General features: G+C 42.0%; 2 protein-coding genes, 1 long non-coding RNA gene and 1 pseudogene across 5 annotated transcripts; 3 read left to right on the forward strand and 1 right to left on the reverse strand.

Annotated features, from left to right (window-relative positions):
• Nucleotides 1-1,753: 1,753 nt before the first annotated feature.
• Nucleotides 1,754-11,342, forward strand: LOC310861317 (protein phosphatase 1A-like). Of its 2 annotated transcripts, none has more exons than XM_083768729.1 (6): nucleotides 1,754-1,890; nucleotides 6,589-7,563; nucleotides 8,381-8,498; nucleotides 9,696-9,798; nucleotides 10,526-10,584; nucleotides 11,153-11,342. In XM_083768729.1, exons 2-6 carry the CDS (start codon nucleotides 6,607-6,609, stop codon nucleotides 11,260-11,262), a joined length of 1,347 nt encoding a protein of 448 aa, XP_083624855.1. In that variant the 5' UTR covers nucleotides 1,754-1,890; nucleotides 6,589-6,606; the 3' UTR covers nucleotides 11,263-11,342. The 2 variants fall into 2 exon arrangements, with proteins under 2 accessions (XP_083624855.1, XP_083624854.1); XM_083768728.1 differs by having other exon boundaries at nucleotides 10,526-10,583; nucleotides 11,131-11,342.
• Nucleotides 11,343-15,183: 3,841 nt separating this feature from the next.
• On the forward strand, nucleotides 15,184-32,054 carry mterf3 (mitochondrial transcription termination factor 3). Its single transcript, XM_083770121.1, has 9 exons — nucleotides 15,184-15,195; nucleotides 17,210-17,325; nucleotides 19,260-19,569; nucleotides 19,814-20,476; nucleotides 22,423-22,612; nucleotides 27,329-27,476; nucleotides 28,409-28,480; nucleotides 29,255-29,416; nucleotides 31,426-32,054. Exons 2-9 carry the CDS (start codon nucleotides 17,224-17,226, stop codon nucleotides 31,618-31,620), a joined length of 1,842 nt encoding a protein of 613 aa, XP_083626247.1. The 5' UTR covers nucleotides 15,184-15,195; nucleotides 17,210-17,223; the 3' UTR covers nucleotides 31,621-32,054.
• Nucleotides 32,055-34,621: 2,567 nt separating this feature from the next.
• LOC310861579 lies at nucleotides 34,622-42,155 on the reverse strand. Its single transcript, XR_014569499.1, has 5 exons — nucleotides 42,119-42,155; nucleotides 41,875-42,008; nucleotides 40,550-40,602; nucleotides 40,314-40,451; nucleotides 34,622-34,694 (listed from the first exon to the last, which is right to left on the reverse strand). It is a non-coding gene; the product is annotated as an uncharacterized lncRNA (long non-coding RNA).
• A 22,942-nt stretch (nucleotides 42,156-65,097) lies between these two features.
• Nucleotides 65,098-66,191, forward strand: LOC310862150 (formyl peptide receptor 2-like; annotated as a pseudogene). The gene has a single exon. The product of its transcript is annotated as a formyl peptide receptor 2-like (transcript).
• The last annotated feature ends 5,898 nt before the right edge of the window (nucleotides 66,192-72,089 follow it).

A 72,089-nucleotide genomic window follows, 5' to 3' on the forward strand; every position in this document is an offset into this window, starting at 1 on the left:
AACTCAATACAAAGTTAAATGTTAACTGTGAGTGCATGGACGACCCAATAAAGCATTACACTTGTTTACAATAGGGTCCACCTTGTTCAATTCATCAAAAGATTTAGAGACAAATATACACTTCTATAAAGCCAAAGAGCAGAACGGGAATTCATCATAAAGGAGGTATTTTTGTCATCTGGAGTGTTTTAGTGACTAAAAATGTATTTTGGCGGGCCTTAATGCCGTCATAATGTCTGATTTTACGCTTGCTGAAAATACCCCATCTACAAGCTCACAACGCGTCCAGCGTAGATTGGGTATTTTCAGCATGCAACCAAGTGTAAAAATGACCTGTATCTTTTCTCCACTAGTCCCTTGCAAACATTTTAGTCTAGTTTTCATTTGTCGACGGAATTGTCAATATGTTTAGTCTTGCTTTTAGTCATCAATAGCTTAGTTTTAATTTAGTTTCCGTTTTCGTCAGTGGAAAAAAGTCAGTCGACGGACATTTTTTGTCATAGTATTATTCGACAAAATCAACACTGGTTTTACAGTATATGAAATATAATACATCTGTTGTCTAGTGTTATTCCTTCTATGGAGAGCTGTCAATCACCTCACTGCCATTAACCCATTCTGTCCGGGCACCCATTTTGGTGTCAGCATCATGTTATGCCTTTAGCTATTTAAAAATAGCAGATCTACAAGCTCATATCGCGCCACTACGAGCTTGTAGGTCTGCTATTTTTTGAAAAATCGAAGAACGACTGACATTTTTAGAATCTGATCTCAGGTCAGAATGGGTTCATCAGACCCAGTGTGTGTCCGGCGAAACCTCGTATGAATCTGATCTCAGGTCAGAATGGGTTAAAACTGGGAAAGCATCCGTGTCACTTTACATTTTAATCAGCCTACATTAACCATTATTTTATATACTTTGGCTGTTCAAAACTAGCATAACTACTGTACAAGCTTTGCAGATCTGCTATTTTTGAAAAATAATTGTGAAAACGTGTGCAAATCTTTGAATACATCCTTCAAATCTTTGCTTCTGGAGGTCCCTGGAACCAAACTATTTTGAGATTGTGGGCTTTCCAAATACATATGCTTGACATGTTTGACACGTTTGACAAGTTTGACAAGTTTGAGAACCACTGATATAGAAACTGATGTTTCCGAAAACAATTGGGATTCAGAAGACATTTGTAGAATCAACCTCGGGTCTTATAATGGCTTAAAACAGCACTTGGCTTTCAACACTTTTCATATCAAGGCGGTGAGCTGACCACCGGAGCTGAAATAACGTTGAGCGGTGGTGAGTCAAAACAGAGAGAAGGGCTGGAGCGGTGGCGGCGGCGGTGGTTTGCTCTTCACCGTGGCTCAGTGACGTCATGTTGTAGTTCGGTGGTCACCTCGCCACCGAAAATCCAGACTATGTATGAGCCTTAACACACTCAAGGACCACTGGTGGTCCCCGGGCCACTGGTTGAAAACCACTGGCTTAAAACAAACAGAACATGAGTGAATCAATTTGATTGAATGGTGATGTGAGAGTGGGGTGGGGGAGGGTGGGTGGAGGGGAGGGGAGGGGAGGGGAGGGGAGGGGTGATAGTACTATGTTTATAAGGAGGCCTGAGGTGGTGCAGGTATATCAGTGTGAGAGGAGAGCAGGGCTGTAAACTAAAGTACCGTAAGACTAGTTTAACTACAATTTTTAGTTTTTTAGTTTTCCTTTTATTGCTTTACTCGAGCGTTTCTAATGTTCAATACTTTTTCTTCCACTCAGACTATACAGCCAACCATCCATCTTCAACCTGCTTGATCTGGAATCAGGCTCCCAGCAGCAGCGGGAACTATAGTTCCAACAGAGAGATCCTAGACTTCCTTTCCACCACATCTCATCTACAGGTAAATATTGTACTTTTACTCCACTCCAACAGAAAATAGATCTACAAGCTCACAATGCCACTTTCACATGGAACAAGGAATGGTCGGAAGGCGCAAACGTGGTGTGTGTATTACTATTATTCCACACTGTAGTTTAACTGAGACACTATAGGCTACATTATGCAATCCTGTACCTCCACTTCCCTCAGGTGTGTGTGTGTGTGTGTGTGTGTGTGTGTGTGTGTGTGTGTGTGTGTGTGTGTGTGTGTGTGTGTGTGTGTGTGTGTGTGTGTGTGTGTGTGTGTGTGTGTGTGTGTGTGTGTGTGTGTGTGTGTGTGTGTGTGTGTGTGTGTGTGTGTGTGTCTATGCCACCATTATGAGACTAAGCCTAGTCCTGAGCACCGTGGTGTCACACGAATACTGGACAACTCGCCCCGGTGCTTGCCCGTTTTTCCTCCCGGAATTTTCCCCAGTGAGGGGGATAACTTTGTAATATGCTATTGGCTGTTTGTGTTCTTTTTGGAAAAATATAAAAATATACTCCTGTGGAAAGGCTATATTATTTGACTTATATTGAACCTATAAACAATTTAGTATTATTTAGTATATGTAAGGTTTTGCCCCCTCAAATGGTACCTCGTCAGATAATCCCCACATATCCTACAACAACTTCTGTGAACAGACTTCACTGTAGTAGCTTTTCATAAATTATATTTGTACTTAGGCTGTCTGCTGTCATGAAAGTTTATAGTTAGAGAAATTCAAAGTCCAGCCGTCTGCTGTCCAGCCTCTCCCACCCCTCACTGGGGAAAATTCTGGGAGGAAAACAGAAACGGGGCGAGTAGTCTTGTTACCGTGTCACACGACTCGTGTGAACGAATATGGCTATCAGAGACGCTGCTGAGTGACATTCTTGCATGCTGTATCGTGATTCCAAACACGTGTCATAGGCTTGTGATTGTAACATAACTGCACCCATACTGTTTGTGTCCTTTTAAAGTGTGGACCAAATAAAATAATTCAAGTGTGTGTGTGTGTGTGTGTGTGTGTGTGTGTGTGTGTGTGTGTGTGTGTGTGTGTGTGTGTGTGTGTGTTGGAGGGAGGGGTAGTTTCACCTTGCGGGTGGGACACCATACCGTCTGACAGCATAGAGAGGTGTAGTAGTGGTCGAGAGTGCATATAGTTTCCGTCTGGTATCAGAGTAAAGCTACTTAAAGGTCTGGTATCTTTTCTGCACGTGTGAGGTGCAAGCGAACGCTGTCGTGTGTGTGTGCGTACGACATGTGTACAACATGTATGCGTGTCTCTCCTTTACGGGGCCTGGTTGCCGCTGTGCTGTTCTTCGAGGGATGATGCGTTAAAGGTGTGGAATTTTGGACAAAGATGCCTGACTGTACATTGTGCTGTTTGCATTTATGTTGCCTAATACAATATTCAATCAATCAATCAAAAAACAAAAAAAAAGGCTACTCCTCAAATGTGCAAATGTTGGCTACATCCCGCATCCTTAAAAAGTCTTAAAAAAACCGTCTTGAATTTAATTTCTGAAATTGAAGGCCTAAACTGTCTGGAATTGTAGGAGTTGGGACATTACATTTGGTCTAGAGTGCTTTGCTTTAGTTGTTTATTTCCTTCTCCCATCCGTAGCTGTTATTTTCCACATTAATGGTATTATCTTTTTTTTCTTTTTGTTTAACTTTTAGAGGTATTAAAAAAATCACACTTGTGTGAAGTGAGGGGCATCTTTTTTTTGCTTTTGTATACGTCACAGAGGAGGCTGCAGCTCCTTTCTTTCCTCTATGGATTATCCGGTGCCGTTTCAGTTAGAGCTGGGACTCGATTAAAAAAATTAATCTAATTAATCAGAGGCTTTGCGATTAATTAATCTAGATTAATCGCATTTTAATCGCATATCATTATTTGACCCGAGAACAGTGAGAAAGCAATTTTTTCAAATGGATTTTGGTATACTAGTGAATCAATGAATAGTGAATACATAAGTTTAAGCAATAAAACATTGTTTTTGTAGTAATAGGCGTAATAATTATTTATTGAATAATTGCACACAACTGTGCTGTAATCCATCGGATACTTGGTGCGCAGGTCCGTCTGAAAACTGTCCAGTGACAACGTTCCGCGGTGAAAAACATAGTGCGATTAAAATGCGTAAATATTTTTAATGCATTAATTTTTCTGTAGTTAATTAATCGTAATTAATCGCAATTAGTCCCGGCCCTAGTTTCAATTGACTGTTTCTTGTGAAGCTTTTTCCTCTTGTGTCTTAAAAATTCATCTTGTTGTGACTCATTTTTGTTTCTTTATATGAAACAAAATTAGTTACAACAAGATGCATTTTTATTGTCCTCATGACGTCTTACGTTGCCATTCACTGACATTAACCCATTCTGACCGGGCACCCATTTTGGTGTCGGCATCATGTCATGCTTTAGCTGTTGAAAAATAGCAGATCTACAAGCTCATAGCGCGCCACCGAGTGGCGCGCTACGAGCTTGTAGGTCTGCTATTTTTGAAAAATCGAAGAACGACTGACATTTCTTAGAATCTGATCTCAGGTCAGAATGGGTCAATCAGACCAATGTGTGTCCAGTGGAAACCTCGTATGAATCTGATCTCAGGTCAGAAGGGCTTAAGTTGACTGTGTAAAAAGTGCAGAAACCCTGGCTGGCTGGCTTGTGTTTTAGAGCTTGATCAGAGGGTATGCTATTGATCAGAGAGTATGCTATTGATCAGAGGGTATGCTATTGATCAGAGGGTATTCATTCTGTGTGGACGTTCCTGTTGAGGACATCATTCTCAACATGACGATGGGCTGGGCTTTAGAGCCATGTGTGGACATTCCTATTGAGGACACCATTCTGTGTGGACGTTCCTGTTGAGGACATCATTCTGTGTGGACGTTCCTGTTGAGGACATCATTCTGTGTGGACGTTCCTGTTGAGGACATCATTCTCAACATGACGATGGGCTGGGCTTTAGAGCCATGTGTGGACATTCCTGTTGAGGACATCATTCTGTGTGGACATTCCTGTTGAGGACATCATTCTGTGTGGACATTCCTGTTGAGGACATCATTCTGTGTGGACGTTCCTATTGAGAACATCGTTCTCAGCATGACGATAGGCTGGGCTTTCCAAGTGGAGTTGTTGGCTCACACAAGCATTGTCAAGGACATTTGAGAAGTAAACATTTAATATCGCTTATTATGGAAGTATATTTTAGGTATGTTTAGTAATTCTTCTCCATGAACTGTGTGTGTTCTGCCTATAATATAGGACGTAACCTAGGACTTTGAAACTGCATGTCTAGTGAGAACTCACATGATTGTTTACCTCCTTTTGTTTGTTTGCTCAGCTGTGACTGTTTCTTCAGCACATTATCTGACCTAATCAATTAAAGGACCACTTCACCACTTTTCAACCTATCTTCATATAATAGGTCCTCACTAATGATCATGATAAAATGGCGCCTCGGTCTGTGTCTCATAGGAGGGCTGTGGGCAGTTCAGAAACCGTCTTCCAGTGACATCATCAATAATAATAATAATAATAATAATAATAAACTGTATTTGTATAGCACCTTTCATACATAAATGCAGCTCAAGGTGCTTCACAGGGCAGGACACAAAAATAGAATACAATAAAACACAAGTAGTTAAAATGATACAACAATGGCAAAGAACAAAATAGAATATAATAACATAAAACAAATAAAAACACCATGCACATGCAGCAAATCAGTCAGGACAGGGTAGGAACGTGCATATTAAAACTCAACTAAAAGCAAGAGTGAAGAGGTGAGTCTTGAGTTGAGATTTAAAAATGTCTACAGAGGGTGCGTGTCTGAGCTCGTATGGTAGTTTATTCCAGGCTGTTGGGCCGTAGAAGCAAAAAGCTGCCTCACCATATTATCTTTTTTTGTGCACATTCTTTTAGGCACTTCAAGTAGGCCAGCATTGGAGGACCTGAGGGGGCGGTTGGGGACATATCTAGGTAGGCAGTCACGGAGGTACGGAGGTGCAAGGCCATTTATGGATTTATAAACAAGTAAAATCATTTTAAAATCAATTCTAAAAACCACTGGGAGCCAATGCAGTGATGATAGAACTGGGGTGATGTGTTCTCTCATTTTAGGTCTAGTTAACACTCTAGCAGCCGCATTTTGAACAAGTGCGGCTTGTTCAAAATGGGGAATACAAGCTAATAAAAACTGCAGGCTTTCTAGTCCTGAAAAGTGGCAATGTGACAATGGAAGCCATCGTTCTCACGATAATGAAAATCTAAACATTTTTGTAAAAAAAATCTTGTTTAAAAAATAATCTGCCTAATGATGATGTCACTGGAAGACTGTTTCTAAACTGCCCACAGCCCTCCTATGAGACACGGACTGAGTAGAAAGAAATACCATTTTATCATGATTATTAGTGAGGACCTATTATATATGAAGATAGGTTGAAAAGTGGTGAAGTGGACCCTCATGGTACATGTCTGTTTCCTAGTAGTAGCTGTGGGCAGGTATAAAAACTGTTCAATGAGCCAGACTGGGTTTCCATTACACATTGACAGGTCATGTACGTCTTTGGCTCCTTACTCGAGTAAAATCACTCGTACGTTTGTCTGAATTCTTGTCTTGCCTAATCGCCTCATTTGCCCTCTCTCTCTCTCTCTCTCTCTCTTCCCCCCCCCCCCCCCCCCCCTGCAGCTGTAGACGGTCTAAACTATGGGTCAGTTCCTACCCAAGCCGCTGCAGGAGAAGGAGAGCGCCCACGGCGAGGGCAACGGGCTGCGCTACGGCCTCAGCTCCATGCAGGGCTGGCGGGTGCAGATGGAGGACGCCCACACGGCGGCGGTGGGACTCCCCGGGGGGCGCGCCGACTGGTCCTTCTTCGCCGTGTACGACGGCCACGCCGGCGCCCAGGTGGCCAAGTACTGCGCCGCCAACATGCTGGAGCACATCCTGTCCCCCGAGGAGGGCAGCGGCGGCCACGGCGGCTCCGTGGAGGACGTGAAGGACGACATCCGCTCGGGCTTCCTGAAGATCGACGCGCGCATCCGCAGCCTCCCGGAGATGAGGCAGAGGCTGGACCCGCTGCAGGGCCCCTTCCTGCTGCAGGGCCCCGAGGCGCCGCCGGGCCCCGAGCCGGAGGAGGAGGAGTGCGGCATCGACCCCGAGATCCTGGCCAAGTACCCCCAGATGGGCCCCCAGCCGGACCGCAGCGGCTGCACGGCCGTGGGCCTGCTCCTGGGCCCCGACCACCTCTACTTCATCAACTGCGGCGACTCGCGGGCGCTGCTGTGCCGCGACGGAGCCGTGGCCTTCGCCACCACCGACCACAAGCCCGTGGACGCGGGGGAGATGGCGCGCATCAAGAAGGCCGGCGGCCACATCCGCGAGGGGCGGGTCAACGGCGGCCTGGCCGTGTCCCGGGCCCTGGGCGACTACGAGTACAAGGCCGTGGAGGGCAAGGGCCCCACGGAGCAGCCGGTGAGCCCCGAGCCCGAGGTGTGCGACTGGAGGCGCGCGGCCAAGGGCGACGAGTTCGTGGTGCTGGCGTGCGACGGCGTCTGGGACGTGATGTCCAACGAGGAGCTGGTGGAGTTCGTGCGCTCGAGGCTGCTGCTGTGGAGCGACCTGGAGAAGGTCTGCAACGTCCTGTTGGACACGTGCCTGCACAAGGTATAGGGAGTATACAATACACATATTGTTTTAACCCATTCTGACCTGAGATCAGATTCTAAAAATGTCTTTTTTACATCCTGACAGTTTTCTGAAAAAGCTATGTTTCTATGTGTCAGTTCGATTTAAAAAAATATAGCAGACCTACAAGCTCGTAGCTCGCCACCAAGTGGCGCGCTATGAGCTTGTAGATCTGCTATTTTTCAATAGCTAAAGCATGACATAATGCTAACACCAAAAGGGGTTCCCCCCAGAATGGGTTAAGAATATATATAGGCCCAGGCCGTAGCGTAACGGTCTGGGCACCGGACTGGTAATCCAGTCGCAGTGTGCCGCGGGTTCGACTCCCGGACCCGACACGGCCTTTACTGCATGTCATCCCCCCATCTCTCTCCCGTTTCCTGTCAGCCTACTGTCTGTCCCTTCAAAAAAATCAATAAAAGGCGTAAGCCGCAAAAAAAAAAAAAAAAAAAAAAAAAAAGAATATATATATATATATTGGTTGGCTTCTGGATTTCAATATTGTGATATGAGACTATATCCCAGACTATATTAAATTGCTTATTTAGCAATGTTTCGCAAGCGAGTTGCAGCCGGAGAGAGGCAGCATTAGTGCCTCTCCTGGTCGAATGTCGAGTGAACCGAAGTCAGTTGGAAAATCTAATTGCGACATCCGACCAGGGGAGGCTCTAATGCTGCCAAAGCTTGCCATGTAAGCGATTCAAACGCTCGCTTCAACCCGTAAAAGTCAATTCACAATTTCACCATGAATGAAAGATGATGCATATTATGTTTCTCTCCGGGTCTGGTCCTCCAGGGCAGCAAGGACAACATAAGCGTGGTGCTGGTGTGTTTCCCCGGAGCTCCTAAGGTCTCCGAGGAGGCCGTGAAGAAAGAGAAGGAGCTGGATAAGCACATACGGAACCGGGTTAAAGGTAAGGCCGGCCAACAGGATACATCCGTCTAGAATCAGGGATGTCAAACTCAAATACACGGTGGGCCAAAATAAAGAGAATTGGTAGAAGTCACAGGGCCGGACTGTGTTTCAACACACGGGCACCGCGGTCAGGAGGACGTCCCAGGAAAAATAGCAAAAAAGTAAATGCATTTTTTAAACTGAAAATTCATTATTATTAAGCTCAGTTTCACTGTTCTATGATCCTCACAAAGCAGGACTTTAGTAGTATTATGGTGGTCCGTGCAATTATACCAGAGGGCCAGTTCTAATACTAATTAAATATCATCCAAAGATAATTCATTCACGGGCCTGATTTGGCCCCCGGGCCTTGAGTTTGACATGTATGGTCTAGATACTGCCTAAAATACTGGTATATATCGCTATCGGCGAGTATGCCACTCTATGCCGATCCGATGCCACGTAATTGCACGTAATCTTTCTGATGATGATATCATTGATATGTAATTTGCAGTAAATCAGTTATTTTGTAGTAGTTGCTGTTGCACTACTGTTTTATACTCTTCCTGTGCACAATTAGTAAAATGTTGTTATTTTTATTTTATAAGCACCCCATAACTCTGAAAGTACAAACACGGGTTCATTTGGTTCCATGTTGTGTACGCCCTCAGAATTAGGCTACAGAACTGTAAGAATAAGGAACCCTGAGGGTCACTGGTCCCCACTTTAGAGAAGCACTGTGCTACATTTGTTTAACCCATTCTGACCTGAGATCAGATTCTAAAAATGTCTTCTACATCCTGACAGTTTTCTGAAAAAGCTGTGTTTCTATGTCATATCTACACGCTCATAACCACTGACATAGAAACATAGCTTTTTCAGAAAACTGTCGGGATGTAGAAGACATTTTTAGAATCTGATCTCAGGTCAAAATGAGTACTGGTGTCAGATCTGTATCAAACGATACACAAGTTATGGGACTTCGGAATCGGTATCGAGAATTGAAAGAACAATTACCTGAACCTGACTTTGTTGATCTCCAATAGACTTTAACGTGTGTTGGTGTGTGTGTGTGTGTGTGTGTGTGTGTGTGTGTGTGTGTGTGTGGGGGTGTGTGTGTGTGTGTGTGTGTGTGTGTGTGTGTGTGTGTGTGTGTGTGTGTGTGTGTGTGTGTGTGTGTGTGTGTGCGTGTGTGTGTGCGTGTGTGCGCGCACAGAGCTGCTCAGTGTGGATGACCCCCCTGACCTGCATAATGTCTCGATCGCCCTCTTCAAAGACAACCTCCCCAACCTGCCGCCAGGGGGCGGTATTGACAGCAAGTGAGTAATGCAGCGTTGGAAAACCCACTAAACCCACTAAACACAATACAGCACATACACAATATGAGACACACAGAAACAAACATTGATCTACCAATCCCAGCGTCTGATATATACAGTACTGATATACTGGAGAGTAAAAAAACCTCATTTTCATTTTATGCATTTTTAAAACAATCAAACAAACACAGTCATGTAAGAAATTCACACCCGTGTGAACTGAGTGGTGCAACTCCCCCCTCCTCTTCTCTCTCTCTCTCTCTCTCTCTCTCTCTCTCTCTCTCTCTCTCTCTCATTAGCAGGCAACAGTGCAGCACTAATACTATCTCTCTGTTTCTGGCACAACAGCGCCCCTACTGGTGGTCAGTCATACTGGTGCTCATGAACACATACATAGGTGAACACGGACATTGCTGTTCCTTGAAGTGGTTGCACCAGCACCACTCAAAAATAGCTGATCTAGAAGCGCACAGCGCAGCGCAGCGCACAGCGCAGCGCACAGCACAGCGCACAGCACAGCGCAGCGCACAGCACAGCGCACAGCGCAGCGCAAGCTTGTGTTTTCACTAGTTTAGGCAAACCGTCTAATCTCTCTTTTGGGAATCGTAAAAATCCTAAAAGATTCCAACCTTTATGTGCATACATACAGATATACATGTTGTATATGTCCTCCAAGAAGTGACTAAGTGTGTGTGTGTGTGTGTGTGTGTGGTCGGTGTGTTCACAGATACAGCGTGATCGAGGCCGCGTACAACAAGCTGATACCACCCAAAGAAGAGGAAGCGGTGAGTTCTTGACTCTTCTCTCTCAACGTGTGTGTGTGTGTGTGTGTGTGTGTGCGTGTGCGTGTGCGTGTGTGTGTGCGTGTGCGTGTGTGTGTGTGTGTGTGTGTGTGTGTGCAAAGGATAGAACGCTCATCAACACAATGGACAGCAGTTTGTTGAGGAATTCCACATTGCTGACATATTTGGTTTGATGACTTCAAAGGCCTCTCTTGCGTCATCATCAGTTATGCAATAGCAGTTCTAGCAGTCGGTATATATCATAACCTGCTGGCTGTCATCTGTATTAGAATAATATCTGAGAACTAGAACTGCAAATATATCTTTAACTCTTTTGTATTCTGTTAACCAATTAGTTGTGTTTGGTTAAAGGAACACTTCACCCATTTTGGGCGGGAGCCCCTTTTGGTGTTAGCATCATGAAAAATAGCAGATCTACAAGCTCATAGCGCGCCACCGGGTGCAGAAGACATTTATAGAATCTGATCTCAGGTCAGAATGGGATAATCGGTGGCTTTACATTCTGTCTACTTTGCTCTGTGTCTCCTAGGCAACGGAACCTCCAAAGGAATCAAAGGAACCTCCAAAGGAATCAAAGGAACCGCCAAAGGAATCAAAGGAACCTCCTCGGGAAAACGGAAAGCCTGGCGATCCCAATCCGGTTGAGAAGCCCACGCTTTAATGATAATCGATTGCTGATGCATCTCGATTTCAGTACATGATTTCTTTTCCCCCTCACTGTTAAGAGGGCGCTCTGTTTTTCCTTTGTTTTTGGCCAATGGGTTCCCAGATTGCTGTGTGACTAATAAACAAACTGCTTTATAATTATCCATTATTTGAAAATAAAAACAAACAAACAAAGAGATATTTCTCCCTGTCATTTTTGACATTTTGTGATCGATTCATAATCGTCCATGTCCGCATTATAGAGGATGACGTTTTATCGGGATTCCATGCACGGGTCCCGTGGGATTCCCGCAAAATGGGATTTAAAATGTGTATTAATCCCGGGAATTGGGACGGGAATGAAAAGTGCATGGGAGCGGGGCTGGAGCGGGAATGACATCGACTAGCCTCATTATATTACATCAGATGAACTGTTCCTGGTGCCGGAAAGCTTTTCCGGGAATCTGGCCGGCGTGGCGTTCTGCCGTGTGGGCGGAGCTTCATTTCCATCCGCCAGCGGTCTAAAAACCCGGAAGAGACGCCCACAACGAGCACGCATGGAATCCCAAGTGTGCTTACACCCATATAACCACAAGCTGCATGAACATGTGGTGGAGAAATTACTCACGTTTTAACCCATTCTGACCTGAGATCAGATTCATACGAAGGTTTCCGCCGGACACACACTGGTCTGATGAACCCATTCTGACCTGAGATCAGATTCTAGAAATGTCAGTCGTTCTTCGATTTTTCAAAAAATAGCAGACCTACAAGCTCGTATCGCGCCACTCGGTGGCGCGATATGAGCTTGTAGATCTGCTATTTTTAAATGGCTAAAGCATAACATGATGCTGACACCAAAATGGGTTCAGAATGGGTTAAAGTAAAAGTGAAAAGTAAATGGCCGGAATTAAAACCATTTACTTGAGCAAAAGTATTGGAATGAAAATTTGCTTAACCCATTTTGGGCTGGGACCCCTTTTGGTGTTAGCATTGTGTAATGCTTTTAGCTATTGAAAAATAGCAGACGCTTGTAGGTCTGCTATTTTTGAAAGATCGAAGAACGACTGACATAGAAACATAGCTTTTTCAGAAAACTGTCAGGATTTAGAAGACATTTTTAGAATCTGATCTCAGGTCAAAATGGGTTAAAGTACCAAAAGTAGAAAGTAAACCATTATGCAGAATGTTCCATTTCACAAGTTTTCAAATGTATATAAAATCAATGTTAAAGATATTTTAAAACGGCAAATAAGCTCACAAGGTGTCGCACAGACTTGCACTGTGGTGCATTGTGAGCTTGTAGATCGGCTATTTTCAAATGGCTGAAGTGGGTACGTTTTGTAATAATCATACAAATCTACAAAAGTAACTGACGTTTTCAAATAGATGTAGTGGAGGAAAATACAATATTTGGACCGGAGATGTAGTGGAGTAGAAGTAAAAGCATTTGAAATGGAATTACAGTAAAGTAGAAATACCTCAGAAGTGTACTAGTACAGTACTTAAGTAAATGCACTTAATCACTTTCCACTTTCCAAGGAACAATACAGTTGTGTACTCTAATAATAAATAATAATAATAATACAACTTTATTTGTATAGCACCTTTCATGACATGAAATGCAGCTCAAAGTGCTTTACAGAGCAATGGAGAAAAAAAAGAAAAGAAAAGCAAGGCATAAACACCAAAAAACAAGAGCAGTAATGCAATACAGTGAGGACATGAATAACACATAATACAAGATCAATTAAAAGCAAGGGTGTAGAAGCTGAGCTTTAAAAATGTGTACTCTAGGTCTAGTACAGTGGTTTTCATATCAAGGTTCATACAGTGTACTCTAGGTCTAGGACTGTTTTCTTTTTTTTATATATATATTTTTTTATCCCACGATTTTGTAACCCATTTTTCACCCCTGTGTCAATCATCTAATGTGATCCTGGGCTCTACACACCCTCCACCAACCTAGTCCCCATATATGGGGGACAAGGGGAGACCAACCTAGTCCCCATATATGGGGGACAAGGGGAGAGCAACGGACTTGAACTCATGCTTCCTTCATGCCTGAGTGTCCAAGTTGCTCCTTTACACCTGACAGGGGGGGGAGTTTCCCTGGTTGGACGTAGCGCGTGGAAGGAACACGTTATTCCAACCAGTTCGACAGTGGTTTTCATATCAAGGTTCATACAGTGTACTCTAGGTCTAGGACAGTGGTTTTCATATCAAGGTTCATTCTTTGCCATTTGAGCCACCGACCACCATTTGATGACATAATAGCCTCTCAGAACCAAAACAAAAGAATATCTTTCTATCTTTCTTAAACTCCTTGGATAAGATGTGGCCACAGTTCCACGCTCTATTGATGTTGGTATACCATAGGAGAGATAACAGGCAAATAATAATAATCTTGTACATTTCTCTAATTGTGTACACTTCTTGTAAATTAAGCAATGCAGATGTTTGCCTATATAATAATTTAAGTCTTGAGAGCTTAAAATTAAACCTGTAGGGGTGCATTTGATTTATTTTTTATCAAAATTCTCAAAATAAACTAAATCTACTACCTCTAACACAGACTGTTAGGCCCTGCACATATCATATAGGTTCTGTATTATAAGTGATCCATTCATATGTGTTCATTCTGTATTTTCAGTAATCTAATTAATATCTTAATAGGTCCTTAATAATCATGATAAAATGGCACAATCTTTTTCTACTCAGTCTGTCTCATAGGAGGGCTGTGGGCAGTTCAGAAACTTCCATTTTCGCATTGCAACTTTTCAGGACTAGAAAGCCTGCAGTTTCTATTAGGACGGGTTTCTGAACTGCCCACAGCCCTCCTATGAGACACAGACTGGTTTCTGAACTGCCCACAGCCCTCCTATGAGACACAGACTGGTTTCTGAACTGCCCACAGCCCTCCTATGAGACACAGACTGGTTTCTGAACTGCCCACAGCTCTCCTATGAGACACAGACTGGTTTCTGAACTGCCCACAGCCCTCCGATGAGACACAGACTGGTTTCTGAACTGCCCACAGCCCTCCTATGAGACACAGACTGGTTTCTGAACTGCCCACAGCCCTCCTATGAGACACAGACTGGTTTCTGAACTGCCCACAGCCCTCCTATGAGACACAGACTGGTTTCTGAACTGCCCACAGCCCTCCTATGAGACACAGACTGGTTTCTGAACTGCCCACAGCCCTCCTATGAGACACAGACTGGTTTCTGAACTGCCCACAGGGCCACAGCCCTCCTATGAGACAGACTGAGTAGGAAATAAAATTGCCATTTTATCATGATTATTAAGGATTAAGATAGGTTGAAAAGTGGTGAAGGAAGTGGACCTTTAACAGAGGTGTATACCATTTATTTAATTAAACAAAAGTATTTAATAATTTAATGTTATTCATAATAAATCATAAAGATAGCTGGAAGGAAGTCCATCCATCCTTTTATTCAACTAACAGTTACACACCAGCTCCACCAGGTGGCGCACGGCAACAGTGCCTGGATCCTTTGCTGCTCATGCTTTCTTTGACATGGAAGTAAATGCGTGTTGTTTTGCTTCCGCGTTTTAATCCCACTGTCCGGAAGGACGGCCGCGCTGATAGGCTAGATGGTTGTCTATAGCAACACTCACTTTATTAGCTCAACTTCGAGGTATTATTTTTACCTGGATGGAGCTTGATTAGACTACAGTTAACTTTGTACACATTAGTTTTCTCTTGTTATATATATATATATATATATATATATATATATATATTAAAAAATCTCCCACATTAAATATGTATTGAATTAAAAATTAAAAAAGCAGACCGCTATGACAACCAATTGAGCCAATCACAGTACGACTGTCCCTCGGGGCTATGGGATGTAGAGTCTAAGCTCGTGCGGTGCACAACAGTTGACATTCAGTGCAGAAGAGGAGCTTCTATCATCAGGTTGGCCATAACACACATTATGTCTTATTTTGTTTTTCATGAAAAGACTGTGTCTTTTTTTTAACGCTTTTTAAATCTTAAATGGTGTATCCATTATGAAAACACAACACAACTATTATTTTTAGTAGTCGCTGAGCCAAACCTTTATGAGCTTCTGTCTTTAGTGTGAACTTACAATCATCATGTATTTCATGAAGAATACCATTAATATTCTGTAACACAGTTCTGTCTATGACAAAATTAGAATGCATAGGAGAATCCCTCCATCGTCTTATTGTTTATAAGGATCCCCATTAGCTTTTGCCTTGACAAAAGCTAGTCTTCCTGGGGTCCGACACAGACAAACATTTAACATTTAACAAAGGCAATACTTACAATTGTTTACAAACACTATACTCAATCATAGTGGAATTGCATTGAGTTTGTTAGCCCATAGCTGGAATGGGTGCTATAGTTTACTGAGACGCTACACTGTCTCTCTGCATTCTATGATCCTATAGTTTACTGAGACACTACACTGTCTCTGCATTCTATGATCCTATAGTTTACTGAGACACTACACTGTCTCTCTGCATTCTATGATCCTATAGTTTACTGAGACACTACACTGTCTCTCTGCATTCTATGAACCTATAGTTTACTGAGACACTACACTGTCTCTGCATTCTATGATCCTATAGTTTACTGAGACACTACACTGTCTCTCTGCATTCTATGATCTTATAGTTTACTGAGACACTACACTGTCTCTCTGCATTCTATGAACCTATAGTTTACTGAGACACTACACTGTCTCTGCATTCTATGATCCTATAGTTTACTGAGACACTACACTGTCTCTCTGCATTCTATGATCCTATAGTTTACTGAGACACTACACTGTCTCTGCATTCTATGATCCTATAGTTTACTGAGACGCTGCACTGTCTCTGCATTCTATGATCCTATAGTTTACTGAGACACTACACTGTCTCTGCATTCTATGATCCTATAGTTTACTGAGACGCTGCACTGTCTCTCTGCATTCTATGATCCTATAGTTTACTGAGACACTACACTGTCTCTGCATTCTATGATCCTATAGTTTACTGAGACACTACACTGTCTCTCTGCATTCTATGAACCTATAGTTTACTGTCTCTCTGCATTCTATGATCCTATAGTTTACTGAGACACTACACTGTCTCTCTGCATTCTATGAACCTATAGTTTACTGAGACACTACACTGTCTCTCTGCATTCTATGAACCTATAGTTTACTGAGACACTACACTGTCTCTGCATTCTATGATCCTATAGTTTACTGAGACGCTACACTGTCTCTGCATTCTATGATCCTCATAGCGCGCCACTCGGTGGCATGCTACAAGCTTGTCGATCTGCTGTTTTTCAATAGCTAAAGCATAGCATAATACTAACACCAAAAGGGGTTCCCACCCAAAATGGGTTAAGGGGGTTCAAAAGGAACCCTGGCCTGCAGGTCTGTAACTCTGACAGTGCAGAAATGGAACCAAAATGGACATTTGTAGTACACTCTCAGCGTTCTGGGGTTGATTGATTACTTTATTAGACCTTTCATTTTTATTTTTATTAGGATAAAAATTGTAAGTATTGTTTTGATGAATTGAAAATGGTGCGCCCTATTCTAAACAAGTGTAATGCTTTATGGTGTCGTCCACTCACAGTTAACAGTTTTTGTATTGAGTTGTATTTGAAATGTACTGTAATTCTGCAAACTGTCAATCAATCAATCAATCAATCAATCAAATCCTTGAAATTAAATGACATGTTTGAGAACCACTGATAACTGACATACCCAGGTCTGATGTCATAGACACGACCCCCTCCTGGTAGGTCCATATATGGGCGTAACCGAACCCCCCGCCCCAAAAGCCTGACATCATAGGTAGATAGATATCCATATATGGATATGACTTGACGCAGCGTGACACCAGTACCCGCTGCCGACCACATAAAACATGCATTCCGACATCTAACCTCTTTGTCTTTGTAGCGAACGGCCACAAAATGGCCTCCAGCTCCTGCGTGCGCCTGTGGTGCCACAGATGCACGAGATGCTTCGTTCTTCACTCCGAGGTGGCGCGCGGCGCCTCGCACATCTCTGCTCAGGTATACTGTAGTACAGTGTTGTTTTCTTAGACTAAAACTAAGACGAAACATGTTCGTCGACCACCTTTTTCCCACTGACGAAAACTAAATGGAAACTAAATGAAAACTGTGCTATCTATGGTGACTAAAACTAAGACTAAATATACTGACAATTTCGTCAACAGATAAAAACTAGACTACAATGTTAGGAAGGGACTAGTGGACAAGAGATCCAGTGTAAGTCATTTTACACTTGGTTGCATGCTGAAAATAGCCGATCTACAAGCGCACAACGCGTTGTGAGCTTGTAGATCGGCTATTTTCAGCAAGTGTAAAAACAGTCCTTACGGCGGCATCAATGCCCACCAAAATGCATTTTAGTCGACTAAATCAACTGTAGATTTAGTCGACTAAAATCTCATGACATTTAGTCGACTAAAACTAGACTAACACTAATACATTCCAGGTGACTAAAATGTGACTAAAACTAAATAAACTATTCAAAAGACTATGACTAAAACTAAAATCAAAATTTGCTGCCAAAAACAACACTGCTGTAGTACAGGGGTTCCCAAAGTGGGGTGTGTTAATTGACGTAAAGTTGGTCCCAGAGATAGAAATGCCCTTAAATGGGGCCCGTAGAGACTAATGCATGTCAAACTGGGGGACCTTCAATCGTTTCCACGTTGATAATTGTTCATAGCAGATCTACAAGCTCACAACACATCACATTGTGACGTGTTGTGAGCTTGTAGAGTAACCGTTTCCGCTATTTTGTACTTATTTTTTTGAAAGAGAAAAAATATATTAGAAATGATTTCAATGTGTCAGTGATTTCTTTGTATATTTAAATTATTTGTCATATCTGCCCTGGTGCAATTTCTGATCACAAAGCCAGAAATACAAATTGTAAGATTCCAATGTTCAATGCAAAAGCAAACACAATTGGATACACTCAATGGGCGAGTTGTTAAGTTGTTAATCGCAATTATTTCTGTGACAATTTATTATTCATCAACTTAGCCCATTTAGACCTTAGAACTGATTCTACGAAATCTCTTCTAAATCCTCAAAGTTTTCTTAAAAACCTATGTTTTTTCCTCCTCCGCGTCATCAGTGCCCATACCCGAAGGCGGGGTTGGCGAAAGGGCCTTTCTGTGTGGAGTTTGCATGTTCTCCACGTGTCCCCTAGGGTAGGTACCCTCACATGTTCTCCCCGTGTCCCCTAGGGTAGGTACCCTCACAAAAAAACATGCAGTAATCCTGGTCACTAAACTGCCTCCCCCTGGCCAGCCGGGGCGCCTGATGGAGGGGAAAGGAACTGGTTGGAATAACGTGTTCCTTCCACGCGCTACGTCCAACCAGGGAAACTCCCCCCTGTCAGGTGTAAAGGAGCAACTTGGACACTCAGGCATGAAGGAAGCATGAGTTCAAGTCCGTTGCTCTCCCCTTGTCCCCCATACATTGGTTGGTGGAGGGTGTGTAGAGCCTAGGATCACATTAGATGATTGACACAGGGGTGAAAAATGGGTTACAAAATCGTGGGATAAAAAATATATATATAAAAAAAGAGAAATCCTATGTTTCTATATCAGTGGTGCTCAAACTATTTCATGTGAAGGACCCCAAACATGTTATATGTATGTTAGTATTTGGCCGCAGACCCCATCTGAAAATAATGTTCCAGGGACCCCCCCAGAAGCAAACATTTGCGTTAAAAACGTTCACTGTGAAAGAATATATATTCAAAGATCTGCACCACGTTTTCACGATTTTCCAAAAATGGCAGATCTACAAGCTCGTAGTGCAGCCCCCGGTGCGGCGCTATGAGCTTGTAGATCTGCCATCTTTCAACAGATGGTTAAAAGTGGTTAAAAGCTATACGGTGACACAGATGTCGTCCTCAGGTCTGAATGGGTTCAGTGTGTAACGGTGACCGTCCTCTCTATATGCAGGTCCAGCGATGCTCCACAGCCTTCAGTGTGACCGGCCTCTCTGCCGCGTCTGGGAGCCGCGCGACAGCGCCGCCGCCGCCGCCGCACGCCAGACACCGCTGGAAACGGCTCTATTCCGGCGACGTGAGCGCCGGCAAACCGCTGTCTCTAGCCCAGGCCAGAGACGACGAGGAGAACACCGTGGCAGAACCGTGGAGAGACACGGATGCTGTCGCTGCTCCGTACCAGAACCAGAACCAGAACCCGTCTTCATCGCAGAGAGTCGGCCATGCCGCCGCGCCGACGGCGACTGCAAGAGAGACAGCGCTGCGTACGTTGACATATTTCTTTAGAGATGCACGATGTTGAAATGATGACTTAATTAATTGAAAATGAATTGGTGTCGTCAGTCGCTGCCCATCTGAAAGGACCTGTAGGGCTCCATCTTGCGCCACCCTTATCCCTAAACGCTATTTGCTATTTTTTACTATTTTGAAAAAACATTTTAAAATAGTTTTAACTAGTTTTAACTATGGCTACACAAATTAACACTGGCGTTTGGTTGCGTTGACCAGATCTGGGCGCCCAGACCATCTCCACCTCCAGACCACAGCTCCCTGCCCTGGAGGAGACCAGAGATGAAGATACCATCTCCTCCACCAGACCACAGGAGGAGACCAGAGATGAAGAGACCATCTCCACCTCCAGACCACAACTCCCTGCCCTGGAGGAGACCAGAGATGAAGAGACCATCTCCACCTCCAGACCACAGCTCTCTGTCCTCCTGGCGGAGACCAGAGATGAAGATACCATCTCCTCCACCAGACCACAGCTCTCTGTCCTCCTGGAGGAGACCAGAGATGCAGAGACCATCTCCACCTCCAGACCACAGCTCCCTGCCCTGGAGGAGACCAGAGATGAAGAGACCATCTCCACCTCCAGACCACAGCTCTCTGTCCTCCTGGAGGAGACCAGAGATGAAGAGACCATCTCCTCCACCAGACCACAGCTCTCTGTCCTCCTGGAGGAGACCAGAGATGAAGATACCATCTCCTCCACCAGACCACAGGAGGAGACCAGAGATGAAGAGACCATCTCCACCTCCAGACCACAGGAGGAGACCAGAGATGGAGAGTACGGCTCCATCGTGGCTCCATCGGACCTCCCTCCTCTGACCTCCCAGTCTCTGGTGGCCTATGTGGACAAGTCTGAGACGCTCAGCAGGCTGGTCCAGCTAGGTGAGTTAAACAACTGACTGTAGGGACTCTAAGGGCCCATTCATACTCCTATTTTAGAGCCGAATAAAAGTCGGTTCGGCGCTGTAGAGCCTACAATGGGATGTCATTTGAGGTGCGGGGGGAGGGGGGCGGGTACCGTCCTAAAGTCGGCTCTTCGGTGCTACTGAGCCGAAATCATTTGGGCACTACAGCGCCGAAACAGCGGTAAAATAGGAGTATGAATCGGCCCTAAGGAGCTGTAGATTTTACAGCTATAACACTACAGGGCGCCGTTTCCCAAACAGTGGGTCGTGGATCCCTTTATTATCTTTTTGTTTCCTACATTTTGTTTTTAATTAATATTAGTATAAAAATTAAAATAAAATAAAATAAAACATTCCGAAAAATGTAAGAAATGTCATGACTAGATGAAAGAATAATCGAAGAAATTCCATGAATTAGATACCGGTAACTAAACGTTTACGAAGTGAGTAGTGAAAAATAGACGTCAACGCGGCACAAAGCGACCCGTTGTGAGCTTGTAGATCTGCTATTTTCACTAGTTTGGGACGGGTCCCGGGCATAGTTATTGATAAAGAATGGTCCTAATCCTCTATAGAATAGTGTTGATTTTAACAGCAAACGTTGATTTCGTTTTAGTCATAGAATAAAAATGAAGACTAATTAAAAAAAAATGAAGGCTAAATCTACAGTTGATTTAGTCGACTAAAATCTATTTTGGCGTTGGTGGGGATGGTGTTGTATAATGCCAGATTTTTGCACTTGGTTGCGCTCTGAAAAATGGCCGATCTGCATGTTCACAACGGCCTTGTAGATCTGCTATTTTCTGCATTTGACTTATAAGAAAAAAGTCCTTCTGCACACCTACAAATGGACAGGTGGGTCGGATAACTGGAACTGAGAAGAAGTAAAAAAAAAAAAAAAAGATCTTCACTTGAGTTATTATTATTATTTTTTTACTCTTTTCTTTCCTCTACTTCTCAGCATTTCACTTATAAAAATGACTTGTACTTGATCTTTTGTCCAACTAGTCTCTTGCGAACATTTTAGCCTAGTTTGTATTTGTTTAATTAGTTAAATTGTCAATATGAAATATTTAGTCATCATATAGCTTAGTTTTCATTTAGTTTCCATTTCGTTTTCGTCAGTGGAAAAAAAGGTAGTAGACTTTAAAAAAAGAAAAGAAGAAGCGCTTCGTGGGTCCTTTATGTAGAGAAAACTGTAGACAGGTGCTCTTTGGAGAGGGTTTCATATTATAGCAAAGCACAAGATTTTCTTAAAAAGTTCTATACCTTGAGTCAATGTCACTGTGGAAGGAGATATTAAGGTGGCGAACTTAAAAGAGGGTCCAAGGCAGCTCTGTCCTAGCCTGGTTAATAAACCAGACTAATATCGCACGGATCCGCGGGATATTAGTCTGGGGAGGCTCAGCTTGGATTTCATTTCCAGGGAAACATTTTCTCTTTGACGCAATTGGTCAGAGCTACTGTCAGTCAAAGGTCTCAAGCATTGAACGTCACTGTACCAAAGCCCGCCCATATTGCATACCGTGTCCCTATTGGGCGCACACGTTCTCGTGTGTAGAAAATGGGCGTACAATTGAGCCTCGCCAGACCGAAATCCGCCGGTAGGCAATTTTTTTTGCCAACGGCTGATTCGGTCTGGTTTATTAACCAGGCTAGCTCTGTCCAGTTGAAGTAGAACAAATCCTTTATCTCATTTTAAAAGGGTTAAAAACACGACGGACGCGTTTCGGCCTGCATGGGCCTTCATCAGGGTCAACTCTGAATTGACCCTGATGAAGGCTGCCTTGGACCCTCTTTTAAGTTCGCCACCTTATACCTCCTTCCACAGTGACATTGACTCAAGGTTTTAAGAAATCTTGTGCTAAGGTAGTAGACTTTGTCATGGTATAAGAACCTTCTCTATCCACGCCTGCGTTCCAGGCGTGAACCTGCGTCGGCTGGAGCAGAGGGCCAACGTGGGCACCATGCTGCTGAGGCTGGACTTCCAGGCCGACGTGGCTCCCAGGCTGCTCTTCCTCAGAGACCTGGGGGTGGAGGAGTCTGGCCTGGGCCGCCTGCTGTCCCACAACCCCTTCCTCCTCACCGAGAGCCTGGACAACCTGAGCACCAGGTAAGAAAGAAAGAAAGATGTTTACCCAGGGTAACTGGACTAAAGGTACTATGTTTACCCAGGGTAACTGGACTAAAGGTACTATGTTTACCCAGGGTAACTGGACTAAAGGTACTATGTTTACCCAGGGTAACTGGACTAAAGGTACTATGTTTACCCAGGGTAACTGGACTAAAGGTACTATGTTTACCCAGGGTAACTGGACTAAAGGTACTATGTTTACCCAGGGTAACTGGACTAAAGGTACTATGTTTACCCAGGGTAACTGGACTAAAGGTACTATGTTTACCCAGGGTAACTGGACTAAAGGTACTATGTTTACCCAGGGTAACTGGACTAAAGGTACTATGTTTACCCAGGGTAACTGGACTAAAGGTACTATGTTTACCCAGGGTAACTGGACTAAAGGTACTATGTTTACCCAGGGTAACTGGACTAAGGAAAGGAAAGGTACTATGTTTACTCAGGGTAACTGGACTAAAGGAAAGGAAAGGTACTATGTTTACCCAGGGTAACTGGACTAAGGAAAGGAAAGGTACTATGTTTTCCCAGGGTAACTGGACTAAGGAAAGGAAAGGTACTATGTTTACCCAGGGTAACTGGACAAAGGAAAGGAAAGGTACTATGTTTACCCAGGGTAACTGGACTAAGGAAAGGAAAGGTACCATGTTTACCCAGGGTAACTGGACTAAGGAAAGGAAAGGTACTATGTTTTACCCAGGGTAACTGGACAAAGGAAAGGTACTATGTTTACCCAGGGTAACTGGACTAAGGGAAGGAAAGGTACTTTGTTTACCCAGGGTAACTGGACTAAGGAAAGGAAAGGTACTATGTTTACCCAGGGTGACTGGACTAAAGGAAAGGAAAGGTACTATGTTTACCCAGGGTAACTGGACTAAGCTCAAGAACTTGTTTACAGCCAGGCCCTGCTCATAGAACATTTCATGGTAGGGGTTCAATGCCTTGTCCAAGGGCACTTCAGCGGTGGTAATTTTAACGTGCCGGTCCGGGGATACGAACTAGCAACCTTCCGATATCAAGACTGCTCCGCAAACCGTTCGGCCACTGCTGCCCCGATCCTCCCAACGACAACGCTGACCTGAGATCAGATTCTAAAAATGTTCAGTTTGAAAATGACAGTTTTCTGAAAAAGCTATGTTTCTATGTCAGTCGTTCTTTGATTTTTCTAAAATAGCAGACCTACAAGCTCGTAGCGCGCCACTCGGTGGCGCGCTATGAGCTTGTAGATCTGCTATTTTTCAATAGCTAAAGCATAACGTAATGCTAACACCAAAAGGGGTTCCCGCCCAAAATGGGTTTTCTATCTCTGGGACCCCCAATTTATATTGGAAAATTAAAGTTAATTAACTCCCAGAGTTACAGACCCATAAGGGTCCATTTGGTTCCTAACTATCATTTAGCTGGGGACCCCCTGGAACTCCCTCAAGGACCCCTAGGGGCCCCCGGATGTAGGCTGTATGTGTGTTAGCTCTGCTCAGGCTCCAGGCTTGACCAAGAAATGTCATTTAAAACCCATTTTGTCCTGAGGACACGCATCTGTGTCGCCTTAGCTTTTAACCACTTTAACGGTTATTTTAAACTTTAGCAGTAATCCTGGTCTCTAAAACTACCTCCCCCTGGCCAGCCGGGGCGCCTGATGGAGGGGAAAGGAACTGGTCGGAATAACGTGTTCCTTTGGAAGACATTCTGTAGAATTTGGCCTGGGGTCTAAATGGGTTAATGGTTTGTGTGCATTTAACGTGTCGACTCGCTTGTTGACCACTAGGTTCATGTAATGAATAATGATATATCTGTATGAGAACGTCTGTAAAATGCCTAAATTGCACTTTATCAACAGTCAGGACGATATCAAACAATGCAATATAGTAATATACTCACTCCTCATACAGACTGGTGATATGGCAATGCTTTACATGTTCACACATGTTCTCTCTCTGTGTTTCTTGTGAAGGGTGAACTACACCTCTCTCTCACATGTACTCCCACTGTAAATAAGCTAAGAGACCCTACGAGTGTGCTGTTAATTAAAGGACAACTTTAGTTTTTTTCAACCAAGGTTCATGTTTTAGGTTGTTATTAGAGAAACTAAAAGGTGAGTGTTAATTTTCTTTCATTTGCTGCTTTCTTTCGTTTTAGGGATTTTTGACAGGGGGGCGGGGGCATTCGAGCATGGGGCTAAATATGTATTTTCTTACCAAATTTGATGGTGATGTATTTATTTATTATTTACTATAGTCCTAATAAACCCCAGGAAATTACATCTGGCCACAGAAGATCACAGGATCTACTGAATGTGAAGGTAGCCTACTGGGGGAAGGCTTATACTGTGTGTATAGGCTCAATATGTCAGTTTGTCACATTCAGTAGATCCTGTGATCTTTTGTGGCCAGATGTAATTTCTTGGGGTCTAGTAAGACTATAGTAAATAATAAAAAAATAAACCGCCATAATATTTTGTAAAGAAATACATATTTAGCCCCATGCTCGAATGCCCCCGCCCCCCCCCCCCCCCCCCCCCCTGTCAAAAACTGCTAAAATCCCCAAAACGAAAGAAAGCTGCAAATGAAAAGAAATTAACACTCACCTTTTAGTTTCTCTAATAACAAGCTAAAACATGAACCTTGGTTGAAAAAAAACTAAAGTTGTCCTTTAAGCTTCTAAATATCTGAAACCCTTTACTTGTGTTTTGTGGTAAAAGCGCTCAATCTTTCTTTCTTCTTTCCTGCCCATTCTGAGCGGGAAGGGAACCCATTTTTGGTGTTTTAACCCATTCTGACCTGAGATCAGATTCATACGAGGTTTCCGCCGGACACACACTGGTCTGATTAACCCATTCTGACCTGAGATCAGATTCTAGAAATGTCAGTTGCTCTTCGATTTTTCAAAAATAGCAGACCTACAAGCTCGTATCGCGCCACTCGGTGGCGCGATATGAGCTTGTAGATCTGCTATTTTTCAATAGCTAAAGCATAACATGATGCCGACACCAAAATGGGTGCCCGTTCAGAATGGGTTAAGGCGAGACACCCCAGGTGAATAGGGAAAAAAAGTATTAAAACTACGATTTTTTGTATTACAAGTTTTCTGAAATGATATGTTTAAATATGCAAATTAGGCATTATATGCGCTAATTTGCATACATTTCGGGACGATAAATCTGAAGATCGGATAAAGCCAGGTTCAAAATTATCATTTCATTTTGTTGACACATTAGAGACAAAGAAAATTACAGATGGGATTTTTGATATCTAATTATCACTCCACAAATCAGAAAATAGTGTCAACAGGCATAAAAAAAACCCAATTTTCTGCATGTTTTTAGGTATAAAATGTGATGTAAATCAGGCTGTGAATGATATATCAACAAATCCATCTGTAAATGTCCAATATAGTTATGAATAAGACTGGAAAGTTTGGTGTATGTGAGTTCAACTGAAGTGGAGATTCTTTGTCCCAGGTATGAGGAAAACTCATTTTGAGAAAACGGCCTTTAAAGATTTGTATTGTAAAATTCCAAAACATTTTATTTGAAGCCACTATTTTGAGACAAAATATCTCATCCAAACCTTGGTCACTTCCTTTGTACCAACAACCAATCATGAAAATAGATAGATGGTGGATTTTCACCCAGAAAAACGAGCTGTCATTGGCTAAAATAAACTATCAAAATAAACATCTAAATCTGTATTTTTAATGTTTATTTTGCTTTAGTTTGAAAGAAAACATGTTTAGGAAGCAAAATAGCGCTACGAGCTTGTAGTTCTGCTATTTTAGAAAAATGGTGAAAATGTGGTGCAAATCTTTGAATATATTCTTTCAAAGCGAACGTTTTAAACTCAAATCTTTGCTTCCCTGGAACAACACATTTTCAGATGGGGGGGGGGGGGGGGGGGGGAGGATCCGCGGCCAAATACATATAATTCTGGGGGTCCTTGACGTGAAAAAGTGTGAGCACAACTGATACAGAAACATAGGTTTTTCAGAATACCGTCATGATTTAGAAAACATTTGTAGAATCTAGTCTCAGGTCTAAATGGGTTAACCCACCTCTCTCTCTTCTTCCCTTTCTTTGTTTTCATGGAAAAATACCGGGGACGGGGACTATATGCACAAAAAACAATTTCACCTACTTTTTTTTACTTGTAAAACTGTGATTAGTGTTGTTTTTGGCAGCAAATTATGATTTTAAGTTTTAGTCTCTTGAATAGTTTTCCTTTAGTTTTAGGCACACATTTTAGTCACCTGGAATGTTTTAGTGTTTGTCTAGTTTTTGTCGACTTTAATCTACAGTTGATTTAGTCCACTAAAATGTTTTATGATTGATGATTTTACAATTGCTGAAGATAGCTGATCTACAAGCTCACAACGTGTCACGCTGCAACACATTGTAAGCTTGTAGATCTGCTATTTTCAGCATGCACCCAAGTGTAAAATGATTTGTCTTGTATTTATACTGGATCTCTTGTCCTTTCCTAACATTTTAGTCGACATAGTTGACTCAGACTAAATTGTCAATATATTTAGTCCATCACAGCTTAATAGTTTTCATTTAGTTTCCATTTCGTTTTCGACGGTGAAAAAAAAGGTAGTCGACGTCGAACATTTACTCGGTTTAGTTTTTAGTCGACGAAAACAACACTGGCTGCGATGTGGGAAATAAAGCTGATTCCCCATTTGTGTGTGTCTCCCGTGAAGGGTGAACTACCTTCTCTCCAGGAAGTTCAGCTCCCAGACGGTGGCCTCCATGGTGGTCAGAGCTCCGTATCTGCTCAACTTCAGCGTGAAGAGGCTGGACAACAGGCTGGCCTTCTTCCAGCAGCAGCTGGGCCTCAGCCCCGACAACGTAAGAGTCTTCCTTATCCTACCGAGAAAACGCTGCTTTTCACCAAGGTTCAGGAACCCCTTTTGGTGTTAGCATTATGTTATGCTTTAGCTATTGAAAAAAAAATATAGCAGATCTACAAGCTCGTAGCGCGCCACTCGGTGGCGCGCTACGAGCTTGTAGGTCTGCTATTTTTCGAAAATCGAAGAACGACTGACATAGAAACATAGCTTTTTCAGAAAACTGTCAGGGTGTAGAAGACATTTTTAGAATGTGATCTCAGGTCAAAATGGGTTTAAATAAGGTTAGGAAGCGAAGACCGTACGGTGGACTCACATGTTGCTCCCTGGAAGGAAAGAATTGAGACCAAGGAAGCTGAACGCGGTAGTGTTGTTGCATATATACGTTAGCCGCATTGCTCATGTTTCTTTCTTTCCACCACGCCAATCTGGCGTGGGCAACTTTGATGATCATTTCCCACACTTACTCCAGAGGGGCCACATTGCATATTACTGTCATAACAAAAAAAATAGCAAGATCGACTACAAGCTCAAAACGTGTTGCAGTGCGACGCGTTTTGAGCTTGTAGATCTTCTATTTTTTGATATATTTGAATTTAAATCCTTTTTTGCATGTTTTGGAATTGTAACGGCGGAAATCAATAATATATCGGTATTCTGATATTATCCTGCGGGGGCCACATTAAGTGAAGGTGGGGGCCGCATGTGGTCCCTGGGCCGCCAGTTGCCCATTTTATGACGCGAGTTTCCAGTGATGGATGTGAACAAAAGATGACATTGATCCGTACGAACTATTGATCTACAATACCGTACAAACTATTGATCCGTACGAACTATTGATCTACAATACCGTACAAACTATTGATCCGTACGAACAAACTAGCGGAATTTGATGAGAAATAAGATTATGTTGTTTTTTTCTTGGTTTTTCAGACGCGGGACGTTGTAGCGCGACTACCGCGCCTGCTGTGTGGCAGTTTGGAGCCTATCAAAGAGACTCTGAAGGTACTGGAATCACAATACATTATATATATATACTATATAATGGAACCCAACCCGCCCCCCCCCCAAACGATTAATCGATTAATCGTTAATATTGAATTATACTAATCGATTTTCATTTTGGACACATTAAGGGCCGATTCATACTCCCATTTTACCGCTGTTTCGGCGCTGTAGTGCCGAAATGATTTCGGCTCGACAGAAATTTTAAGTAGCACCGAAGAGCCGACTTTAGGACGGTACCCGCCCCGAGTGTCGCGCCACGAGCTTGTAGGTCTGCTATTTTTGAAAAATCGTGAAAATATTTATTTCAGAAAACTGGAGGATTTGGAAGATTTTTTTATTATAAATGGGTCATAGAAGCCATCATCATCATCACCATCATTACATTGCATTACATTCAACCCATTCACACACACATTCACACACCTTTACATAGATTGTAGACTCTAGCGCCGAACGCCCCTCTAGCGATTGCGGCGGAAGCCATGCACGGTACCGACCAACCAGCACATCGGGAGCAATTAGGGGTTCAGTGTCTTCTTGCCCAAGGAACACTTCGACATTCGACATGTAGACATGGAGGAGGAGCCGGGATTCGAACCGCCGACCCATATGGATCATTGGACGACCTGCTCTCTACCTCCTGTGGCTCCTTTCACACAAAAATCACACATTAGATCTTAATCATACAAACATTTTCAGCCATGAGATTTAGTTTTGCTGTAATGTGCTGCTGTGTGTGTGTGTGTGTGTGTGTGTGTGCGTGTTCCTCAGGTGTGTAAAGTAGAGTTTGGCTTTAAGGACAATGAAGTCCAACACATCATCCTGGCCGTCCCCAAGGTCCTCACGGCCAATAAGAAGAAGCTGAGTCAGATCTTTGACTACGTCCACAACACCATGCGCGTCCCCCATCACCTGATCGTCAAGTTCCCACAGGTAGCCCAATCTTCCTAAGTCACTTCCGGTTCAACGATCAACAACATCCTGTAGTATTTTGACCCTAGTCAATAGCTTGGCTGGTACGGATTGCTAAGCTAATGCTATATTTTTCATAACTAAGTCAAATTAACCTCAAATCAACCCCAAAAGATCGCAAAATATCACATTTTTTACAGCAACGCACATAGAGACGGCGCGCGTGCACGATAGCGCACGATCACGCGGATTTCGGCCGTTTCTTGGTAAATTACATCCAACATTAGTGAGCGAAAAAATATTATTTTTTGCTCTTTTGACCCCGCGATAACTGATATTGATTGTCATTCCGTTTTTTCCGTTAACGGGAGGTTTAGATTTTTAGATTAATTCAGTTTTTTCCGTTAATTGTAGGCCAGGGGTTAAGACACGCAAAATACAGCCCATAGTCTCTTCAATAGTTTTCATTTAGTTTCAGTCACATTTTAGTCGACTAAATCTACAGTTGATTTAGTCGACTAAAATGTATTTAGGCGGGCCTTGATGCCGTCATAATGACAGTTTTCTTTACACTTGCTGAAAATAGCCGATCTACAAGCACACAACGCGTCACGCTGCGACGCGTTGTGTGCTTGTAGATCGGCTATTTTCAGCATGCAACCAAGTGTAAAATTACTTATACTGGATCTCTTGTATTTTAATCTAGATTTTATTTGTCGACAAAACTGTCAATACATTTAGCCATAGTTTCAGTCATCATAGCTTAGTTTCCATTTACTTTTCGTCAGTGGGGAAAAAAGGTAGTCAACGAACATTTCCCGTCTTATAGTATTAATAGTACGACGAAATCAACACCGCTGTGTGTGTGTGTGTGTGTGTGTGTGTGTGTGTGTGTGTGTGTGTGTGTGTGTGTGTGTGTGTGTGTGTGTGTGTGTGTGTGTGTGTGTGTGTGTGTGTGTGTGTGTGTGTGTGTGTGTGTGTGTGTGTGTGTGTGTGTGTGTGTGTGTGTGTGTGTCCCATTTTGGGCTTTAACCCCTTTTGGTGTTAGCATCATGCTATGCTTTAGCTATTGAAAAATAGCCGATCTACAAGCTCATAGCACGCCACTTGTAGGTCTGCTATTTTTTTTTAATCGAAGAACGACTGACATAGAAACATAGCTTTTTCAGAAAACTGTCAGGATGTAGAAGACATTTTTATAGAATCTGATCTCGGGTCAGAATGGGTTAACTGTTCCACTGACAGCAGTTCTGGGGGTCAGGGGGCCCGGGGTCAAACTGTCTACTTTCCAATATAACATGGTAAAATATGTGACTCTACTGGCTCGCAGACTGATACTGTTGAATTGGAAACAAGCACAGGTTCCCACTCACACTACACTTATGAAAGATGTTATGCACTACTTGCAATTGGAAAAGATAAAGTTTGAATTGAGAGGGAGTGAAGATAGATTTTAACTGACATGGCAACCCTTCATTGACCATTTCAATAGGTGCACGCTAACCCCTCCTACACAATAGATAACATATTAGAAAATTGGAAAGAAAAGAAAAAAAAGGAACTGATTATTTTTTCTTTATTTTATTTTTTCTCATTTAAAAAGAAATGTCTGTAATTCAGTTAATTTACAACAACGTGTTGGGAAAGTTTGAGAGCAAGAGTGTCTGTCCTGTTGTCTTTGTTTTGTTTGTCTGTTCACATTTGTCATTGTTTAACTGTTTTTAGTTTTTTCGTTTTTATCACATTTATATATCTTTTTTATTATGTATTGTATGTGGAATTTACATCACCTGTCATTATCTTTCATTTTATATAACTGAATAACTCATTATCATTGTCAAGGATATTCTGAAGTTGTCATATACAAAAAATGCCTAATAAAAACAGTATTAAAAAAAAAGAATGGGTTAACTGTGTGTGTGACAGAATGGGTTAACTATGTGTGTGACAGAATGGGTTAACTGTGTGTGTGTGTGTGTGTGTGTGTGTGTGTGTGTGTGTGTGTGTGTGTGTGTGTCCCTCTGCTGCAGGTCCTTAACTGCAAGTTCCTGCGCGTGCAAGAGCGCCACCTGTTCCTGCAGTACCTCTCCAAGGCCCAGTACGACCCGGGCCAGCCCGGCTACGTGGCCCTGGACCGTCTGGCCGCGCTGCCCGACGACGTCTTCTGCAGCCAGGTGGCCTCGGCCACGCTGGACGACTTCTACCTGTTCCAGAAGACACTGTAGAGTGCAGACTGTAGTGCAGCCATCAGCGCTGGAAGGGGGGGTGCGGAGGGTGCTCCAGCACCCCCTGCTGGTGGAGAGGAGAATCCTTTGACATGTCTATCAGAGCGTGCTGAATGCAGAATGCACAGCCAGTGAGTTGACAGATAGACACAACAACTGACGAGACAGCAAAAACCTATTGTAGTTTTACTTTCACCTGCACCAGGTTTAAAGAAATCTAACCCAAACAACAGCACAATAAGAGTAATTATGATTAACTCGGTTGGCCGCGATTTCCCTCCCACCCTTCAGCCCCCCCTGGTATAAATACCTTCCAGCGCCCCTGAGTGCAGCCGCAGGTGGCGGGCGACTTTGGGCGATGGAGAGAGGGACCGCCATATAGTTCCACAACTCAACTCCAGAGGGGCCACGCCGCCACGTCACATATTACTGTCGTAAGCAAAAAAATTGCCGATCTACAAGCTCACAACGCGTCGCAGTGCGACGTGTTGTGAGCTTGTAGATCGGCTATTTTTTACAGCAAGTGTAAAACTAGCCATTACGATGCCGTCAAGGATCAAAATACATTTTAGTTGACTAAATCAACTGTAGATCTAGTCGACTAAAGTCTTGTGATATTATTAAGTCCATGAAACTGTATATTTATCCATTTACAAAGATTAGTTTTTGTGTGAAAGGGATGAAGGAGAGAGAGAGAGACGAGACAGACTGTTGTCCTTTGCTACTTGTTATAGTTGGAATAAAATGTATTAACTTTGCTTTTCTTTTCCCAGCGAGTTTTGTGTCTTAAAAAGGAAACGTGGCCGATCTTGAACCTGCATCCCATTTGGTATTTAAGTCCGACGTCATTTTGTATTTACATCCGGGTCCAAATGGCACCAGCTCCCATCCGCTTGTCATTGTAAATAGAATATCTAAACGCGTGAATCTTTTATACAATAACGTTATTTTTCAGATAGGAAGAATGCTTCCAACTCAACAAAGAAAATATATGATGTGGAGACAATAAAGACCATTATTATTGAAGGTGGTACCGTAACAGTCCATTTGCTCAGTACAATATTTCTCGGGCATATTTAGAATGTGTGCAGGGGTTGAGTACGTTGAATGTAGTTTGAATTAATACGATCTCTAATGGAGGATTTAGTGGACACAAATGAAATAAAATGGCGATAGTACTCAGTGTGGGGCAAGACGGCCTGTCACAGCCACATTTGGTAGAGCGGTAGCTTTGTTGTTGTGAGTAAAACGGTAAAATTAAACTTTTGTGGTTCTAGTCTCAGATTTAGTCCGACGGAGAGACACAGTACTATAACTACACAAAAGCGACACTAACAGTAGGAAGTATCTCTGGAGGGGGCGCTTACTGTACGTCACGGCTAAAATACTGGATTTCCTTTAATTAACAGCTTCTCTTCGCAAAGTGCGGAAATGTCAGTGCGATGATGTCAGGCGCATCATTTCATTTGTCATAATTGTGTCGTCAATCTCCAACTAGACACACCAGGTGTTTTATTCCCCCACACTGTAGGTATTATGAAAGAAAGGTTTAAAATGAGCAAAGATTTCCCCCCTTTTTATTTTAGAACAAAGCCTGTGCTCTGGGGCCATCTAGTGGCCAGTGTGTTTCATTGCATCCAGGACGAATACAGTGAGTGGTGGCAGCTTGATTGAAATATTTATTAACAGTTTGCAGAATTACAGTACATTTCAAGCACAAACTCAATACAAAGACTGTTAACTGTGAGTGGACGACCCAATTAAGCATTACACTTGTTTACAAGAGGGTCCACCTTGTTCAATTCATCAAAACATTCAAAGACGTACAAATAGACACTTCTATGTAGTCAAAGAACAGAACAGGAATTCATCATAAAGGAGGTAAAAAGGGAAAATAAACCTATACAGTGAGGGGGAAAACATTAAGGAAGTTTCTAGACGGGTACAGTTGTGGTGTATCGAATCTTGTGGACCAGACCCATTGCAAGATGCTGTACTCTGTCGTTGACCCTAAGCCATTCCAGCCTGTCAAAGTGGGCAGGGGTGAGGTGGGTTCAGGGGGTGAGGCCAAGTATGAGCCTGACCAGTTTGTTTTGGGAAGTCTGGAGCCTTGTTTTAAGGGCCTTTGAGGTGCTGTGGTACCAAGAGGTGCATGAAGTCTGGAGCCTTGTTTTAAGGGCCTTTGAGGTGCTGTGGTACCAAGAGGTGCATGCATAGTCAAGGTAAAATCAGTCTTCCTGCTTTGTGGGGATGCACAGTTAACCTATACCTCATAATTAGGCCTAGTGCAATATCACTTCCAATGTTGACTGAACAATAAGCACTTTAAAGACTTTTTATATAGTTATATAGCTATACTGCACTTTGACTTTACTTAAAAGTCACTCACACTCACACACACACACACACACACACACACACACACACACACAGTGACACACAAACACACACACAGGTGTGTAATCTCCACGTTATTCAGCGTGCAGCTGGTATTTTGCAGACAGAGGGCCATGTGCCATGGCAGCGCCCATCATCCCACAGGTTAGAGTCTAGAAAGAGAAAGTTGAACATTAAATGAAAGACCCTAAAGTCTCATAGGTCTACTGTGTTACGTAAAGGTGCTGTTAGCGATCATTATCGTTATAATTAGTTGTTATTAAAAGGAAAACATCGTTAAAAGGCAGTGGTGTAAAGTTACTAATGTAGCCTACATGTACTCCCAACTACAAGCTCACAATTCGTCGTCATGCGCATTGTGAGCTTGTAGATCTGCTATTATCAAAAGATTCAAATTCAGGTTCTCTTTTTGGTACTTCAAGTGCATTTCGAATTCTGTACTTTTTACTTGTAACAGAATATCTCTAGATTGCAGTAATGATACTTTTACCCAAGTAAAATATTTTAATACCTTTTTCCACAGTTTTTTCCTATTTTCCATTGTTAAAATATTGTGACTTACCTCCATGGTTCATTTTCATGCAGTTCTGTTGATCTCCACCATCGTTGTTAGGTTCTCCCCTGTGCCAGGCTGTGAAGGTCATTGGGCTGCCGTCACTCCACATCCAAGCAGCATTCTAGATGACATGCAACATCATAAATATAATATGTTAGCCATTGACGTTCCCTATAATATAGGGACTGTCAATGGCTAACCGGCTAACAAAATAACATCGACTTCACAGATAGTTTGCACAATAATATTATGTTACGCATTTTCCAGTTGGTGTTATTTGATATGGGCAGATGTCATTATTCTAAACTTGGAACCGGTTGTGACCCGCCACCCTGACAAACACTGGAATGTACTAGCCGCAATTTGCAACTCTAGATTTTTTTACAATGGGTTGAATCTAGAGTTGCAACAAGCTCCATCCACTTCCTATTCATCATTTTTGGTTTGTGATCTGCTTGTCTTAAATGACGTTAAACTCACCAACATTGCAGCTGCAGTCCAAGCTTGAATTATCCTCTTTCAATCTGCCGAGCTTGTTTTTCATAAAAATCCACCTTAGAGATGGTTTTAGCTACTTTCTGTCAAGACATCCTCTGCAAGTGATTATTTTTTTAAGTGTTGCAGTTTGGAAGCACTCGTTTCTGTTAACGGGTCGCACTGCTGCCTCCTGCATTATGTGCAAATTCGAAACGGGTTGAACGCAGGGCCGTTCAGTGACGTACGACGAGTGCTTCCAAACTCCAGCACTTAGAAAAATAATCACTTGCAGAGGATGTCTTGACAGAAAGTAGCTCATAACATCTCTATGGTGGATTTTTATGAAAAACAAGCTCAGCAGATTGAAAGAGGATAATTCAAGCTTGGACTACAGCTGCAATGTTGGTGAGTTTAACGTCGTTTAAGACAAGCAGATCGCAAACCAAAAATGATGAATAGGAAGTGGATGGAGCTTGTTGCAACTCTAGATTCAACCCATTGTAAAAAAATCTAGAGTTGCAAATTGCGGCTAGGAATGTACCAGTTGAGGCATTACATTTAGTTTGACTCGGTTCCACAGATAGATATTGTGAAAATAGAAGATATACAAGCTAACAACGCCTCCGTTCACCTAATAATACCCGTTGTCAACTTGTCATAGCAACCATTTTAACTCTCTGTCTGTGTCCCTTTTGTGCCCATACTGTATATGGAGATCTCTGTATCTGTCTGTCTGCCTGTGCCTGAAGAGTGCAAACTGACTGTGAAAAGTGTACTGGTTAATGAATCAATTGGCAGGTGTGGGGTTGCCCTGGCAATCAATTGGCTGAGGCAGAGGCTAGGAATTGCACAGGTGAGGGGACTTAGGCTGATTAGGCCCTGGCAGAGCCTGAGCAGAGTCTTTTACGTGGATCCGGCCGACTGGATACCGGGCACTGCACTCCCTGTGGGGGAGTGGAACGCGTGTGTCAAATGTGAAGTCAGTGGGTTCAACGGTTCTCAAGTTACGTGCATTACAACCGTACACAAACACGCGCACGCACACACGCAGTCACGCACGCACACACGTACACACGCACGCAGAGACGTGTAGGATTGTGCATCATGGTAAATTCAGGGGTACAAAATTCATGGTAAAATTGGAGTACCATTAAAAACCTATAAGGCAAAACAAATCTCATTTTAATTATGCTTTAAAGGACAACTTTAGTTTTTTTAAACCAAGGTTCATGTTCTAGGTTGTTATTACGGAAAGTAAAAGATGAGTGTTTCTTTGGTTTTAGGGATTTTAGCTGTTTTTGACAGGGGGGCGGGGCAAAAACAGCAAATGAAAAAAAAATACACTCACCTTTTACTTTCTCTAATAACAACCTAAAGCATGAACCTTGGTTGAAAAAAACTAAAGTTGTCCTTTAAGAAGCATGCAATGTCTCAAACTAGGGGTTTCTTAAAGCATAATTCAAATTAGATTTTTTTATTTATTTGTTTGCCTTAGGGGCCTATATGTTTTTAATGGTATAGGTTCAATCCCTGAATTTAACATGATCCACAATAGGCCGTGTTGGGACCCCAGAAAAAGTGCCTAGAAAATTAATTTCGCTCCCGCGTCATGAGCACTACTCATTCAATTTTCTTTCATAGATAATACCCTTCTGAACTTTGGGTTAAAAGTTCGACTCATAATATCCTGCAGTATTTTGTCACAGGCCAGACATGTATATAAAAGTATATAAGCAACCAAACGAAAATCTTGTGCTGCTGTTTTTGCTTGTAAAATGTGTTATATTGATTTTGGCAACACAAAATCTTTGTCATAAATACATATACCTAACATCTGAAACAAGTACTGGTGCCTTAGTTTACTCATACGTTAATCTAGATCATGAAATGTAGCAAATTTGTTAAAAAAATAAACGCTTCAACTAACGTTATTGGCACCCAGCACACTGAAACATACACATAGTAAATTGAGCCAAAAGCTTATGTTTCATACATTAAAAATGTCACAACCTACTTTGTAATGATGGGTAGAAAAGAAAAGCAGTGCACCTTGGCCCAAAATGCCTGGTCTATCAAAAATGTTACCACGCCCCCCTAATTTGGAATGATGCTAACTAACTATAAAACTAAATGCAATAAAGGTCAGAATTATTTCAACATATTGTATGCAACATTTATTAAAGTACCACAAACTGTCACAGCATCTGACATCTCAGCAATAGTCCCGGGCCTTACGGATATTTCCATGCCAATCAATATTAAAGGGACCAAATTTGGCCCGGATGTAGCCCAGGGCATGCTCTAATGATTAAGCTAGGGCGCCCGAGCCTGTGACCTTCGGGGTCGCCATGGCGGCCAAATCCAATATGGCTGCCACCTAAAACAGTTTTGGCTGTCACATTTGAACCAGATGAGCTACAAATGCGGTGTATTTATTTAGTTATTTGACCATTACAAACATGTTGGAATACTTATCATTACAATGGGGTGTGTCTGGTACCCTAATTTGCATTTCCAAGATGGTGGCTATGTGAACTTTTGACAATTTCAGTCAAGTCGATGCATGAATTTTAATCATTAGAAACACATTGGAATGTTCCAATTCATGATTAAATCTATCTAGAACACACCATTATGGTCTACAGCTTCATCACGTTATGCACCTAAACCATCCACTCCATGTGAGCTCCCCACGACGGAGCCCACGTCTTCCTCACCAGCCATTTGCAGCATCCTGTTGCATACGCTAAAAGATCTGAGCATTCGAGAAGAACACATCATCAGTGCATCAGAGTAGTCAGAAACAGGTCTCATGGTCGCAGCTTACGTATTTCCTGTAGGCGGACTCGACATAGCCCTCACCAGTCACTCAGGAGTGACTGATGTTAGTCTGCCTCAAGTCAAACGTTACTCTTTTAACTGCTTTTTACTAACACTAACATTACAAAGATGCCCAGAACATCGAGATGAACCTGTTTAGTTTATGGCTGCTCGAACAGCAATGGCAACATAAAAAAAAAAAAAAAAGAAACAGAATGTCAAAATATCCACCGTGGGGTCCAGAGCCATTGAGTAATGGTTGAGACGAAGCAGTGAAAGGTCATACTAAGCATTTAAAGTAGCATTTAAATGACTCAATGGCTCTGGTCTCAGACCCCGCGGTGGATATTTTTACATTCCGTTTGTTTTGTTTTTTGGAATGTTGCCACTACTGCTGGAGCAGCCATAAACTAAACAGGTTCATCTCGATGTAAGCTGCGACCATGAGACCCGTTTCTGCATTCGTCTATAGGGTGAGCAGGAAAGGTGACCTTGGGGAGTGCCCGTGATGTACACCAGCACCTCTGAACAGACAACCCTGCAGTCTCACATACTGCAGTCTGTCCGAGAGATTCTTAAATCTTAGATCCATGCCACCAAACCATGCCCCCCCCCCCCCCCCCATCAACACAAGCTTCTGCAAGCAGCTGTGACTGGATAGTTTTGAAGACATTGGAGAAGTTAAAAAAAAGCATGATTCTAACTGTATTGCCTAGGGTGTCAAGGTGTATGAATGCCTTGTTTAGCATGTAGAATAGATGACATCATCAAACCCAATGTCCACCTGGTATGCAAACTGAAGGGGGCCAATGTAGAATGTGACGATTTTATACATGTGGTGGGGAGCTCAGAGTGGAAAGTAGGCTTTCTAATAACCCAAGCCGCCTTTGTATTGGTGAGTATAGGTAAAACGTATTTATATTTCCGCAGCAGAGGAGAGGCTGGTCTGCATTTCATGCGAGCGCAGGAAGACAACAGTCCCATAGCTCTAATGAAGGCATTAAACTAGAGCTATACTATTACTATACTATTACTATAACTATACTATACTATACTATACTATACTATACTATACTATACATACTATACTATACTATACTGTTACGCGGCTACGCCAACACCTATGTATGGGCGATTGGGCGTACATACTATAGGTGGTTCTGGACAACTACCTATCCAATCACATCGGACATAAAAATGTCAGCAACGCACATGCCGAGTTTGAAGTTGGTCCGTTGAACGATTTTCGAGATGACGTCTACTAGATGGACGTGTATATGCACGTACAGAGATTTTGTGCATTCATTATCTAATACTCTTATCTGTATCAATAGGAATGTGTATATTAGAGTGTTCTAGATAGATGTAATCATACATCAGAGCATTTCAATGTGTTTAAAATAGACACCACGTTTGTCAAAAAATTCAAAAGTTCACTCGTTTTCACATAGCCATAGGGTTCCAGACACACCCAATCATAATGATAAACATTCCAACACGATTGTAATGGTCCAAAAACATGACAGACACAAAGTTTGCATGTGTAGCTCATCTGGTTTTACAGCCAAAACAGTTTTAGTTAGCAGCCATTGAGGTCGCGATGGTGACCCCAAAGGTCGCCAGCTGTACATTAATGTCAGATGCTGTGACACTTTGTGATACTTGAATAAATGTTTCATACCATATGTTGTAATAATTCTGACCTTTATTGCATTTGTCTTTAGTCTTGTCCATTTTTTGCATTATTCAATTTAGGGGGGTGTGGTAACAATTTGATAGATTTGTAGCGTTTGTGGGCCGAGGTGCACTGCTTTTATTTTCTACCTTTCATTACACAGTAGGTTGTGACAATGTTTATCATGTATGAAAAATAAGCTTTTGGCTAAATTTACTATGTGTATGCTTCATGTGCTGTGTGCCAATCACTTAAGTTGAAGCATTTTCTTTAACAAATTTGCTACATTTCATGAACTAGATTCACATATGAGTAAACTAAGGCACCAGTACTTGTTTCAGATTTTAGGTATATGTATTTATGACTTGAGAAAGATTTTGTGTTGCCAAAATCAATATAACACATTTTACAAGCAAAAACACCAGCACAAGATTTTCGTTTTTTTGGTTATATACTTTTATATAACTTTTATAACTTTTATATTTCTGGCCTGTGACAAAATACTGCAGGATATTATGAGTAGAACTTTTAACCCAAAGTCCAGAAGGGTATTATCTATGAAAAAATGCATTGAATGTGTAGTGCCCATGACGCAGGAACGAAACTGAACGAAAAGGGACCTCACAATATGGCCTACAGTAGCCTACTCTATTTTTAATATGTTATTTGGATGAACCGATTTAATACCGTTGCAATTTATTTTGGCTCAAGCCCTTTTTTACCTTAGATTGACTGGCCTATCGGTTCATGATGGTTATTGGTCCTTACCTGGCCTGCTACATCATAGCCACCGATCCACACTATAGTCAGTGAACCTGTTTGAGAACGTATCAGGTCTTGAACGGCCGTGTGTTCTGCTTCGCTGTGAATGGATGCCAGGTGTCCGCCCAGTGTCAAACAGGTTTGCTACAGAACATATCAACGGAAGAATATTATTCAAATAACGAATGCATATACTGTAGATGCACAATAGAAATACAGTAGTTTGTGTTTGTTCATTCTACCTCAGCAACAGCCCAGGTCGTCTCAATCGGTATGTAGCTGTAGATTAGCTCCCCTGAAAATACAACAGACACTTGAAGTCAACTGTTTGAAAGCAGCAATATAACACCTAAACTAACAAAATCAGGAAATCCTACAACAAACTGTAAGATAATAACTGTAAGAAACACGTCTGTGTTCAATTTCGGTTTTTTGTACCATTCCAAGATACTATAATCCCTACATGTATTTCCACCAGTGGTGGAACAAGTACTCAAATATTTTACTTTACTTTATATTTAATTTTACTACCTAAAAGTATTAATACTGCAATGCAGAAATATTCTGCTACAAGTAAAAGTCTGAAAAGTATTGGTATCCAAATGTACTAAAAGTACCAAAGGTACCCAATGTACTGCAAGTCCCATTTAAAGTTATGAAATGTAGGCTACTAGAATTTTGCGGCCCTCACGGGCCACTCATCCAAGTTACGTTGCAGCGCACTATGGGAAGAAGGAAATTGCGGCAGTTGACTCCACATGTAGGGGTTATTAGTTATTATTATGTGTCCTTATTTCATCATTTAATGAAACTCAAGATTATAACGTCCTGTATTGGTAGCCTATATTAGCCCAATATTGCCGTTACGCATTTCACTTGAATAATGTTGTGTGCCTCGCGTGCGCGTGCGGAGAAAGACGGCGCCGCCGTGTGTAGCCTGCATGGCTATTCCTGTGTGGGTGTGTGTGGCGTGCCGAGAGAGAGAGAGAGAGAGAGAGAGAGAGAGAGAGGCTTCCAGGCGTGCGTGTGTGTGTGTGTGTGTGTGTGTGTGTGTGTGTGTGTGTGTGTGTGTGCAAGCCAGGCGTGCGTGTGTGCAATCAAAAGTACTCGGCAGTATGGTTGGCAGGCGAAATAGCCAATGCGAACGGTCTAATCGTAATACTTGTAATAAATATTTTCATTTGTAGTATAGGATATTGAAAATAGAAGATTTACAAGCTCACAATGCATTGCATCATCGTGACACAATGTGGGCTTGTACATCTGCTATTTTCCAATGGCCGAAATGTATATAGGGCTGGACAAATGTTTATTATGTTCTGTATTAATAGTAAAAATTGGCACACACCCAATAAAGAGATGGAATTGCGGAATTACTTTGTCTGCCATTTATTACATTTTTGGATGTGCTACCTTTTTGGATAAATAAAAAAAAATCATTTTTTGAAGTACTTATTTTCTGTCAATTACGTTTGTTTGTTTGTTTGTTTGTTTGTCGCACGCGCACACACACACACACACACACACACACACACACACACACACACACACACACACACACACACACAAAAACACACACCTGCAGACCCGCAGCAGAATTCAAGACCATCACAGCGCAGAGAAGTAGAGAGCAGAAGTAGCACACTCAGCATCCTCATGGTCATGATGATGATGGAGATGGAGATGATGAATGAATTCCTTCTAGAAAGAAGCAGAGAGACATGTTAGAGATATACTTCAGTCCGAGAAGTAACAACAACAACAACGACAACAAGACAGGACAGGACAGGAGGAGAGGAGTCACGTCAAACCTTCAGTAGAATGATGCTCTTCCAGTGTTTAGGATCAGAAACAGCAGCTCTTATATAGACTGACACCACAGCGCGTATTCAGGGCGGAGTCACCACCCTGGGGGAAGTTGTGATTTGCTCTCGTTCACTGCAATGCAATTTGCGGCATTTCCAAAACAATATTGCGCAGAGTAGCGATTATCAAACGTATTTGCAACGCCATACGTTGAAAGATCTGTTGCCCGTGGACAAGGCACGTTACAATGCAGATGAGCAGGAAATGTCAATGACTCATGTTTTCTAGCAGTTTCATGGGAAAATGCCAAAGCCTGCCATTAGTTCCTTCTTCCTTGTTGTCACCTTGTTGTTGTTTTGTTGTCACCTCTGCATATAGGCCATATTGTGAGGTCCCTTTTCGTTCAGTTTCGTTCCCGCGTCATGGGCACTACACATTCAATGCATTTTTTCATAGATAATACCCTTCTGGACTTTGGGTTAAAAGTTCTACTCATAATATCCTTCAGTATTTTGTCACAGGCCAGAAATGTATATAAAAGTATATAACCAAAAAACGAAAATCTTGTGCTGGTGTTTTTGCTTGTAAAATGTGTTATATTGATTTTGGCAACACAAAATCTTTCTCAAGCCATAAATACACCTAAAATCTGAAACAAGTAGGCCTACTGGTGCCTTAGTTTACTCATATGTGAATCTAGATCATGAAATGTAGCAAATTTGTGACCTCAATGGCTGATAACTAAAACTGTTTTGGCTGTAAAACCAGATGAGCTACACATGCAAACTTTGTGTATGTCATGTTTTTGGACCATTACAAACGCGTTGGAATGTTTATCATTATGATTGGGTGTGTCTGGAACCCTATGGCTATGTGAAAACGAGTGAACTTTTGAAATTCTTGACAAACGTGGTGTCTATTTTAAACACATTGAAATGCTCTGATGTATGATTACATCTATCTAGAACACTCTAATATACACATTCCTATTGATACAGTTAAGAGTATTAGATAATGAATGCACAAAATCTCTGTACGTGCATATACACGTCCATCTAGTAGACGTCATCTCGAAAATCGTTCAACCGACCAACTTCAAACTCGGCATGTGCGTTGCTGACATTTTTATGTCCGATGTGATTGGATAGGTAGTTGTCCAGAACCACCTACAGTATACGCCCAATTGCCCATACATAGGTGTTGGCGTAGCCGCGTAACAGTATAGTATAGTATAGTATAGTATAGTGTAGTGTAGTATAGTATAGTATAGTATAGTATAGTGTAGTATAGTATAGTATAGTATAGTATAGTGTAGTGTAGTGTAGTATAGTATAGTATAGTATAGTATAGTGTAGTATAGTATAGTATAGTATAGTATAGTATAGTATAGTATAGTATAGTATAGTATAGTATAGTATAGTATAGTATAGTAGGCCTATAGTATAGTATAGTATAGTATAGTATAGTATAGTATAGTATAGTATAGTATAGTATAGTGTAGTATAGTATAGTATAGTATAGTATAGTATAGTATAGTATAGTATGTATAGTATAGTATAGTAGGCCTATAGTATAGTATAGTATAGTATAGTATAGTATAGTATAGTATAGTATAGTATAGTATAGTATAGTATAGTATAGTATAGTAGGCCTATAGTATAGTATAGTATAGTATAGTAATAGTATAGATCTAGTCTAATGCCTTCATTAGAGCTATGGGACTGTTGTCTTCCTGCACTCACATGAAATGCAGACCAGCCTCTCCTCTGTTGCGGAAATATAAATACGTTTTACCTATACTCACCAATACAAAGGCGGCTTGGGTTATTAGAAAGCCTACTTTCCACTCTGAGCTCCCCACCACATGTATAAAATCGTCACTCACTGATGGTGAGTGACTACATTGGCCCCCTTCAGTTTGCATACCAGGTGGACATTGGGTTTGATGATGTCATGTATTCTACATGCTAAACAAGGCATTCATATACACCTTGACACCCTGGGCAATACAGTTAGAATCATGCTTTTTTTTACTTCTCCAATGTCTTCAAAACTATCCAGTCACAGCTGCTTGCAGAAGCTTGTGTTGATGGGGGCGGCATGGTTTGGTGGCATGGATCTAAGATCTAAGAATCTCTCGGACAGACTGCAGTATGTGAGACTGCAGGGTTGTCTGTTCAGAGGTGCTGGTGTACATCACGGGCACTCCCCAAGGTCACCTTTCCTGCTCACCCTATAGACGAATTCAGAAACGGGTCTCATGGTCGCAGCTTACATCGAGATGAACCTGTTTAGTTTATGGCTGCTCCAGCAGTAGTGGCAACATTCCAAAAAACAAAACAAACGGAATGTCAAAATATTCACCGCGGGGTCTGAGACCATTGAGTCATTTAAATGCTACTTTAAATGCTTAGTATGACCTTTCACTGCTTCGGCTTTTGACAACGTGAACCATTCCATACTGATTAAAAAGCTTAAAGCTATTGGTTTTGATAGCACGTCAGTGAGCTGGATGCAATCCTACCTGGAGGGGAGAGAACAGATGGTGGAGGTGAACGGAACACTGTGTCCCCCCCCTCCCAGTGAGCTGTGGCGTCCCACAAGGAAGCATACTAAGGCCTTTACTGTTCCTAATATATGTTAACGACATGACATCAGCTTGTGACTGCAACTTGTTCCTGTTCGCAGACGACTCAGCACTGCTCGTCTCGGACAGGAACAAACTGCAGGTTGAAAAGACCCTCAGCTCTGAACTCGGTAGAATCTGCACCTGGCTCGCTGATAACAAACTATCCTTACACCTGGGAAAAACTGAATCCATTCTCTTCGGATCAAATAGTAATCTCAGCAAGGCAGATGGCTTCTTGGTTAGAGTGGGTGACAACATTATCACACGAAAAGATGAAATTACCTACCTAGGTTCCATCCTGGAGGCCAATCTTTCCTGTGATAAAATGGCCACCAACGTAATCAAAAAAGTCAATCAAAGAACAAGATTCCTTTACAGGATCTCCTCACTGGTCAACAAAAACACCTTGAAGACCTTAACAGGAGCCCTCGTACAAGGCTTCTTTATATGCATCCACCTCTTGGTACCACAGCACCTCAAAGGCCCTTAAAACAAGGCTCCAGACCTCCCAAAACAAACTGGTCAGGCTCCTACTTGGCCTCACCCCCCGAACCCACCTCACCCCTGCCCACTTTGACAGGCTGGATGGCTTAGGGTCGACGACAGAGTACAGCATCTTGCAATGGGTCTGGTCCACAAGATTCGATACACCACTAAGATACCCATGTACCTGTTTAAATACTTCCTTAATGTAAACGAAGTCCACACCCACAACACCAGAGGGAGTGCAACAAACCACCCAGATTCGGCACAAACAAGGGACTAAATTATTTTCGCTCCTATGCCACCAAAATGTGGAACGCCCTACCAACAGTCATTAAGACATGTGAATCCCTTGACTCCTTCAAAACCGCTCTCAAAGGGCACCTACGGATGGCTGCAATTCGAAACTGGCCTCTGTAAAATCTGAATCCCCCCCCACCGCCCCCCCCCCCCCCTTTCCCCTCACTGTATATGTATCTTTTCCCTTTTTGCTTCCTATATGATGAATTCCTGTTCTGTTCTTTAACTACATAGAAGTGTCTATTTGTATGTCTCGTTTTGATGAATTGAACAAGGTGGACCCTCTTGTAAACAATTGTAATGCTTAATTGGGTCGTCCACTCACAGTTAACAGTCTCTGTATTGAGTTTGTGCTTGAAATGTACTGTAATTCTACAAACTGTTAATAAATATTTCAATCAATCAATCAATTCGTCTCAACCATTACTCAATGGCTCTGGACCCCACGGTGGATATTTTGACATTCCGTTTTTTTGCCATTGCTGTTCGAGCAGCCATAAACTAAACAGTTACAAAAAAAAGTAACACTCATCTTTTACTTTCCCTAATAACAACCTAGAACATGAACCTTGGTTTAAAAAAACTAAAGTTGTCCTTTAAATCATAATTAAAATTAGATTTGTTTTGCCTTATAGGTTTTTAATGGTACTCCAATTTTACCATGAATTTTGTACCCCTGAATTTACCATGATGCACAATCCTACACGTCTCTGCGTGTGTGTACGTGTGTGCGTGCGTGACTGCGTGTGTGTGTGCGCGTGTGTACGGTTGTAATGCACGTAACTCGAGAACCGTTAAACCCACTGACTTCACATTTGACACACGCGTTCCACTCCCCCACAGGGAGTGCAGTGCCCGGTATCCAGTAGGTCGGACCCACGTAAAAGACTCTGCTCAGGCTCTGCCAGGGCCTAATCAGCCTAAGTCCCCTCACCTGTGCAATTCCCAGCCTCTGCCTCAGCCAATTGATTGCCACGGCAACCCCACACCTGCCAATTGATTAATTAACCAGTACACTTTTCACAGTCAGTTTGCACTCTTCAGGCACAGGCAGACAGACAGATACAGAGATCTCCATATACAGTATGGGCACAAAAGGGACACAGACAGATAGTTAAAATGGGTGCTATGACAAGTTGACAACAGGTATTATTAGGTGAACGGAGGCGTTGTTAGCTTGTATATCTGCTATTTTCACAATATCTATCTGTGGAACCGAGTCAAACTAAATGTAATGCCTCAACTGGTACATTCCAGTGTTTGTCAGGGTGGCCGGTCACAACCGGTTCCAAGTTTAGAATAATGACATCTGCCCATATCAAATAACACCAACTGGAAAATGCGTAACATAATATTATTGTGCAAACTATCTGTGAAGTCGATGTTATTTTGTTAGCCGGTTAGCCATTGACAGTCCCTATATTATAGGGAACGTCAATGGCTAACATATTATATTTATGATGTTGCATGTCGTCTAGAATGCTGTTTGGATGTGCAGTGACGGCAGCCCAATGACCTTCACAGCCTGGGGCGAGGGACAGCCTGACAACTATCAAGGAGTGCAACAGAACTGCATGGTTATGAACTTTGGAAGTAAGTCACAATCTTTTAACAATGGAAAATAGTATTAGTAACTGTGGAAAAAGGTATTAAAATATTTTACTTGGGTAAAAGTATCATTACTGCAATCTAGATATATTCTGTTACAAGTCAAAAGTACATAATTCGAAATGCACTTGAAGTACCAAAAAGATAACCTGAATTTGAATATTTTGATAATAGCAGATCTACAAGCTCACAATGCGCATGACGATGAATTGTGAGCTTGTAGATCGGCTATTCAAATGGCTGAAATGTAGCCTGAGGCAAAATTGTACTTAAGTACAGTACTTGAGTACATGTAGGCTACATTAGTAACTTTACACCACTGCCTTTTAACAATGTTTTCCTTTAAATAACAACAAATTATAACGATAATGATCGCTAACAGCACCTTTACGTAACACAGTAGACCTATGAGACTTTAGGGTCTTTCATTTAATGTTCAACTTTCTCTTTCTAGGCTCTAACCTGTGGGATGATGAGCTCTGCCATCGCACATATCCCTCTGTCTGCAAAATACGCTGAATAATGTGGAGATTATACACACCTGTGTGTGTGTGTGTGTGTGTGTGTGTGTGTGTGTGTGTGTGTGTGTGTGTGAGTGAGTGTAAAATATCTATGCCCTGCAAAGTCAAAGTGCAGTATAGCTGCATAAATAAAAAGTCTTTAAACATTCAGTCAACATTAGAAGTCTTCTTCTTCTTTTCGTGTCTTCTTTCGTGTGAAGCATGTGGTTAGATGACAGTTTCCCACTTCTTTACACAGTCTTTTGCATTATTGTTGAACTCTGCGAGAGCAAAAATTGGAGAGTTGAAATTCCAGGGTTAAACATTGCAGAGTTTGCAATTTCCACTCCCAAAGTGTAATTTCAACATTTTCTGATTGAAATGGTGTTCACACAAGTGTTAACCCAACTCATCAGAGATGTAATTAAGCTCCTCCTGCCCACACCTGCATTTCAGTTTGAATTGATTGATGAAGAGAACAGTTAGTTACACAGAACACTGAGAGAACAGCAACAGACATGCACGGTGGACAATTCACATTTTCTTCAATGTGTGTTCTTCTAACATGATTTCATGGTAAGTGCAGATCGACTTATTGAAATAATTACAAATGTGTGCTGCAGACTGCATTAATGTAGCCACAAGGAAACATCCACTGAGATGTAGGAGACTGTAGGCCTATAGGCCTTACAAAATGTTTCTCTTGACTTAATGGTGAATATGTTACAGCTCTGGCGACTCTGGCCCGACTGGCCGTTTGGTGCCAAAAATACAAGTTTATGCTGTAAACTGTAGGCTAAAGCAGGGGTCTGCAACCTTTTTGAAACAAAGTTCCAAGTTTTTAGTTTCTGGATAGTCAGTGTGTCACTTTAATGACACCACACCACAATTCCAACATGTTTTGATTGTCCACGAATATAACCTTTTCCCTTGTTAAATATTCTTTCACATTGTTATAATGATCATTAGACTCAGAGCATAGGCCTCCTATCTCCCTCCCCCAGTCAGAGTTCAGAGTTTTAATTAATGCAGAATGATGTGCAGGATGTAATTTACATACAAATATGAGTGAATTCATTTATTTGACTACATTTCTTAATTGTTTATTTACCGGTAATAGTTTTTTATTTATTATGCCAGTGTGCCAGTGATCACCCTCCTTTGTGCCAAGGTTGGCACCAGTGCCAAAGGTTGCCTACCCCTGGGCTAAAGGCTACAAACAGTGAACATTACATTATTCTTATTCACTCTGATATAATTCTAATTGTGTTGCCTTCTGTGTAGAAGAATCACTGAACATTAAAATTAGACCCTAACTGATCTTCTGGTGGTAGTGTAAGTTAGGATGTTGTTGCTACTTTAAGATAAGATACTGTTATGGTACTTTTCTAATGTAGTCTCCAACTTTATCATGATGATTTACCATCATGACGGTTTTGCAATTCACAAGGAAGAAAACAAAAGCAGTTTTAGGTAGCCTACTATAACTACTGCATATAGTTCTAAGCTTCATTTGTAGTTGTGTTCATTTAATATTTATTTTATTGCAGGTCTGATTAAAAATGCTGGTCCAGGTACAGACAAATGCAGAAGTATGTGAAATTGGATAAAGTTGAAGGACTGCTTGATTTTCTGCAGTTCCATAAAGGAAGGTAACATATTACGCATATCATGGCACATTTGAGTCCTAGTGGGGATGGGTTTTGTAAGGGAACATGTTCTAGGTTTATTTTAGCTGGACCACATACAGGCTATAATAGTCATTTGCATGACACTATCATGTCCTCCTTGCATGATGTAACATAAAGCTGTGTGCATGACATTGACAGTTTAAGTTCTGAGATTTCCTATGAGCCAAGTACGACAACACGTATATAATTTTCAGGAACACTTCTATGATGCCCACAGCAACACAGTGATCCTGATGCTGCATCAAGTGAGTTGTAATCTTTTAACTTATTTGCAATAATTGCAGTTACAGATTCCATCACTATATGATTAATTTGGCTATGGGTGAATGTAATAAAAGCACCTTGGACACAGGCGCTATATAAATGCACCATTTACCATGCGATACGCTTCAATCATGAAAATAAAATAGGTTTGGTATTTTGTGTAATCTTGCTTGTCGGCTAGGTGTGATGTGAAAGCATGAACTCTTCCTCAACTAAATGACTCCCTGTTCTCTCTGTTGTGACTGTCCTTAGCCTACGGCCCAGAAATGGCCTCCCTGATGATGATGATGCTGCTGCATCTTCTTCCACCATCACCTTGGGGCCCGAAGTCTCCAAAGGTCAATCCCTGTGATGCAGTTGAGTCTTTAAAGGCCCACTTCACCACTTTTCAACCTATCTTTATATAATAGGTCCTCACTAATAATCATGAAAAAATGGCTACTCAGTCTGTGTCTCATAGGAGGGCTGTGGGCAGTTTAGAAACCGTCTTCCAGTGACATCATCATTAGGCAGATTTATTTTTAAACAAGATTTTTTTACAAAAATATTTATATTTTCATTATCGTGAGAACGATGGCTTCCATTTTCGCATTGCAACTTTTCAGTACTAGAAAGCCTGCAGTTTCTATAAGCTTGTATTCCCCATCGATGATGTCACTGGAAGACGGTTTCTGAACTGCCCACAGCCCTCCTATGAGACACAGACCGAGTAGAAAAGAATCGTGCCATTTTTTCATGATTATTAGTGAGGACCTATTATATAAAGATAGGTTGAAAAGTGGTCCTTTAAGGTAATGATATTATGGAGATTAAAAAAATAAAATAATCAATAATCTTCAGGGATGTGATTTTCATTAATGTAAAAGTAATTCCTCCTCTTCTCTTCTGAGAAATGCTGCTTTTCCTAGACTTCACTGCTGTGTTTCATTCTTGTTTTATAACAGCCCTGTTACGCTCTATCATCAGTGTGTCTACTGTCTAGCATATTGGTAGTATGTCAACTTGCAGAGTGTGATGTAGCCTATACTATAGAGGGAGTGGCAAGATCTTCACAGCTGCACGTTAGTTCTTGTCTAATGTTTCCTTATCTCAACCCTAGTTATGCTGCAGTTTGGAAGAGCATCTACGCAACCAGGAGAATCCACGGCAGTACCTCCTTGCTGTTGGGCGTCAGAAGAGCAAGATCGACAGCTTCTACATCGTCATGGATCAGCACCTCATCCCATGCCAGGCAAACCGTACACTCGGGACATTTGAACTTTCAAAGCACATTTTGTGTTTAATGTGTCTTCAGTGATTTAAATAGTTTTTCAATGTAATGGGTGCCGGGGCCCCGGGGTGGTCTTTTTCCCAGGGACATGTCATGTGTCCGACTTCAATGACGACAGAGTACAGTATTGCATCCCAGGACCCCTGGAGGGTGACATGATTGCATCCTTTCTCAATTCAGTGAGTCTAGGATGCAGGATACAGGCTATTTGTACTGGGTCTTACTATGCTGTATTTGTGATCTTCTACACATTCCTGAAGACGATGATGGGAAAATTAGTGAGACACCCAGAGTTGTGGAACTGAGAGCCCGGCTGCTGAACCAGACCATAATGGCATTCTTTGAATTGAAGTGGGTAAAGTTATTCTCAGCCAGGCTGTAGGCGTCACTTCCTAACATGCAGGTTTTTGGAAGCACTTTTACATTGTTCATAGTGTTGAGAAAAGACCACATTTATTTTTGTCATGCAAGCTATTTACAGAGAAGTTTGAGCATCATTCAAACATTACGAATGAAGTCATATAATATACAAACCTTCATCTGAAACACTGTAGCTCCGAACATCAAACGGTGTAGAACATTTCAGTTCAGACAGTTTCATTATACACCTTGCCTCACTTCTTGATACTCTGAATGCATGATGCTCATTATCATTCTTCTCTGTAAATAGCTTGCATGACAAAAAATAAATGACCAGTTGTATACTCGACACTCAAGTTCAACCCAAGTGGTTGAAGAAACCTCTTTTGACAAGATAGATTTTCATTGTTAACCCCATTCTCACCACTGAGGGAAAAGGAGGTTTCCCCGTGATGCGCAATGGCCATATGATGCATTTTAGCCAGTGATTTTGTTATATATTTTATTTTTATAATCTTGTGTTTAGCTTCAGACCTCATATACACAACATTATGCTGTAAATGGGCCAGTTGTCCTAATAGAAGGATAATAGATCATAAAGTGATGCTTCAAGTGCTTAAATAGTGTTTATAATGTTGGAATGAACGACAATTAATAAATGTTTTAAACTGATTTAAAGTGTTATTTGTCCAATTACTTCAATAAGAAGGAACTCTTGGTCTAGTGTTAAATGTTGAACTATTTCCAAAGTGTTAATTTAACTCTAGACAGTGTGGACCTATATAGAGTCTGAAAAAGAGTTGAATTGACTCTGTGAGAGTCAATTCAACACCAGACTTTTAGCTGTGACTAAATATACTGACAATTTCGTCAACAAATAAAAACTAGACTAAAATGTTAGGAAGGGGTCTAGTGGACAAGAGATCCAGTATAAGTCATTTTACAATTGGTTGCATGCTGAAAATAGTCGATCTACAAGCGCACAACGCGTTGTGAGCTTGTAGATCGGCTATTTTCAGCAAGTGTAAAAACAGTCCTTACGACGGCATCAATGCCCACCAAAATGCATTTTAGTCGACTAAATCAACTGTAGATTTAGTCGACTAAAATCTCATGACATTTAGTCGACTAAAACTAGACTAACACCAACACATTCCAGGTGACTAAAATGTGACTAAAACTAAATGAAAACTATTCAAAAGACTATGACTAAAATCAAAATTTGCTGCCAAAAACAACACTGCTGTAGTACAGGGGTTCCCAAAGTGGGGTGTGTTAATTGACGTAAAGTTGGTCCCAGAGATAGAAATGCCCTTAAATGGGGCCCGTAGAGACTAATGCATGTCAAACTGGGGGACCTTCAATCGTTTCCACGTTGATAATTGTTCATAGCAGATCTACAAGCTCACAACACATCACATTGTGACGTGTTGTGAGCTACTTCTTTTTTTGAAAGAAAAAAAATATTAGAAATTATTTCAATGTCAGTGATTTCTTTGTATATTTAAATTATTTGTCATATCTGCCCTGGTGCAATTTCTTAACAAATTAAGTTGTTTATAATCGCAATTATTTCTGTGACAATGTATTATTCATCAACTTAGCCCATTTAGAACTCAGAACTGATTCTACAAAATCTCTTCTCAAAGCTTTCTTTAAAACCTATGTTTCTATATCAGTGGTGCTCAAACTATTTCATGTGAAGGACCCCAAACATGTTAGTATTTGGCCGCAGACCCCATCTGAAAATAATGTTCCAGGGACCCCCCCCCCCCCCCCCCCCCCCCCCCAGAAGCAAATATTTGCGTTAAAAACGTTCACTGTGAAAGAATATATATTCAAAGATTTGCACCACATTTTCACGATTTTTCACGATCTACAAGCTCGTAGCGCAGCCCCCGCTATGAGCTTGTAGATCTGCCACCTTTCAACAGATAAAGTTTTAACCCATTTTGGGCGGGAACCCCTTTTGGTGTTAGCATTACGTTACGCTTTAGCTATTGAAAAATAGCAGATCTACAAGCTCGTAGGTCTGCTATTTTTGAAAAAGAAAGACTAACAGAAACCTAGCTTTTTCAGAGAACTGTCAGGATGTAGAAGACATTTTTAGAATCTGATCTCAGGTCAGAATGGGTTAAATGATTCTAAAAGTGGTTAAAAGCTATACGGTGACACAGATGCGTCCTCAGGTCGTCCGAAAGCCACGCGTCAAAACAGCCGCCTCCGTTATTTTCAATGAACCTGTCCCACACCGGCGGCGTCCGACACGCGTTCACGCCTCGCCTGACGCTCCGATACGCCACTGTTCTATTTTCCGGTGTGTGTTGGGCTTCAGATCGGCTATTTTCAGCATGTGTAAAACTAGCCATAACGACACCGTCAAGGACCGCCAAAATACATTTTAGTTGACTAAATCAACTGTAGATCTTGTCGACTAAAGTCTTGTGATATTATTAAGTCCATGAAACTGTTTATCCATTTACAAAGATTAGTTTTTGTGTGAAAGGGATGAAGGAGAGAGAGAGAGACGAGACAGACTGTTGTCCTTTGCTACTTGTTATAGTTGGAATAAAATGTATTAACTTTGCTTTTCTTTTCCCAGCGAGTTTTGTGTCTTAAAAAGGAAACGTGGCCGATCTTGAACCTGCATCCCATTCGGTATTTAAGTCCGACGTCATTTTGTATTTACATCCGGGTCCAAGTGGCACCAGCTCCCATCCGCTTCTCATTGTAAATAGAATATCTAAACGCGTGAATCTTTTTTACAATAACGTTATTTTTCAGATAGGAAGAATGCTTCCAACTCGAGTAGAATTATGTCCGTGACAAAGAAAATATATGATGTGGAGACAATAAAGACCATTATTATTGAAGGTGGTACCGTAACAGTCCATTTGCTCAGTACAATATTTCTCGGGGCATATTTAGAATGTGTGCAGTGGTTGAGTACGTTGAATGTAGTTTGAATTAATACAATCTCTAATGGAGGATTTAGTGGACACAAATGAAATAAAATGGCGATGTTATTCAGTGTGGGGCAAGACGGCCTGTCACAGCCACATTTGGGAGAGCGGTAGCTTTGTTGTTGTGAGGAAAACGGTCAAATTAAACTTTTGTGGTTCTAGTCTCAGATTTAGTCAGACGGAGAGACACAGTACTATAACTACACAAAAGCGACACTAACAGTAGGAAGTATCTCTGGAGGGGGGGGGCGCTTACTGTACGTCACGGCTAAAATACTGTATTTTCTGATGTGAGATCATTGTAATATGCTAAACAATATGTGTATGGATTTCCTTTAATTAACAGCTTCTCTTCGCAAAGTGCGGTAATGTCAGTGCGATGATGTCAGGCGCATCATTTCATTTGTCATAATTGTGTCGTCAATCTCCAACTAGACACACCAGGTGTTTTATTCCCCCCCACACTGTAGTTATTATGAAAGAAAGGAGGTTTAAAATTAGCAAAGATTTTCCCCCTTTCATTTTAGAACAAAGCCTGTGCTCTGGGCCCATCTAGTGGCCAGTGTGTTTCATTGCATCCAGGACGGATACAGTGAGTGGTGGCAGCTTGATTGATTGATTGATCGAAATATTTATTAACAGTTTGCAGAATTACAGTACATTTCAAGCACAAACTCAATACAAAGACTGTTAACTGTGAGTGGACCACCCAATTAAGCATTACACTTGTTTACAAGAGGGTCCACCTAGTTCAATTCATCAAAACATTCAGAGACATACAAATAGTGACTTAGACTGATTGATTGATTGAAATATTTATTAACAGTTTGCAGAATTACAGTACATTTCAAGCACAAACTCAATACAAAGACTTAACTGTGAATGGACGACCCAATTAAGCATTACACTTGTTTACAAGAGGGTCCACCTTGTTCAATTCATCAAAACATTCAGAGACATACAAATAGAGTGACTTAGACTGATTGATTGATTGAAATATTTATTAACAGTTTGCAGAATTACAGTACATTTCAAGCACAAACTCAATACAAAGACTGTTAACTGTGAATGGACGACCCAATTAAGCATTACACTTGTTTACAAGAGGGTGCACCTTGTTCAATTCATCAAAACATTCAGAGACGTACAAATAGACACTTCTATGTAGTCAAAGAACAGAACAGGAATTCATCATGAAGGAGGTAAAAAGGGAAAAGAAACATATACAGTGAGGGGGAAAAGGGGTGGGGGGGGGATTCAGATTTTACAGAGGCCAGTTTCGAATTGCAGCCATCCGTAGGTGCCCTTTGAGAGCGGTTTTGAAGGAGTCAAGGGATTCACATGTCTTAATGACTGTTGGTAGGGCGTTCCACATTTTGGTGGCATAGGAGCGAAAATAATTTAGTCCCTTGTTTGTGCCGAATCTGGGTTGTACATGGTTTGTTGAACTCCCTCTGGTGTTGTGGGTGTGGACTTCGTTAACCCTTGGCCTACAATTCACGGAAAAAACGGAATTAATCGAAAAATCTAAACCTCCCGTTAACGGAAAAAACGGAATGACAATCAATATCAATTATCGCGGGGTCAAAAGAGCAAAAATTAATATTTTTTCGCTAATATCACTAATGTTGGATGTAATTTACCAAAAAAACGGCCGAAATCCGCGTGATCGTGCGCTATCGTGCACGCGCGCCGTCTCTATGTGCGTCGCTGTAAAAAATGTGATATTTTGCGATCTTTTGGGGTTGATTTGAGGATAATTTGACTTAAAATATAGCATTAGCTTGGCAATCCGGACCAGCCAAGCTATTGACTAGGGTCAAAATAGTACAGGATGTTGTTGATCGTTCAACCGGAAGTGACTTAGGAAGATCCGTCTATTTTAGCCAAAATCAGCATAATGATGCTTTCCCGCCATCTGGTGGCGAATCGAGAGAATACATTTGCAATGAATGAATGGAAAAAAAACATCTCTTCAATCCACCAGATCTTTCTTTTAATTAAAAATATGCCAATTTGTTACCCAAACAAAAAAATTGGGACTGGCAGGGCAAGGGTTAACATTAAGGAAGTATTTAGACAGGTACATTGGTATCTTTTTTTTTTTGATCAAAGTTTTTTTATTAATGTTCACACGAAAATATTATACAACATTTTTCGAACATTTTTTCCCCCTTTTTTCCCTCCCCTCCCCCAGAGTGCTTGCACCATATGAAATAAAAGGCACATACAAATATACATAGACATAATAGAAGACTAATAGAAGTATGCAAACAAATTATGTATAAAAATAAAAATAAAAATAAATAAAGACAATAATAATAAAAATGAATTACAGTAGGGTCAGTATAATAAGTTAAGGATTGTTGATGTCAGCCGCGTTCATCCTCTCAATGTGTGTCAAAAAAGGTTGCCAAATGGTGTAAAATTTTTAAGCACCGGCGTACCCTCTTGTGGAGTAGCGAATCTTCTCCAATGTCAGATGATGTAAAACATCATTAACCCAAGATTTAAAGGTTGGTGGTATGTTCTCCTTCCATTTAAATAGTATTTGCCGCCTAGCCAAAAGAGATGCAAAGGCTATCTTAGTGAAGTATTTAGACAGGTACATGGGTATCTTAGTGAAGTATTTAGACAGGTACATGGGGTATCTTGGTGAAGTATTTAGACAGGTACATGGGTATAGTGAAGTATTTAGACAGGTACATGGGTATAGTGAAGTATTTAGACAGGTACATGGGTATCTTAGTGAAGTATTTAGACAGGTACATGCATGGGTATCTTGGTGGTGGTGTGTCGCATCTTGTGGACCAGACCCATTGCAAGATGCTGTACTCTGTCGTCAACCCTAAGCCATTCCAGCCTGTCAAAGTGGGCAGGAGTGAGGTGGGGTCAGGGGGCGAGGCCAAGTAGGAGCCTGACCAGTTTGTTTTGGAAAGTCTGGAGCCTAGTTGAGGTGCTGTGGTACCAAGAGGTGCATGAATAGTCGAAGAAACTAACCTTGTACGAGGGCTCCTGTATGTGTTCTTTAGTTGAGGACATCTCTAGTTCACACACACACACACACACACACACACACACACACACACACACACACACACACACACACACACACACACACACACACACACACACACACACACACACACTCTTAATAAATACCATAGATAAACTCACTTGGAATTAATTGATCTAGCTTCACCTGAAAATAGCTTCAGAAAGTAATCAACTGAGCTGCATGAAGCAAATCCTTTGTAAAGAGATCTAGAAAGAATTGTCTTTCCAGCATGTAGGCCTGTCACTGTCTAGCCTGGTTAATAAACCAGACTAATATCGCACGGACCGCCGGCAGGCAATGTTTTTTTGCCACCGGCTGATTCGGTCTGGTTTATTAACCAGGCTAGTCACTGTCTGCAATCATGTCCACCAGAGCGTGCTAAAAGCCTACATTTCATCCTGCAACAGAAATTGCACCGCAATGATGGTCAATGATCTCCAGAGAGAGAGAGAGAGAGAGAGAGATTCACTATTTATGAAACAGTTTAATCATGTGTTTGTAATCTTTTAATAATCACAAGATAGCCTTATTGTAGAAGTTAAATTATCCTCATCTGAGTTTATGGAAACGGCATCTATTCAGTGTCTCGTTTCCTTGATCCATTTGTTAAATATTCTTTACTCACTCAACTCACTGAAAGTTGTATTTGAATGTAATAATGTTGTTCCACTGTCTCCAATGGAAGTCCTCTTGTAGGTTAATATATTAGTGTTGAGTCCATGCAATACGCAAGTCCAAGTCAGAGAGAGAAGTACAAAAGTATTGGAATCTAAATATACGTAAAGTACCAAAAGTAGATTTCACATATAGGGCTGAAGTGTTTAATGTATCTTTTGAAATAATAGTCGAGATCTACAAAATAACCACACTAAAGTTTTCATTATAATTGGCGTAAAAGTACAATATTTGCCTCTGAGGAGACACAACATATTGTATAAAATGTGTGGACCATCTATGGGTGAGTGTGTGATGCAGAACTGAGTCTATTAAAGAGCAGCCTACTGTAAGTTGTTGTAGTAACCTCGCCTCGCATTCCGTTCACACACTTGAACACGTAACATTTCATGATATTCACTCCATTCAGAAAAAAAATATTTTATCCAAAATGAGTTAATGGCACAGGCAGACTCTTCACATACTAGAGCATGTCTGAAATAAATAAATACATATGAAATTGACATGTAAATATGAAATAAATGCTTAAATATGTAGCTTGTCTGTAAGACATTACTCTATATATCAGGGTAATGTGTCATATCTCCAAAACTGGTGGGTCAAACTGAACAACCAATATGTCAATTTGAAGCTATGATTCCCTGCTTTCACATGACATGAAAAAACAAAAATTATACACACAGGGAGAATTGGAGACGTACAGTAAGGGTGGCAGCAGTTTATGTGCCGGCTGCTCCTCTCTTATATGCCCATTTTAATAATATAGGAATATTGTAATCCACCAACCTGATATGGAAGCTGTGCTGCCCCGGCGATAATCAGCACAATGATGTTGCCCACGGCAACGGTCAACAACCAACAACCGTGCAGCACCGACTTCATGTTGCTAGGCGCCTGCGACTTGTGTCAGTGCTACGAGCTTGTAGATCTGCTATTTTAGAAAAACCTAGAAAATGTCGCGCAAATCTTTGAATAATGCTTTCGAATGCGTCCTTGGAACAACATATTTTCAGATGGGGGTCCACAGTCAAATACATACTTCAACTACATATTTCTGTAGGTCTGAGCACCACTGACATAGAAACATGAGTTTTTCAGAAAACTGTTAGCATTTAGAAGACATTTGTATAGTTGACTGCATGGGCTCTCTATTTGCTCCGCTCTTACATTTCATCTACCGGTACACTTATTAATATATCTTATTACATATCTCCTCTCTGAAAAGCTACATGCTCACAATGCGTTGCAACAAGAGCTTGTAGATCAGCTGTTTTCACCAGATGTTTAGCTCCTTCTTTTAGCAGATTAAGACATGCTAAGAATAGGAATGCTAGGGTTGCACATTCTTAGGGCTTCAATTATATTGTCCAATTTTGGGACTTTGACAAGCAATGTTCCAAATATAATATATGTTAGAAACATATTGTGCGCTGTATAAATGTTCACGAATACAGTACAGTAAAAATGAACATATCCAGCATGACACACACACACACACACACACACACACACACACACACACGCACACGCACACCAAAACACAGCCATTATGGATCTGATGCTCTGCACACCAAACGCCAGCAGACACAAAGACACTTTCCAACTTCCAAGGGACAGTGTGAACGTGTGTGAAATTCCCCCGACTCCCTCCCTCAAAAAATGTAAATCACGGGTGTCCTTTAAAACAGGCCTGAAAATCTACATTTCAGCGTGCCAACACCGGAGAGCAAATTATTACTGCTGCCCCCTTTAGTCAAGTGACTACCCCATGCACCTCCTTATAACCCCCTCCATTAAGGGACTACCCCATGCACCTCCTTATAACCCCCTCCATTAAGGGACTACCCCATGCACCTCCTTATAACCCCCTCCATTAAGGGACTACCCCATGCACCTCCTTATAACCCCTTCATTAAGGGACTACCCCATGTTCACCTCCTTATAACCCCCTTCATTAAGGGACTACCCCATGCACCTCCTTATAACCCCCTCCATTAAGGGACTACCCCATGCACCTCCTTATAACCCCCTCCATTAAGTGACTACCCCATGCACCTCCTTATAACCCCCTCCATTAAGGGACTACCCCATGTTCACCTCCTTATAACCCCCTTCATTAAGGGACTACCCCATGTTCACCTCCTTATAACCCCCTCCATTAAGGGACTACCCCATGCACCTCCTTATAACCCCCTCCATTAAGGGACTACCCCATGCACCTCCTTATAACCCCCTCCATTAAGTGACTACCCCATGCACCTCCTTATAACCCCCTCCATTAAGGGACTACCCCATGCACCTCCTTATAACCCCCTCCATTAAGGGACTACCCCATGCACCTCCTTATAACCCCCTCCATTAAGGGACTACCCCATGCACCTCCTTATAACCCCCTCCATTAAGTGACTACCCCATGCACCTCCTTATAACCCCCTTCATTAAGTGACTACCCCATGTTCACCTCCTTATAACCCCCTCCATTAAGTGACTACCCCATGCACCTCCTTATAACCCCCTCCATTAAGGGACTACCCCATGCACCTCCTTATAACCCCTTCATTAAGGGACTACCCCATGCACCTCCTTATAACCCCCTCCATTAAGTGACTACCCCATGCACCTCCTTATAACCCCCTCCATTAAGGGACTACCCCATGCACCTCCTTATAACCCCCTCCATTAAGTGACTACCCCATGCACCTCCTTATAACCCCCTCCATTAAGGGACTACCCCATGCACCTCCTTATAACCCCCTCCATTAAGGGACTACCCCATGCACCTCCTTATAACCCCCTTCATTAAGGGACTACCCCATGAACCTCCTTATAACCCCCTTCATTAAGGGACTACCCCATGCACCTCCTTATAACCCCTTCATTAAGGGACTACCCCATGCACCTCCTTATAACCCCTTCATTAAGGGACTACCCCATGCACCTCCTTATAACCCCTTCATTAAGGGACTACCCCATGCACCTCCTTATAACCCCTTCATTAAGGGACTACCCCATGCACCTCCTTATAACCCCCTCCATTAAGGGACTACCCCATGTTCACCTCCTTATAACCCCTTCATTAAGGGACTACCCCATGATCACCTCCTTATAACCCCCTTCATTAAGGGACTACCCCATGCACCTCCTTATAACCCCCTCCATTAAGGGACTACCCCATGTTCACCTCCTTATAACCCCCTCCATTAAGGGACTACCCCATGTTCACCTCCTTATAACCCCTTCATTAAGGGACTACCCCATGCACCTCCTTATAACCCCCTCCATTGTTCCCTTAATTCCCCCCCAACCTGTACATACATCTTTCTTTATTATCTTTAACGTTTTATGATGATTTGAATTTTGATGTTATTTTTCATTTTGTCATGATTATGAATTGAATAGCCAGGACCTGAATGGAAACAAGGCCGCAAGGTAATGTTTTCCGGTGATCCCTTTGGACGTGTGTTTGACCGTACTTTGTACTGTAACCACATAAAGTATTCAATCAATCAATCAATCAATCAATCAACGTCGACTTTTCACAATGCAGTGTGCAAGGTAACACATCGCTAATGTGACAGTTGAGCGTATACAGTAGTATATGCAGTAGTCAAGGTCAATTATGTCAGTAAAGTGACAAGCGTAGAATGCAATGAGTGAAGTGAGTCATCAGTAAAGTGACAGAGAAATGGTTGACTGAGTGAAGTAACTTGTGTCAGTAAAGTGACAGACAAGCAAGCGTAACATGTTGTGCAGCAAGGTAACTCACATTGGGTCCAAATGTAAACGTGGAGGGGATGAGCAGTGTGAAGGAGCTGCCAAAGCCCAGCTCCTGAGTGTATGTACACTGTTGATCCATGTTGTTGATGATCCTGAACTCAGCACTGAAAGACAATGGAAGATGAACTCTTGGGGCGATTCATATACTATTGAACTATATACAGTATATGTATATATATATATATATATATGGTACTAAATGGTGCATTTATATAGCGCCTTTATCCAAGAAGCTTTACATAGATTGTGCATTACATTCACCCATTCACACACACACATTCATACACCGATGGCAGAGGAAACCATGCAAGGCACCAACCTGCACATCGGGAGCAATTAGGGGTTCAGTGTCTTGCTCAAGGACACTTCGACCTTGCGGTTCCCATCCAGCCACTCTACCGCTGATCCAACACCGACTGTTACGTAAACAGCACTAGAATGGCATATTATGTAGTCATAGCACTTTATAGTATACATGTATAGTATAGTATGTATAGTTTATAGTTTCAGTATATAGATACTCCACTGTTATGTTCTTAGCTTACGCATGTTTCACGATAACTACTTTTTAATGTATGTATGTGATGCATTGCCATGCTTTTTGTTCTTGCTTAATGTAAGTCGCTTTGGATTAAGAGCGTCTGCTAAATTGTAAATTGTGCTCCGCGCAAAAGCGCAGGTCTCATTGAAAATGAACTATATACAGGCACGTTATATCGCTTCATGTTTGAGAGGCCCTTTTTATTTTTTTATTTGACAAGGACAAAGCTCATTAATCAACATGTCAGTTTTCACATCAATGTAAATGGGCCAGAGTTAGCCGAAGCTAAATTTCATCTGTAGTCCCTGAGCAGGCTCTTAAAAAATCTATGATAAAAAAGAAGGACAAAGTGTGGTGTGCCTGCACACAACACCATGCGCTGATGCCATGTGTGCATATGTGCAAGCACCCAACACTACGTCCATACAAAAACACAATACAATACAGGAACAGATCGACATGGTACAGGGGACAGAACAACGGTAAGTGAAGTGAGAAATGACACCGGTGGTAAATACTAAGTAGTGCTGATAGTTAGTTACTCATGATTACAGATTTGAGTTGTTTTTAGCCACCTTTTCAGGTTGAATTTGAAGGTCAGATAGTTGGAGGTCTCTCTTAATTCTGTAGGGAGACTGTTCCAGTGATGGGAGGCTCTAACAGAGAAGGCTGTTTTAAGGCTGCAGGGTGAGCTGGGAATGGGAGCGATACAATTTGTTGACCGCACCCGCACTTTATTTGATCACTTTGGTTCATTCACGTTAATTAACGGTTGAGGACAGCAGCGATATGATCGTAATGGGTGCCAATGCCTCTAATGGCCAGTCTAATGGCATTTCCTGATTGTAATGCATTTCCTGATGGTAAAAGAGGGGGGAAAACTCCTTTTCTCGATAAGTCGCTCTGAGCCTCAGTTTGGACAAGACACTTCTCTGACCGACGTCTCTTCAACACTCTGAAACAGGTAGCCCTTTATTTATTGTATAGACATGTGTTGTATATTGACATTAAGTATCTGGATGCAATGTTGATATTACACATATTTAGGTAAAGTACACTAGCTCACTGGCAGAGAGCCATAGGGAGACAATGACGCACAGCCACACACAGGAGCGGTCAGCCCCACAAGCTGGATTACATCAACTCACATGTTTACATATCTTGGAGGGGTACGATCAATCAACAGCACTCCCCCATAGAGCGTCGCAGTCCCTCCCCCTTTCAGAACGACGAGTGGCCCAGGAAATGCAATGCATTTCTCCCATAGGATTTTCTTTAAGTATTTATTTAAAGACGGTTACGCCGCGGACAAAGCCAACTCGGATTGTGACAAATCATGACAATGAACACAATATTTTGGGCCGATCAAATCATTAGAAAGAAGAAAATAAAGGCAGGAGACAACACTATTTGTTTTGTTTTTCTTCTTATAAATTATTTGATCGGCCCAAAACATTTACTAATAATAGCCTACATGTGAAAAAAATATATTTTGTAAAGGCATGTCATATGAAATTGGTAGGATATTACCAAGTATACAAGCTTATTAAAATCGTGCAATTAAAAACAATGCTTTAAGCCATTTAAATAGTGTTTTGCATTCTGAGCGCATACCGGTAGCCCCCCGACCCCCCCCCCCCCCCTCTCCTAACTTAATCCCCCCCCCCCCCCCCTCTCCTAACTTAATTCCATGACTGGATCGAGAGGCATTTGCAGTGCTGCAGCTTTAGATTTTCTTTTCGCAGATAAGTAAGCCTGGGACCGAGGCTATGCAGCTATAGTCAAGTCTACCAGGCAACTGCAATCTACAGGCATGTCTTTCTCGCGTTCCGTCTCGTCCTTTTAATTAAGGATAAACCCGACGCGCTCGAATGCCAATAAATGTGACATATATGCAGACAGTGTCGAGGCAGCGCAAAGTGGGGACCGCTTCTTTTTCTTATGGAAAATCACGGGTTACCGCCAACTTCACTTCCTAAACTTTAGGCTGCGCAGGGAGGCAATCTAATGCAGGTCAGTGACAGAGAGAGACAGACAGAACAGGAGCGGAGGAAAACAGCATTTGTCACGTGCGTGTCCAAACTCATTCCAATGACGTTGTGAGCAATGTTATTTAATTAATGCTTCACATAATCACAGCTTCAGGTTTTCGTTCATTAATCTTGTTGTATATTAAATGAATAAACATTTTAATAATTGCATAAATTATACAACTAACACACAGTGACAGTTGCTTGCAAGTTGCATGTGCGTGCGCGCGTCTGTGTGTGTGTGTGCATGTGTGTGTATGAGAGGGGGGTGAGGCGGTCAGCAAGGCAAGGAAGGCTTGACTTGATGTAACTATGGTTTCCAAGATCGTACTGCAGTTGTTCATGTCGCAAAAATGAGGGCGAGGCTTGATTTCATAGGGCGTGCCAGATAGATTTCAGCCGTCACATTTATTAACGTCGGAACGAAATTAAGGAAGGATCAGCTGTTTGCGATCACTTTATAAATGCCGTGGCGACGTGGGTGTACTACGAAACCTGCACTCGAATCTGTGGCAGATTTTACACTCAATTGATAAATGAGGGCCTATAAATCTACACTAATTGCTGAATATAGGAGGGGCTAGCGCCCTATAAATCTACACTAATTGCTGAATATAGGAGGGGCTAGCGCCCTATAAATCTACACTAATAGCTGAATATAGGAGGGGCTAGTGCCCCTCAAAAAAAAGAAATAAGTATTAATATGAAACCCTTAAACAATACAAATCTTGTATGGAGGTCATGGCACCCAATATGTTCAGTCAGTGTAATAATAATACATGGCGTATATATTGACCTTATATTCATTGTTTTGTTATTTTTGGGTTTCAGGACGATGGAGAATATGACCACAACTGATGCATATTATGCCTACTTGGATAAAATCTACTTCATCATGTCCATGGTCATCTACAGCGTGGTGTGTGTGCTCGGCGTGTTGGGGAACGGTGTGGTCATCTGGGCGACGGGCTTCAGGATGAAAAAAACCGTCAACACCGTTTGGTACCTCAACCTCGCTGTGGCCGACTTCCTGGTTACGGCCTTCCTGCCGCTGAAGATCACAGAGAGTGCTCTGAAAAACCACTGGCCTTTTGGCCCGTTCATGTGCAAGATGGACGGTCTGGTTTTCCACATGAACATGTACGCCAGTATCTACACTCTGGTGGTCATCAGTGTGGACAGATGTGTTGGTGTGGTGTGTCCACTGTGGGCTCGGTGCAGTGGTCACCGCACCGTCAGAAAGGCATCCTGGGTCAGTCTGGGAGTCTGGGTTCTGGCCTTGGCTCCCAGCATCCCTGACTTCATCTTTAGGGACACTAGAGATCGACATAGTGGTAAGGTCTCGTGCAGGGAATCCATTAAACACACCGCCATCACTAACTTCGTCGTGGGATTCGTGGTTCCTTTCTCCGTCATCGTCTCCTGCTATTCCGTCATCATCTACCGGCTCAGGAATACCCGCTCGCTGGCCAGCCAATCAGGTCGTTCCTTCAAAGTCATAGCAACTGTTATCGCCGTGTTCTTCCTGTGCTGGCTCCCCTTTCACATCACACGGCTGATTTATGCTGTGTGTGTTCTGATGGGTGTGATGGACAGTGGACAATGGAGATTGAAACACTGTTATTGGTGATCGGCTTCGGGGATCCCATAACCCTCGCCCTGGCTCTTGTCAACAGCTGCCTGAACCCGCTGCTGTACGTGTTCAGTCAGGGTTTCAAGGACGTGTTCCGCAGCAGGTCCGTCCTAAAGCTTCTGGAGAAAGCCTTCGCTGAAGAGCCTTCTCAGACCAACAGCACTTCCACAGACTCAGACGTGACTCGTCCAGAGACCGAAGAGCCTCCTCAGACCAACAGCACTTCCACAGACCCAGACGTAGAGACTGCCCTGTCTGTCACACTGTGTCGGAGCCAAAGCGTGCTTAGCCTATAGTTTATTTTCACTTGGTTGGTGATGGGTGTGGGCACCGCATTGGCGCTTCATTATTGGTGGGAGCGCCTCTGTGGGCGTGGCCACCAGCAGGTTACAAATGCAGGTATCCAGCTCACTCTAAATAATAATAATAATACCAATAATACCATAAATACCATTTTACAGCCGGTTCTGTAGAGACCAGTGGCGTTTCCAGGAATTACATTTTGGGCAGTCAAGATGTGTTAAAACTCTTTCAGCGCCACCTGGTGGTCACCAGTTTAGGCTTTGGTTGCCAATTCGCCCATAATAAAAAAAGAAAGAAAATGTAAATATATTATGCATGTAATGTGCATGTCATCACCTGTACACCAGATTAGAGGAATTTTCTAAATATGGATTTCTTTTCTTTCTTTTTTTTCTTCAAAAGAACACGTCTTAACGACCGTGGCATCCGGTCCATAATTGGCAATTAAACGTCTTGTCGTTTATGGCTCTTAAATTGTGTTAATTGTCGTCTCCCCGCGCACAATCGTAGCACTAAAGGTGTTCAAAGAGATATACCTGCCAGACACCAGGATACAAAGAGATATACCTGCCAGACGAGTAGGATTGTGCGAGGCTTATATCCCTCGCAGAGGGATATGTCCGATGGCAATAATCATCATCCCACAGGTTAGATTCTAGAAAGAGAAAGTTGAACATTAAATGAAAGACTCTAAAGTCTCATAGGTCTACTGTGTTACGTAAAGGTGCTGTTAGCGATCATTATCGTTATAATTTGTTGTTATTAAAAGGAAAACATTGTTAAAAGGCAGTGGTGTAAAGTTACTAATGTAGCCTACATGTACTCAAGTACTGTACTTAAGTACAATTTTGCCTCAGGCTACATTTCAGCCATTTGAATAGCCGATCTACAAGCTCACAATTCATCATCATGCGCATTGTGAGCTTGTAGATCTGCTATTATCAAAAGATTCAAATTCAGGTTTTCTTTTTGGTACTTCAAGTGCATTTCGAATTCTGTACTTTTTACTTGTAACAGAGTATCTCTAGATTGCAAAGTCGGCTCTTCGGTGCTACTGAAAATTTCTGACGAGCTGACTACAGCGCCGAAACAGCGTAAAATAGGAGTATGAATCGGCCCATAGTGAGTGACATATAGTCCCATAGTCCTATAGGGACATTGATGTTCTTTGGAGTGGTTGCACCACTCAAAATGTGCAGCACATTAGTTTAGGTCTAGCCCTGTAAACGTGACTCTCGTATTCATACGAGAGTCATGACGCAACTTCACCCTGGTCTTTGCAGACGCTACATTTACAAATAATTAAAATATATAAACATTCGCTTTTCAAATATAAAGTACTCACAAAGTGTCCCACGGGTGTTAGTTAGTAGCAGCGCCAGCGATTAGAATTTCTGCATCCCGCGTTGTTTAATAAAAAGCATTTTTATCCGAGGTGTTATTTTGGCTTTCAACTACGCGCCCCTATCGGTCGGGAGGAGGGTGGCACTCGGTGTGTTCGATATAGGTAGGCTGACCGCCCTGCCAATACAGACTAATAGGCGAGTGCGCTCCCGGTGTGCAACTGTGGATTTCCCAAACGAACCCCGTTTGAAAAAAGTAGCCGGGGAGCTCGGACAAAAAAAGCTTTTTATTAAAGAACGCGGGACGCAGCAATTCTAATCGCTCGCGCTGCTACTAACTAACACCCGTGGGACACTTTGTGAGTACTTTATATTTTAAATCTGAATGTTTATATATACGGAAATCTTGTAAATGCAGCGACTGCAAAAAACAGGGCAAAGTTACTGCATGACTGTCATGATAATTATCATGGCAGTCATGTTCCAGGGCTAGTTTAGGTCAAATAATTGATTTGTCTGTGGCAAAAAATAAAATATTGATGAAAATGTCCATCACAAGCTTGCATGGTGATTATAACTCCTGCTCCAGACTCTGAAACACCACCACCATCCTCGGCAGCAGCACATCTAGAAACATTTTCCCCAAACATCAGCCGAGACCTTTTCGCTTTTTCGCTTGTGCATTCTCCATATAATAGGACCAAGTGGCTTACTGTACGTCAGTCAGACGAAACCACAGCCACATTAGCGGCCGGTCTCTAATAGATTCTCTAATAGAGCCGGTGGCCAGGCTGGGTGCAGCCTACCGGTATGTGTTTTTTTGTTTGTTTGGTTGTTTTTTTTGCGGGGGATTTTATAAATATAAATACTGTCACTGTCTGACCACACCACATATATACACTGCATGAATCCGTTGTCCAGGGCCGGTTATTATCAAACTGACGCTCTTGGCAAGCTTTCTCCTTTCATAAAGTATTAACGGCTACATAATTATAACAAAATATATCACACATTTCTCACCTTCTTTCCACTACACTGCAGCACTGACAGTGCTTCATTTGGTAGCATTATGTAGTGTGTGACTGACTGACTGACTGCTTCTACTTGCATTAAGTGTTCAACAATATGGGAGAGTCGAGAGGTGAACTGTGAATGACATCAGTATGACCCCCCCACACACACACACACACACACACACACACACACACACACACACACACACACACACACACACACACACACACAAACCTCCACAGCTCTCAGAGAGAGAGAGAGAGGTTTGGCAAGGTAGCTTGTGACACACACACACACGTGCACGCGCACACACACACACACACACACACACACACACACACACACACACACACACACACACACACACACACACACACACACACACACACACACGCGCACACACACACACACACACACACACACACAGACACCCTGGCCTACAGGCTAAACTTGATTTGATGCACTGGAACTGAAAAATTATACTCTGGGAAATCGAAACAATAAAGTTCCTTTAAGGACAGACATTAAGATGAATGACGAGAAAAAAAAATGCGAAAAAAAAGACGATGAGAGAAAAAAGACGAGACGAGAAAAATAAGACGAGACGAGAAAAAAGATGAGGAGAAAAAAAGACAAGATGAGATGAGCTGTTTTGGGGGGAATTAGTGCCATCTAATGGCAATTTAATTGGAAAAAACATGCTGTCTGTATTACTCTTATTACACTATTACACTATTATACTTATTACACAACACTAATATATTTATTACACTATTACATTTATTACACTTGCACTCAGAACGTAGGGCTGAGGGAACATAGGGTCTGTTTTGAAATGGGAGAACATACTAGGGCTGAGGGAACATAGGGCTGAGGGAACATAGGTATGACCCCTGCACAACAACAAGGTGACAACAAGGAAGAAGGAACTAATAATTCATTGCATTTTCATAGCGCTTTTCCAAGTGCTCAAAGCGCTTTACAATGGTTCATTCATTCATACATTGGGAGGTGAAACTCATTTCATTTCATATTTATTTATTTCATTTCAGTTATGGTTTTACATGATTATATTAATTTTACTTTTTGTTTTACATATTCCACATCAGAAAAGAAAAGGAGCAGGAAGAAGATAAATCTTATTTATACCTGCCCCTAGAAACTAATGGCAGGCTTTGGGCATTCCCCCATGAAGCTGCTCATTGACATTTCCTGCTCATCTGCATTCCCTCTGTACTGACGTGACGTGAAAGTGTGTCCTTAATAAGTGTATATAAGAGCTGCTGTTTCTGATCCTCAACACTGGAAGAGCATCATTCTACTGAAGGTTTGACGTGACTCCTCTCCTCCTGTCCTGTCTTGTTGTCGTTGTTGTTGTTGTTGTTACTTCTCGGACTGAAGTATATCTCTAACATGTCTCTCTGCTTCTTTCTAGAAGGAATTCATTCATCATCTCCATCTCCATCATCATCATGACCATGAGGATGCTGAGTGTGCCTCTACTTCTCTGCGCTGTGATGGTCTTGACTGCTGCTGCTCCTACTCAGGTTCAGGTTCAGGTTCAGGTTCAGGTTTATTTGTCATTTGTATAGATACAGAGTATACATACAATGAAATTTATTTTGCTCAGAGCACTCTCCGTCTTACATACACAGGACATAAACAAACATCTATAGTGCAAGAAAAGACAAAAAAAACAGGAAAAGAAAAGTGCAAGTGAAGTGAAGTGCAATACAGTTCAAGGTCAGCTGTTCAGCAGCCTGACTGCCTGGGGGTAAAAACTGTTACTGAGACGGGTGGTACGAGATTTGATGCTCTGGTAGCGTTTTTTGGAGGGGAGTAGTTTGAACAGGGTATTTGCGGGGTGGCTGGTGTCTTCCATGATGTTATGGGCTTTTTTCATACAGCGAGTGGTGTAGATGTTATGGAGACTGGGTAATTCTGTAGTGCCGATGATTTTAGCTGCTGTTTTAATGGTCCTCTGCAACCTCTTGCAATCCTGAGCGGTCGTGTTACCGTACCACACTGTGATACAGCCAGTTAAGACACTTTCAATTATACAGCGATAAAAGTTCACTAGTCCTTTTGTACTTAAGCCAAATTTTTGAAGGCGCCTCAGAAAGTACAGTCGCTGCTGCGCCTTCTTGAGGATGTACTCGTTGTTGAGTGACCATGTGAATGTGTCTGTGATGTGTATGCCCAGGAATTTAAAGTTATCAACTATGTCGACAGATGACCCTTTGATGGAAATGGGGGTGTGGATGCCTTTGGACTTCCTAAAGTCTACAATGATTTCTTTGGTCTTATTGGTGTTAAGTGAGAGGTTGTTGTTATCGCACCATAGAGTTAGATCCTCTATCTCCCTCCTATAGGCCCTCTCATCACCGTCGGTTATTAGTCCGATCACTGTGGTATCATCCGCAAATTTAATTATGATGTTATTCTCGTATCTGGCGACACAATCAAACGTAAACAAGCTGTACAGCAGAGGACTGAGGCAGCAGCCTTGGGGCGCACCGGTTCTGGTGAGAATTGTGGATGAGCTTCTCTCTCCTATGCGAACACACTGGGGCCTACCCGTCAGAAAATCAAATAGCCAGTTACAGATGGAGCTGCCCACACCAAGGCCACTGAGTTTCAACACTAATTTAGATGGTACAATAGTGTTAAATGCGGAACTATAGTCTATGAACAGTAGTCTGACATAAGAGCTTTTCTTTTCTAGATGTACCAGGGCAGTGTGTAAAGCAAGAGAGATTGCATCATCCACAGATCTATTTGCACAGTAAGCAAACTGTAAAGGATCTATACTAGCAGGAATTATGCTCTTGATATAAGAGATAACCATTTTCTCCAGGCATTTCATGAGAACAGATGTCAAAGCAACAGGTCGATAATCATTGAGACAGGTAACAGGTTTTTTCTTGGCAATGGGTACAATTATTGTTTTTTTAAAACACAATGGCACCACACACAGTGACAGGGACAGGTTAAATATGTCTGTGTAAACCCATGACAGCTGGTTATAGCATGTCTTAAGGACACGAGAGGCTATCCCGTCTGGCCCTGCAGCTTTATGAGCATTAACTTTTTGGAACGCTTTACTCACAGACCTCTGCGTCACCTGCAGGTCCACCGCCTCAGGTGCGCTCTGCGCTGTGGCTGGGTCTGAGTTGTGAGCCTCGAAGCGGGCAAAAAAGTTATTCAGCTCGTCTGGTAAAGACGCGGAGGTGTCAGTGATATTACCTGACTTGGGTTTATAGCCCGTAACCGCCTGCAGTCCGCTCCACATTCGCCGCGAGTCACATCCGCTGTAGTCGAGTTCTAATTTGACTCTGTACTGTCTCTTTGCGGCTTTGATAGCCTTTCTCAGTTCATATCTGGATCGCTTGTAGAGTTCGACATCCCCGGATTTGAAAGCGATGGTGCGCTCCCTCAGTTTGATGCGAATGTCACTGTTAATCCATGGCTTCTGGTTGGGATAGGAGCGAACTGAACGTACTGGAATGCAGATATCCACACAGAACTTGACGT

The sequence above is a fragment of the Protomyctophum parallelum genome (assembly GCF_964188405.1).
Source record: "Protomyctophum parallelum genome assembly, chromosome: 7".
NCBI classification, from domain to species: domain Eukaryota; kingdom Metazoa; phylum Chordata; class Actinopteri; order Myctophiformes; family Myctophidae; genus Protomyctophum; species Protomyctophum parallelum.

What these genes read in the sequence shown, in the direction of transcription:
- LOC310861317 (XM_083768728.1), top strand. Translation starts at nt 6,607, where the DNA reads ATGGGTCAGTTCCTACCCAAGCCGCTGCAGGAGAAGGAGAGCGCCCAC. An exon ending in TGGACACGTGCCTGCACAAG is followed by an intron (nt 7,564 to 8,380) that starts GTATAGGGAGTA and finishes CTGGTCCTCCAG; the next exon opens with GGCAGCAAGGACAACATAAG. An exon ending in CATACGGAACCGGGTTAAAG is followed by an intron (nt 8,499 to 9,695) that starts GTAAGGCCGGCC and finishes GTGCGCGCACAG; the next exon opens with AGCTGCTCAGTGTGGATGAC.
- mterf3 (XM_083770121.1), top strand. Translation starts at nt 17,224, where the DNA reads ATGGCCTCCAGCTCCTGCGTGCGCCTGTGGTGCCACAGATGCACGAGA. An exon ending in CAGCAGGCTGGTCCAGCTAG is followed by an intron (nt 20,477 to 22,422) that starts GTGAGTTAAACA and finishes CCTGCGTTCCAG; the next exon opens with GCGTGAACCTGCGTCGGCTG. An exon ending in TGATCGTCAAGTTCCCACAG is followed by an intron (nt 29,417 to 31,425) that starts GTAGCCCAATCT and finishes CCTCTGCTGCAG; the next exon opens with GTCCTTAACTGCAAGTTCCT.